The sequence below is a fragment of the Vicia villosa genome, unplaced genomic scaffold, assembly GCF_029867415.1.
Source record: "Vicia villosa cultivar HV-30 ecotype Madison, WI unplaced genomic scaffold, Vvil1.0 ctg.002546F_1_1, whole genome shotgun sequence".
In the NCBI taxonomy this organism is placed as follows: domain Eukaryota; kingdom Viridiplantae; phylum Streptophyta; class Magnoliopsida; order Fabales; family Fabaceae; genus Vicia; species Vicia villosa.
In genome coordinates this window covers 1-72,089 of record NW_026705964.1, presented here as the reverse complement: position 1 = coordinate 72,089, position 72,089 = coordinate 1, and the positions used below count along the sequence as shown (strand labels likewise).

The 72,089-nt window shown below is 35.1% G+C and overlaps 3 protein-coding genes across 3 annotated transcripts; 1 reads left to right on the top strand and 2 right to left on the bottom strand.

Annotated features, from left to right (window-relative positions):
• Positions 1-22,589: 22,589 nt before the first annotated feature.
• LOC131639166 (laccase-2-like) lies at positions 22,590-25,665 on the top strand. The gene is made up of 6 exons (XM_058909671.1): positions 22,590-22,734; positions 22,927-23,078; positions 23,324-23,568; positions 23,717-23,842; positions 24,054-25,025; positions 25,283-25,665. The coding sequence occupies exons 1-6, from the start codon at positions 22,603-22,605 to the stop codon at positions 25,411-25,413; spliced, it is 1,758 nt and encodes a 585-aa protein (XP_058765654.1). The 5' UTR covers positions 22,590-22,602; the 3' UTR covers positions 25,414-25,665.
• Positions 25,666-43,964: 18,299 nt separating this feature from the next.
• Positions 43,965-44,572, bottom strand: LOC131639164 (small polypeptide DEVIL 13-like). The gene has a single exon (XM_058909669.1). The coding sequence runs from the start codon at positions 44,418-44,420 to the stop codon at positions 44,106-44,108; it is 315 nt and encodes a 104-aa protein (XP_058765652.1). The 5' UTR covers positions 44,421-44,572; the 3' UTR covers positions 43,965-44,105.
• A 10,057-nt stretch (positions 44,573-54,629) lies between these two features.
• LOC131639152 (uncharacterized) lies at positions 54,630-55,094 on the bottom strand. The gene is made up of 2 exons (XM_058909657.1): positions 54,902-55,094; positions 54,630-54,838 (listed from the first exon to the last, which is right to left on the bottom strand). Exons 1-2 carry the CDS (start codon positions 55,092-55,094, stop codon positions 54,630-54,632), a joined length of 402 nt encoding a protein of 133 aa, XP_058765640.1.
• Between the last annotated feature and the right edge of the window lie 16,995 nt (positions 55,095-72,089).

The window sequence follows — 72,089 nt, the reverse complement described above, 5'->3', positions numbered from 1 at the left end:
CTTTCTTTTGATCATCAGTCATTTCGCTTCTCGTGAGCCTTACACCAGTAGCTTTAACAGGATGTTTGTAACCATCCAACAGAAGATCCCATAGATCAGCATCCAGACCAAGAAAGTAACTTTCCAGTTTATCTTTCCAATATTCAAAGTTTTCACCATCGAATATTGGTGGTCTAGTATAACCATTGTTACCATTGTATTGCTCAGCAGAGCCAGATGTAGATGCAGTTGGATTTGATTGAGATTCACCAGCCATCTTTTACTGAAGCGTTTTTCTCTTCCTGAATCTTTTCTAAAAATGGTTAAGTGCTTGCACCTTAGAACCGGCGCTCTGATGCCAATTGAAGGATAGAAAAACACTTAGAAAGGGGGGGTTTGAATAAGTGTAGTCTAAAAACTTGAACGATAAAAACAATATGCACAGTTATTTTTATCCTGGTTCGTTGTTAACTAAACTACTCCAGTCCACCCCCACGGAGTGATTTACCTCACCTGAGGATTTAATCCACTAATCGCAACAGATTACAATGGTTTTCCACTTAGTCCGCGACTAAGTCTTCTAGAGTATCCTGATCACAACCTGATCACTCCAGGAACAAATGCTTAGACACAAGCTAAGACTTTCTTAGAGTATCCTGACCACCACGTTATCACTCTAATTACAACTGCTTAGACACAAGCTAAGACTTCCTAGAGTATCCTGATCAACACTTGATCACTCTAGTTACTTACAAATTAATGTAATCAAATAAGAGTTTTACAATGCTTCTTAAAAGCTATAATCACAACAGTGATATTTCTCTTAACGTTTAAGCTTAATCTCACTAATATATTACAACAGCAATGTAGTGAGCTTTGATGAAGATGAAGTTTCTGAGCTTTTGATTGAACAGCGTTTCAGCAAGTTAATATTCACAGAATTTGGTTCAGCGTTGTTTTTTTTTGCTTCTCATCAGAACTTCATATTTATAGGCGTTTGAGAAGATAACCGTTGGGTGTATTTAATGCTTTGCGTGTTCCGTACAGCATTGCATTTAATGTTTCACGCTTTTGTAAACTACCTCGAGCCTTGTTCACGCTGTGTCTACTGACGTTGCCTTTAATAGCTTCCAACGTTCCTTTTGTCAGTCAGCGTAGCCTGCCACCTGTACTTTCTTCTGATCTGATGTTTGTGAATATAATATTTGAATATCATCAGAGTCAAACAGCTTGGTGCAAAGCATCTTCTTGTCTTCTGACCTTGAAGTGCTTCTGAGCGTGATACCATGAGAACTTCAGTGCTTCTGCTTCTGATCTCAAGTTCTTCTGATGCTTCCATAGACCCATGTTCTGATTCTGCCTTGACCATCTTCTGATGTCTTGCCAGACCATGTTCTGATGTTGCATGCTGAACCTTCTGAGACAAAGCTTCTGAGCGCTGATTTGTGCATACTCTTTATATATTTCCTGAAAGGGAAATTGCAATGTATTAGAGTACCACATTATCTCACACAAAATTCATATCCTTGTTATCATCAAAACTAAGAATATTGATCAGAACAAATCTTGTTCTAACAATCTCCCCCTTTTTGATGATGACAAAAACATATATAAATGATATGAATTTGCGATCAGAAAGAGCAGACGGCTAAAGACAAATTACACAGCTATAGCATAAGCATGTGAATATGTCTCCCCCTGAGATTAACAATCTCCCCCTAAGATGAATAATCTCCCCCTGAGATGAATAATCTCCCCCTGAAATAAATACTCGAAGAACTTTAATAATAAAAGACTTCCCTGATTATTTCGGTAGAGACGATCACATAAGCTTCTGTCTTCTGATAATTCATAGCTTCTGACTTCTGCTTCCATTGGACAACTTCAGAACTTGAATTTCTTTAAATTCTTAGAACACTCACAACTTCTGATTCCTGCTTCCATTTAGGACAGCTTCAGAACTTGAATTTCTTTGATCTTCAGAACATTCACAACTTCTGATTCATGCTTCCATTTAGGACAGCTTCAGAACTTGAATTTCTTTGATCTTCAGAACATTCACAGCTTCTGATTCATGCTTCCATTTAGGACAGCTTCAGAACTTGAGTTTTCTAGATCTTTAGAACATTCACAGCTTCTGATTTCTGCTTCCCTCGGATAGCTTCAGAGCTTTGAATTTCTTCTTACATCACTTCATGCTAGATTGTATCAGAACATTGTTGAATGTACCAGAGCATCATCAGAGCATCTCTACATCCTGAAATGTTACAGAACAAAACTAAACGACAAAAGTCAGCATGAATGAGTTAGAACATAAAATGTGTATCAGAACACAAGATATGTATCAGAGCCATATAAGCCATATAGAATATATCAGATCCAATAGACAATGTATCAGAGCAAATAGACAATGATTTGGATCATATTCTATTATCAGAATTTCTGATCATTCTTCCTTCTTGCTTCTGATTCTGAAGCTTCCTAGCACTCAGCTTGCTTCAAGAATCCAAGAGCTTGATTCATTTTGTTGCTTCTTATGTTGATCTTGAATCTTCGATTCCTGCAACAACACAACTTAAAAACATAGAACTTTGCAAGTTCTGTTAGTAAACGTGGAGCCTTTTTACTCGGTAACTGATAATATTAATCAGATCATTTATCATATATTTTCTCCCCCTTTTTTTCATATCATCAAAAAACAGAAAAGATTCAGATACAAACAAAGAGACACACGGAGAAAAAAAAAGATGATTTCATTGAAGTTCAAACAACAGGTACAAAAGTACACGAAGAGAAGGAAGACAAGATGCACAAAAACAGATGCAGCAAAAGCAAAAAAAAACAAAAAACAACATAGACTCAATCTAAGACGGCCCTAGCCTTGACAGGATCTTGGCCAGCATCTCTTGAACCACATTGTTGTATCCTTCTTGCCTCTTCATGAAAGCTCTATACTCAGCATTGGCTGAGCTTTGCTCATCCTGTTTCTTCTGAATATCTTCCAGAGTCCTTGCAAGACGAGAAGATTCATCAGAAGAAGCTTCACCGCTTCTAACCACAGGAATAGCATTGTGATCTGTAGCTTCCATAGATAGATCATTTACAGGGATTTCCTCAACAGGAACTGGTTCAGCAACATGATCTTCTACATCTGCTTCTTGCATAGAAGCGTCTTCATATTCTGCAGCTGGAATCTCAGAATCTCCATTCTCAAGTGCCTGAAGAATGGCAGCTAGATTCCTGGGAGCAGAAGGACCTTCAACTTCTGGTGGGTCAACAACTTCTGGAATGACTAGGCTTGGGTCTTTCTCAGAAGGGTTTTCCCTCAGAAAGTCAAAGAGGGTCTTGAAATCCCCAAGTAGAACAGGATATTGAGGTATCCAGACCACAATCTCCCTGCAAGGATTGGCTTCCAATGCAGCAGCGAGTCTTGCTACTTCCAATTCATCCACAAAGGGCTTCTCCTCAGCAGCAACACAATTTCTGAGAGGATGGTAGTATATACCATTATCATCCTCCAGAAGGTAATCAGGATAACCAGGGGCAGCAGCCACTAGTCTTTTCTGTACTCCCATTGCTTCTACTTGAAAATCCTTGCGAAATCTTCTCCAGAGATTTCTTGTAGAAACATCATCCAGACCATTTAGAAATGCATCCTTCAGAAGGTCTAGACTGCTAATCACCTCATGTCTGAAAAGTTCCAGGTAGGTATAGGGTTCAGGTTCAGGCGGATTGAAGGTGAATTTGTAGTCAGGGTAGAGAAGACAGTAAGGTTTGGATTTTCTGGTAGGTAAGGGATGGGATATAGAAGGCGGAGGTGCGGTGGATGAGGAAGAAGGGATATCTGAGAGAATGATTGATGAGGATGGAATATCAGAAAGGATAGGTTGAGAAGAGGATGGAGTATTTGTAAAGGGAATTGGTGAGAAAGATTTATCAGAAGGAGTTGGGGGAAGAATACTTAGAGGTGTGGGGTTTAGAATGGGTGAGGAGAAGGATGATGGAGAAGGATTTGGTAAAGTGAAGTTTACTTTTGGTTCAGATGGAGGTGATTGGAGAGATGGTTTAGGGACAGAAGGAGGTGGAGTAAAAACCTGCCTGGAGATTTGTACAGAAGAAGAAGATCTGGTTCTGCGAAAGGAAACTCTGATCCTTTTATCCCTTCGTTCGTCAGAGTCCACCTTGTCAGGATCATAGGTGACCCTCAACTTCTTGGCTTTCTCAGCCTCATCTTCTCGGGCTTTTCTTTTTAGCCTAGCCTTTAGTTCCTTCTGATCCTTCTTCAGAAGATCAGCCTTGAACGGAAGTACTCTGCCACGGATCCAAGCAGGATCAATATCTGATTGCTTCCTAACACAATCTTCCAGGTAAAGCTTGACAACCTGATGCAGTTCTTTTTGAAACAAAGAGGCAAAACCTTCAACAGCAACTCTTCTTGACAGAATGTCAGGAAAGCTTGTGCACACAGAAGGTACATTTTGAATGAGTTCCAGTCTGAACAAATCCACACCATTGAAAATGGGACCTTGAACTACTCCAAGAAAATGGGACGCATTGAGTTTTCTGATGGAGTCCAGCACTTTGCTTTCAATCAGAATGTCTGAAATCATTCTTCCAAAAGGAATAGTCGTTCTTGGAATATGAGGGTACTTCGCCCTTTCGTCTTCTCTTGACTCAAAGATAGAAGTCTTCAGATTCTCAAACAGAATATGAGAGATGTTGATCTCAGTCTTTTTGCCAATGCAGAAAAGAGTATACTTGTGATCCGGACTGATGTAGGAGGAGGAGAGCATCCTCTTTCTATGGTGAAGGGAACCCAGAATAATCTCAGCCCATACTTTATAAAACGGCTTTAAGGTGCCTGTGTTATTAGAGTCAATTCCAAAAGTCTGAGAGATTTGTTGTTCAACTTTAGACCAATCAACTGATGCATGTCGAAAACCAGACCAACCTTCTTCATCATTCAGATTGTACAGCTTCCTGATGAGCTTTTCAGTGATAACCACTTCATGCCCTAGCACGAATGAAATGATGGCAGTTGGGGTAACCGTTGCATGTACCCAGAAATCCTTCACAAGTTCAGGATAAATTGGACCAACCAATCTATCAAGATACTTAGACCATCCTTGCTCAAAGATTCTTGCATCACACTTAAAGCCATTTGCTTTTAGGTTGTTGATGTCCACAGCAGATTCACATAGAACTTCCAGTTCTTTCGTGGGTATTAAGCATGTTTTCAATGGAGCATACTCATATTTGCGTAGAAGGATCTGTGTAGAAGTGAGCCTTTCTTTTGAGTTCGATGAGCAAGAAGATGAGTTCATGATGATTATGCTTTGAGATCAAATCAAAAACTAGGGTTTGAAAAAAAATGCAACGAAGGGGATGCACAAGAGAGAGAGAAAGAGAGAAAAAGAGGGAATGAAGATGAAGCGGGTTATTTAAATGATTTGAAAATAAAGAAATCATTATGCATTTAATGAGAAATGACATTAGGAGAGAGAACATGGTAAATGAAATGATTTAACACAGTTACCTAGGTCGGCGTCTTTTCAACTGCACGCTTTGTACTAACCGCACAGACACGTGTTTACCATCAGATAATGGATGACAGCTGTAGAATTTTCAATAGACTTTACGCCTTCTGATTCTGATCACTGCTTCTGATTGTCATTCTTAAGAAATGATCTGGTTCTGATAGGATCATCTTTCTTCCCAAGGATCACATCTTCTGAATGAGCTGATACAAGTCTAGGTGATCTTCTGATAGTTGGTTCTTCAGAAATCCTAAGATTCTCTAAAGATGCAGCAACTTGATCTTCTGATCCATTGCTTCTGAGACTGCCAGCTTCTGCAGCTTTGCTTCTTGATTCTTCAACTTTTGATATATCAATATCAAAATCTGCAAAATTCTCAAACTGCTTTGGTTTTTCAAGACCAAGCTTATCATCAAACCTGATATTGATTGATTCTTCTACAATCAATGTTTCAGTATTGTATACTCTGTAGCCTTTAGAGCGTTCAGAATATCCAAGAAGGAAACACTTTTGTGCTTTAGAATCAAACTTACCAAGATGATCTTTAGTATTCAGAATAAAACATACACATCCAAAAGGATGGAAATATGAAATGTTGGGCTTTCTGTTCTTCCACAATTCATAAGGAGTCTTATTTAGAATAGGTCTGATAGAGATTCTATTCTGAATATAACACGCAGTATTTATTGCTTCTGCCCAGAAATGCTTAGCCATATTGGTTTCATTGATCATGGTTCTGACCATTTCTTGTAGAGTCCTATTCTTTCGCTCTACAACTCCATTTTGCTGTGGAGTTCTAGGACAAGAGAAATCATGGGCAATACCATTTTCTTTGAAGAACTCCTCAAAGAATTTGTTCTCAAATTCACCACCATGATCACTTTTGACCTTTATGATTTTACACTCTTTCTCAGATTGAATCTGAGTGCAGAATTCAAAGAACACTGAATGAGACTCATCCTTGTGTTTCAAGAACTTTACCCATGTCCAGCGGCTATAATCATCAACGATGACTAATCCATATTTCTTCCCTCTGACAGATGCTGTTTTGACTGGGCCAAACAGATCAATGTGCAAGAGTTCTAACGGCCTTGAGGTAGAAACAACATTCTTAGACTTGAATGCAGGTCTGGAGAACTTGCCCTTCTGACATGCTTCACAAAGAGCATCTGATTTGTATTTCAGATTTGGGAGTCCCCTGACCAGATTTAGTTTGTTAATCTGAGAAATCTTTCTCAAACTAGCATGACCTAATCTTCTGTGCCAGACCCATTGCTCCTCAGAAACAGACATAAGACAAGTCACCTTCTGCTTCTCAAGATCAGAAAGATCAATCTTATAAATGTTGTTCTTCCTCTTGCCTGTAAATAGGATTGAGCCATCCTTCTGGCTTACAGCCTTGCAAGACTTTTGATTGAAGATTATATCATAACCATTGTCACTTAATTGACTTATGGACAATAAGTTATGCGTTAATCCTTCTACAAGAAGTACATTAGTTATGGAAGGAGAGTTACCAAGACTTATGGTTCCAGAGCCAATGATTTTGCCCTTCTGATCTCCTCCAAACTTGACTTCTCCACCTGGTTTAAGCACCAGGTCTTGGAATGTAGACCTTCTTCCCGTCATGTGTCGCGAGCACCCAGAGTTCAGGTACCATGACATGTTGTGCTTTTCTTTCTTTGCAGCCAAGGATATCTGCAATAGGAATAATCTTTTCCTTAGGTACCCACATCTTCTTGGGTCCTTTCTTGTTAGTTCTCCTCAAGTTCTGATTGAACTTGGGTTTAGCAAAATATTTAACAGGAGGAACAGTATGATACTTCTTATTCTGAGTTCCATGATATTTCTTAGGTTGTGTCACATGCTTCTTGGTGTGTGTTATGTGAAAACTTTGTGCATGTGATGTGTGCTTAATATCATGGGAGTGGCCAAATTTAAATTGGTTATACAGAGGCTTGTATGATATTTTCATATCATCCACAGATTCAAGCTTGTATGGGATTTCACCCTCATAACCAATACCAACTCTTTTGTTCCCAGACACAGCATATATCATAGAAGCTAGCTGACTTCTGCCAATACTTCTAGATAAGAACTTCCTGAAACTTAAATCATATTCTTTCAGAATATGATTCAGACTGGGAGTGGATTTTTCTGAATCAGAAGGAGATCGAACATTATTGGATAATTTTAAAACTTTTTCTTTTAATTCAGAATTTTCCAACTCAAGCTTCTTAGTTTCAAATTCAAATTGCTTTTTCAGCTTTTTGTATTTGATACTAAGATGAGCTTTTAATTCAAGAAGCTCTGTTAGACTGGAAACTAACTCTTCTCTAGATAGTTCAGAAAATACCTCTTCAGAATCTGATTCTGATGTAGATTCTGATCCATCATCTTCTGTCGCCATCAGCGCAAAGTTTGCCTGCTCTCCTTCAGAGTCTGATCCTGATTCTGATTCAGAATCATCCCATGTTGCCATAAGACCTTTCTTCTTATGAAACTTCTTCTTGGTATGCTCCTTCTGAAGTTTTGGACACTCATTCTTGTAATGTCCAGGCTCATTGCACTCATAGTAGACAACCTTCTTCTTGTCAGATCTTCTGTCACCAGAAGATTCTCCACGTTCAAATCTCTTTGAACTTCTGAAGCCTCTGAACTTCCTTTGCTTGCTCTTCCAGAGTTGGTTTACCCTTCTGGAGATCATGGACAGTTCATCTTCTTCTTCAGATTCTGATTCTTCAGGATCTTCTTCTCTAGCCTGAAAAGCGTTAGTGCATTTTTTAATATTAGATTTTAATGCAATAGACTTACCTTTCTTCTGAGGCTCGTTTGCATCCAGCTCTATTTCATGGCTTCTCAAGGCACTGATAAGCTCTTCCAAAGAAACTTCATTCAGATTCTTGGCAATCTTGAATGCAGTCACCATTGGACCCCATCTTCTGGGTAAGCTTCTGATGATCTTCTTTACATGATCAGCCTTGGTGTAGCCTTTGTCCAGAACTCTTAATCCAGCAGTCAGAGTTTGAAATCTTGAAAACATATTCTCAATGTCTTCATCATCCTCCATCCTGAAGGCTTCATATTTCTGGATTAGAGCAAGAGCTTTAGTCTCCTTGACTTGAGCATTTCCCTCATGGGTCATTTTCAATGACTCATATATATCATGGGCAGTTTCCCTGTTAGATATCTTCTCATACTCAGCATGAGAGATAGCATTCAGCAAAACAGTCCTACATTTATGATGATTCTTGAAATCTTTCTTTTGATCATCAGTCATTTCGCTTCTCGTGAGCCTTACACCAGTAGCTTTAACAGGATGTTTGTAACCATCCAACAGAAGATCCCATAGATCAGCATCCAGACCAAGAAAGTAACTTTCCAGTTTATCTTTCCAATATTCAAAGTTTTCACCATCGAATATTGGTGGTCTAGTATAACCATTGTTACCATTGTATTGCTCAGCAGAGCCAGATGTAGATGCAGTTGGATTTGATTGAGATTCACCAGCCATCTTTTACTGAAGCGTTTTTCTCTTCCTGAATCTTTTCTAAAAACGGTTAAGTGCTTGCACCTTAGAACCGGCGCTCTGATGCCAATTGAAGGATAGAAAAACACTTAGAAAGGGGGGGTTTGAATAAGTGTAGTCTAAAAACTTGAACGATAAAAACAATATGCACAGTTATTTTTATCCTGGTTCGTTGTTAACTAAACTACTCCAGTCCACCCCCACAGAGTGATTTACCTCACCTGAGGATTTAATCCACTAATCGCAACAGATTACAATGGTTTTCCACTTAGTCCGCGACTAAGTCTTCTAGAGTATCCTGATCACAACCTGATCACTCCAGGAAAAAATGCTTAGACACAAGCTAAGACTTTCTTAGAGTATCCTGACCACCACGTGATCACTCTAATTACAACTGCTTATACACAAGCTAAGACTTCCTAGAGTATCCTGATCAACACTTGATCACTCTAGTTACTTACAAATTAATGTAATCAAATAAGAGTTTTACAATGCTTCTTAAAAGCTATAATCACAACAGTGATATTTCTCTTAACGTTTAAGCTTAATCTCACTAATATATTACAACAACAATGTAGTGAGCTTTGATGAAGATGAAGTTTTTGAGCTTTTGATTAAACAGCGTTTCAGCAAGTTAATATTCACAGAATTTGGTTCAGCGTTGTTTTTTTTTGCTTCTCATCAGAACTTCATATTTATAGGCGTTTGAGAAGATGACCGTTGGGTGCATTTAATGCTTTGCGTGTTCCGTACAGCATTGCATTTAATGTTTCACGCTTTTGTCAATTACCTCGAGCCTTGTTCACGCTGTGTCTACTGACGTTGCCTTTAATAGCTTCCAACGTTCCTTTTGTCAGTTAGCGTAGCCTGCCACCTGTACTTTCTTCTGATCTGATGTTTGTGAATATAATATTTGAATATCATCAGAGTCAAACAGCTTGGTGCAAAGCATCTTCTTGTCTTCTGACCTTGAAGTGCTTCTGAGCATGATACCATGAGAACTTCAGTGCTTCTGCTTCTGATCTCAAGTTCTTCTGATGCTTCCATAGACCCATGTTCTGATTCTGCCTTGACCATCTTCTGATGTCTAGCCAGACCATGTTCTGATGTTGCATGCTGAACCTTCTGAGACAAAGCTTCTGAGTGCTGATTTGTGCATACTCTTTATATATTTCCTGAAAGGGAAATTGCAATGTATTAGAGTACCACATTATCTCACACAAAATTCATATCCTTGTTATCATCAAAACTAAGAATATTGATCAGAACAAATCTTGTTCTAACATACGATGCTCCGACAACATGTTCGACAAGTTATATTAGAACTAACACAACTATAATAGTACGAGTTGTGCAAGTTGGAGTAGAAAACATGGTAAATAATGAAGAATTGGTAACCTAGTTCGGTGAAATCACACCTACGTCTGGAGGGTTGAGTCCACGACCCAAAGAAAGGAACTTCACTATTAGTAGTTTAGTACGTTTAGACTTGCAAGCAACAACAAATCCATGTTGTTCAATGCCTCTTCCTAACAATACCTAATGACTTTCTCTTTAGAGCCTTCTCCTAAATCTGAGAATCCACTCACTTTCTTTCGCTATCACATAACCCGTGATAGGAGATTGCAACCACTAAACTCTAGTGATCAACTTCAATCAACAAGATGAATGATGTTGAATACTACAACTTTACTAGACAAACCTTATATGCCAAGTTACTGAAACATAGAGATGTACATATAGGTTCTACACCAATCCTATTAGGGCATTAGTGTGGAATACAAGACACATAACCTAGCACTTTAAAGATCTTCAATGTGTATACTTGAATGTTTGACTTTCAAAGTTGGTTGAGTCCTTCTTATAGAGGAATTATTCTAGGCTTTTCTTCATGGATTTGAGATTTGATTTCGTCCACAAATATTGCAGGTTATGTTGGATATTTTATTTATTCCTCGAATATCTTCAACAAACAGATATGATTTGAATTATTACAAGCTCAACTTTAAATCTCTTTAAATTTTATTTGATCTTCACAGCTATGCAACAGCAAATCCTGATGCGCAGCGCCCAAATGTTGAGCATCATGTTGGGACATCGTGTCTAACATGTGTACCTTATGCACCTCCATACAACTTTAGCAAGTTAGATCAATTCGATCACTTTGAACAATTTTCTATGTTGTTGTTTTGCATTACAACCAATCCAAAATACCATTTCACACAAAACTTCAATCTTCTCCTCTAGAAAATTGTGGCAAAACAACTCTTCAAGATGTAGTACTTTGTTCAAATATTTAGGACATAGCACTTTATTCAGAACAAAAAAAGTGACAACCAGTAGATTCATTGGCCTTTATCCACCAATAGCAACATTGGTCTTCATCAGAGCATTCAGTTTACAACAACAACATTCTTCAATATATCATATTTTAAGCACAAGAGCATCAACAAAAGTCAGTAGCATCAAGATTAGATGCTTACACATAATCCATTTAGTTGCTCCAAGACAAAAAGAAAATCCAACATGCAATATTTAGAGACTTAGTCATGCATGTACCTAGTTAACACATAGTTAGTAACATATAATCCTACTAACTAACAATCATTAGTATGCAATCATTCACAACTTAGTCATGCATAACACAAACATTTAGTAGTTAATGATTAGGATATGCAAAATTTACTAACACAAGTAAGTTAACTTTGATATCTGTTTGCACATATACAAGGGCCAGATGTCCTGCCTGATGCTCCAACATGGAGCAATACATTAGTACTTCCTGAACAGTTAGTAATAAACAACACCAGGTTTACTTGCACATAGCAGATACACCACTTTTCCTCACTACTCTCCTCTTTTGCCATAATTTGGAAAATAGTTAGCTCTTCAAAGAAGTTAGTATGCATAGAATATAGCATGCACAAGGTCAGTCATGTAAGATTAATATGTTAGTCATACATAACCAGATTATGAGAGAAACCACTATAATCAGCATCAGAAGATGTACAACATTATTACACAATCCAGTCTCAACAGGCTATAGAGCCCTTACAAAAAAAAGAGAAACATGCTCAGAATACAAGGCCCAACAAACACAATTTCCCTTTCAACCACCAAGAGGTTTTCAATCTTCATCCTTGAGTGAATCCATGATGTTTTCAAGGTCTTTATCTGATTCAAAATCACTTACATCCAAACTCATTAGGTCCTTCACAATATCCTCTACTTTATTTATCTTTTCAAGGTTCAGATTCTTGATAAGAATCTCTTATAGGATGTTCCATCAGCCGGTTCCACAACTGAGATATGATTCCAAACCTCTTGAGCTTCCTTGGATTTGTTCAACCATAACTCTAGCATATCAATAACCTCCTTTGATGGCAAAATTTCTTGGACAAGTTTGCTCCCACCGGCTTGATTTTGAGTCATGTTGAGGGAAAGATCTATAATCAGAGAGTTTAAGGAAAGATGTTTATTTTTCTTGCTAGTAACGCCAGCCCAATTATACCACTCCTGATATAACCAAAGAAACTTCCTTATTTTGTGTGCCAAAGTAGTATTAAGGGAGATAAATGTTTTTTCTCTTTTGACATAACTCCCCAACATTGATTGCTATGAACTTTGAAAGATGTAAATATCAAGGGCATACCTTATTTTTTTAGATTGATTTTCATCCAAAGCTTTAACGAGAAGTCCTTGTTAGTGCGTTTATTGGCTGATTGGCATCTATGTTTGGCTAAAACATAATAGCAGTAAAACATAATATGATTGTGAATCTTGCAAATATAAAAAGAACTAAACAGGTACAAGCAAGATGTTATATGGAATGTCATGACATCAACTCATGACATCGTGCCTGCAGAACTGGAAGGAAGATTCATTTTGTTACTCAACAAATACAGGATATTCGTAGAATATTTTGTAATCCCATGTGGCGCAAATTTAAAGGTCAAAAGAATATTTGAAGAATCAGATCAGAAGATTGAAGATTCAGGAAGAATCAGATCACAAGATTGAAGATTCAACAGTTTCTAATTTAGGAGATAAATTAGGAAACTTATGATTAAAAGACCTTAATTGTAGCAGAAGATTTCTGCAGAATTGTAACAGCAAGGAGTGTTGTGATTTTAAGACCTTATAGAGTCTTTTCATTTTGTTTGACTCTTGTTTGAGTCCCTCATGTTCTTCTTTCGGATATGAGAAATGTCTAGAGTTTAGGTTATGGTTGTCTAATTGAGACAATCATAGGGTTTAAGAATAGTGTTCAGACGTTGTTAAGTATAAGGTCATTCTTTACATTTCTTTGGTAAAGAATAAGAGTCTTGTTTCGTGTCGTGAACACAAATTGTTTCTTGTGTTCCAAGTTCTCTATAGAGAAGTGTTATCTCTATGGATAGTCAGAGTTTGTTTGAGTTCAGACGAACTTATGTCTTGAAGTGATGTCAACATCACAAATTGCATTAATCCTGGAAGAAGGACTAGGAATATGCATTATAAGTTTGAAAAAGCAACATTATTGTCTAAAGTGACAGTTCAGGCATAATGTGGATTAGAATGGGCAGGTTCTGATCTGGATGTAAGTAATTGGTTCTGGCAATACATAATTACTTTCATGATGAAGACTTCACTTAGTGAAGATGACTATGAAGACAAAAGTTCTATGATCGGATCAACACAGCTAAGGATAAAGGAGAATCCCTTCTGTTCAAGGAGCATGTTAATCAATGTGTGAGATTGAAAAACACCATATCAAGAAGGATTTCGATATTTCTTAAGCAGACCATGATCTGATTCAAACATGGTAAGGTTAAGCTCAACAAAGTTCAAGAAGTGGCAGTTCTGTATGTTGAGATTGTGGCAACCTCTCTGTGTGTGCTTCTAGTGTCAAGAGGTCATCAGTTGATCATTTCTGGAGGAGATAAGTTATTAGACAAAGGTCTGTCGAAGAATCTTGTGGAGAATACTGGTAGTATAAATGTCAGACACAATGTTATGGCATCTTACTTCTGGTGTAAGTATTTAAATGTAAAGGAGCAAATTTGCTATAGTGAGTGTGTTCAGCAGGATAGTTGGACAGAGGGTGCGACTCTTGAAGATATGAAGATGAGTCTTATATTTTCCATTCATCATTTCAAGCTTATTCCTTGAAGAAGCTCAGACTATCTCAGATAGGGGGGGTAACTTCTTTTGTCAAGAAAAGTTTCTTGGTTAAAAATACTTTAACATCATAAAGAAAATGTTTAATTTTTGTCAGTTATTTGTCAATGGTTAAATCTAACCATGTGCAACTGGTAACCACGATTCCTTCTGTACACTAATGAGGTAGCTGTATGTCTAACAGTCTCAAGGTGTTCAGAACAACAGAAGTCTATGTCTATGACTAGTGAGTAAGTAGGGAGTCTGTTACTTGGTCTAAAAGATGCTCTGTCTTAATCTTTTGCAGAATCTTGGGCTATGTGCTTAAAGGGAAGAAAAGTGACAATATCTGAGAGGATGTCATGACATGTTTAAAGACATTGAATCTTCTAAGTCAAACAAGGCAATATGATTTGAAGTTTATCTACACATCAGTGGTCGGTGTAAAGTACAATCAATGACTATGCATGCACTGGTATTTCAAGATAACTCCTTTCAGAAAAATAGTCAAAAACTGCTTTGGAAAGAGTAATTGCTTTTGGAACTGTTTCCTAATTAACCGTTTGACTGTTGAACAAGACCAAAGACCATCGTTATTTCCTATAATCTCCAATGGCTATATAATAACATCTCCATGGATTCCAGAAATCAAACTCTCTCAAAATGTTGTTCGTGTGTGTTCTTATGAGTCGTGTCTGGATTTGGTATTGTGATGGGTTGTTGTACCAAAACCTCTTCAGAAAAGAAAAACACGGGCCGGGGATGTTGATGGTCTCTACTATGGGTTTTTCTAGAATAACAACAAAGATGTTCCATCATATACAACCTTCAGTATAGGAATCATTTTCGTTGTGATTTGTGATCTAAGTTATGAACATAATTGTGATTTGTGTTCTGAGTTACTAAGACTGGTGGACAGTTTTCACTCAAGTCCTCTCTCTAGGTCTATGCTAGGATTTGGTTTCTGGTTCAAGACTGAGGAAGGGGTCCCTTATGCCACCATTGGTCCTTCAAGACGCAGGCCCTCTCCCATCATCTTCCTCGTGAACATCAGTGTTGCATCTTATTATCATCAGTGTTCCACTGCATATTATGACATCGGTCCATTATTTGTCATATTGTGTCTAAAAAGGGGGAAAGAATATCATCTTCTGATTTTGCTACTGTAAAAAGAAACAAAGGATTGTGTAGCAGACTGACGATGTTATGATGTGGTTCAAGTCCTGAAGAACAAACGGTATTGATTAAAGCCCAATTTTGAGAATGCAAAATTCTGTTCTTCCTTGTTGACTTGAAAGTTGAAGCAGTTATGTTTTGCTGCACTTTTAATGAATGTTTAGTTTTAGCCAAAATATGCCAAAGGGGCAGATTGTTAGTGCGTTTATTGGCTGATTGGTATCTATGTTTGGCTAAAACATAATAGCAGTAAAACATAATATGATTGTGAATCTTGCAAATATAAAAAGAACAAAACATGTACAAGCAAGATGTTATATGGAATGTCATGACATCAACTCATGACATCGTGCCTGCAGAGCTGGAAGGAAGATTCAGTTTGTTACTCAACAGATACAGGATATTCATAGAATATTTTGTAATCCTATGTGGCGCAAATTTAAAGGTCAAAAGAATATTTGAAGAATCAGATCAGAAGATTGAAGATTCAGGAAGAATCAGATCACACGATTGAAGATTCAACAGTTTCTAATTTAGGAGATAAATTAGGAAACTTATGATTAAAAGACCTTAATTGTAGCAGAAGATTTCTACAGAATTGTAACAGCAAGGAGTGTTGTGATTTTAAGCACAAGTCCAACTGGGATCAGGTTATAAATAGAAACCTTTGTAACCTAGTTTGAGAGAGCTAACCGATTATTGGCAAGATGTAGTTTTTAGGGTTAGCCATGTAGGTGAACCACCCGGTTTGTGGGATGGTCACTAATATGTGATTCTCGAAGTTGTTAAGCAAGAGAAGTTTAGTGTGAATCTCGAAGCCTGTAGGTAAGAGATGTTGTGTTCTTGGAGGAAGCTGTTAAGCAACTTCAGGTTATATTTGTTTATGTATTTAGAATGTTGGTAATTAGGCCGTCGATGCAGTGGCTGAGTTGTTGACTGCTAGACATCATTCCTATGATTGGGAGTGGAATGAAGATATTCCATATTTAGGGAGAACCTAGGTAGAAGGGTCACTGGGTAGTGATTAAGTGAGGAGTTGTAAATTGGAAGTTTAGCTCTGAATTGATACTGCTAATAGTGAACTTCATCCCTGGCTTGGTAGCCCCCAGAGTAGGTAGTTAGACCGAACTGGGTTAACAATTCTGCGTGTTGTTTATTTTCTGCACTGTTATTTGTATTCCTATCTTGTCTGTTTTATAATGTCAGATCAGACGTCTTGACATCGTGAATGACATCCGAGTCTGTCATACCAGAATTTCAGTCCCAGATCAATGTCATGACATCTTGTCCCATATTGTGCTTCTTTAACATCTAACTCATCCAGATAAAGTCCCTTCTATTGCTTCCCGAAAAAGTGTATTCAGTTTCAGTAGATGACAATATTACACAAACTTGCTCCTTGCCTATCCTAGATATGACGCTGTTGATACGAGGAAGGTCTTAATCCAAAGAGCTATTACTATTATTAACATTGTCATTAGTTTTAATCATCACGAGGTTCTTCCTATTAGTTACCCATTCTTCTTGCAACAATTGTACCACTTCTTCAATTGTCAAGACTTCCATTGACATATTCATTTTAAAACCTATTCTTCTATGATGCAAATATCTCCTCCAACATTTCGTTTGAAAACAATGACTAAGACATTTGCTTCAGTATTTACTCATCCTCCCTTTGAGATGGGACCTTAGTTATCACTATGTTATTTATGATGTCTGGCACATCTTGGGCAACATCTTCTTCATCACCTTTTGACATTTTTGAGCATTGGTTTACTCCACCATAGTTGAGTGAAACTTCTTCCAGCAAGTCCACATAATAAGTTATTTATTTGCTTTACTTGATAATAAGAAAGGTAGATATCATCTCCTACCATGCTCACTTCATATTCAAACTGCAATTGGTGGACAACATGCTCTAGCATCTTGACTGACAATCTACATAACTCAAAGTGTTCTTCATGGATGAGAGTTATCACTTTCTCTTTGTCTTCCATATTAACTCGATACGTTATTGTCAAAGTTTCTCTTGAATTCTCTCTTTTCTTCAGCATAGGTATGCATGGATCAACATCTTCAGTGGTATCTTTAAGAGCTTGTTCAAACCCAGCATAAATACCATTGTTCATAAAGATAGATTCTTCATAAGTACAAACATTGTTGTCATTCACCTTTACTACATGACCCTTATCACGAGTTCTCTTCATTCTATTTACACAAGGAAGGTCTTCAGTTTCTTCGTTCAAGTCGTCATTGAGAAAGGCATTTTTCTCATCCACCAGCCCAATGAACTCAGCACTTTCATCATTAGAAATAAATCTATACTCCTTTCTATTTGTAGTACAATGGATCTCATTCACACCTTTACCTCAAGTCTTCACGTCTGTATGATCATGGTTGTTAGCAACACCACCATTAGCTAAAGCAATATAAACCTCATCATCTTCGTGTACATGATCTTCATTATCCTTATTCACTTGAGGTTCTTTCATCATGGTGTATCAGATGTCTGCCACATCCTTCTCATCATCAGGATTTCTCAAGTTTGTTCCTCGGGAATTGAAATTTTTGGTACAGGAAAAACATGTTAATACTTATGTTCCAACATCAGAACATGATATCAAGACAGATGTTGTGACATCTGCTCCTGATACAGAATACTAACATCAACCTGTAACTTATGCAGAAAGATAAATCACAGAATGAAAACCAACACAAATCACAAGTTAAGACTAGTGTCTCAACACAAACCATAATATCAGGACAGATGTCTTGACATCATTTGTTGACAGAACACATATTTACCAGACAGAAAAGCATGCAGAATTCAATTGTAGAATGGTAAATACCACATAAAATTGTTAACCCAGTTCGGTGCAACATCACCTACTCTAGGGGCTACCAAGTCAGGAAATAAATCTACTATTAGCAGTAGTAATTTAAAGCCTAAACTTCTCTCCTAATCACTACCTAATGCAACTTCTACCTAGAAAATTGACATCTAGATATGAGAAATCGACATCTCACTCCCAATCATATCAGTGATAAGCAAACACTCCCAATCCCAATTACTGTTTCAAAATAAGTCATAATCCCAATAACAAAACTAATCACAGACTAGTGACAAAAGAAGATCACACCACCAGTACAATATACTTAGTTTTACTTCACAGCTTCAACTAAGAACAACACTTGATATTGCATAAAACCTCCAATTAAGAACAATACTCAACGCTATGTTTAAAAGATTAAAGAGTGAGAATAACAACTTGACAAATAGTCATGTAACAATCAGTCTACCGCACTGTATCAAAAGATACGCGGGTGACTTGCACACACAAGAGACTCTCAAAACTTCAGAGCCAAGACTTCCCCTAATTTTACAATTGTAAAAGTTGTTGATACATTAGGTCTATGGTTCTCTTTAAATAGTATTCAGCAGACCATGGGCTTTGAAACCGTTACCCAAATATTACTTGATCCACAAGCTGAGGGCTGCGATAAATCTGCAGAGAAATCTCTTTGAATCTTGGAACAAATATTCAAGTTTCCTAAATTGTCCAATCATCCAATTTTAGAAACTTTAATTCTATTAGAGATTTGATTATATAGTTCTAGATTAAATCTTCTTGATCTGCGAATATTATTGAGATATATCTTAAAGAAATATCCCAAAATCAAATCAAATATGTCAAGATTTAAAACAACCTGTACTGATGTTCTGGTTCAGAAAGTTACAACATCTGTTAGATCATCTGTCTTCAGTGTAAGCTTAAACTCTACTGTATCAGTATGATCAAGATGTTACGACATCTTGCTCAGCATCTGTCATGAACGATGTTTTAACAAAATTGTTGCCAATCCTAAAACCATGACACTAACAATCTCCCTGTTTGACAAGTTTTGGCTAAAACAACCAAAACACAGTAAAGTCCTGGAGATAAACCAAATCTACATGATAGCATGTAAATCTACATCAAACTGCAAATATATATCAGAGATGCACAACAGTTACATAAACTTCTTCTTCAAAGCTCTGGAAGTCAGATGTTTAGACATTAGATCTGATATCCCATCAAAACAGCTTTTGGAGATCTAGAAAGAGATAATGGAGAAAATTAAGATCATAACTTTCCTAAAGATATGGAGAACCTTGATCAGATCGCCTTACTAGGATGGCATCCCAAGCTCAAAGATAATATTCTCACTAATGATTCACAATGTCTATTACTCCTGGTTAGAAAGAAATGACAAAAGGTTCAATGATTTTAAACCATTGGTGACCGCTGTAGTTGGTAGAATATTCGCCTCAACTAAGATCATCTCTTCACTTTTAAAGGGTTGGGTTGCTAACCATCAATTAGAGCATGACATTCTTAATAATTTTCAAATTGATAAGAGATAGTGAAACTCCCCCATAATTATTACAGTTTTCTAGAGAAAACCACATACCTTGTGGGTTAAGATCAAAATGAATGGTTCAGTTAGAGGAACCTTCGCAGCAGCGGGGGAAATTGCGAGGGACCATCAAAAGATTTTTTGGGGAGCTTTCTCTACTAACCTAGGTGAGAGTAATATTTTGAGAGTGCAACTTCTTGCTATTATGGTTGCCTTAGAGGAAGCGAACCGTAAAGGGTGGTCTAATGTTTGGATTGAAGACGACTCTACATTGTGTCAAGAAGTAACCCTTTATTCCTTGGAATCTATAAAACAGGTGGTCAAATTGTAAACATCTTTCTTTAAATATGATTTACATACACATTTTTAGAGAAGTAAACTGGTGCATAGATAAATTAGCTTCTCATGGTCGTGACATTTTTATCTTTTCGTGGTAGGATGCATTACATATTTTATTAAGGAGAAGTTCTTCACAGATATGTTGAATTTTCCGAATTGCAGATTTATCGAACCTTCGACTTTGAGTATTGACAACTCGCAGTTTGTGGGTAGGTCTAATTTCAGTTGTAGTTTTTGTTCTCTTTTGTTTTTTCTAAGTTAGTCAGGTCTAGACCTTGATTTACTAAAAAATGAGGGACGAGATATGACAACTTCTTTGTACCATGTTTGATGCAGAAACTAATCATGAGAGAGGACAAATATATGGTAAGAGACTGGACAAAAATATGAATTCTTGTATCTTAGTAAACCATTAGACAACTTTTTGTCCCAAGCATAAATTATCAAAAAATATTAAAATTTAATTTTTAATATCTCTCTATTTAATATCTTGATTCATAAATATGATTCTCATTAATTAATATTTTGATTCATTAATATGTAATATTAATATTTTATATATTAATAAATAACAGGGCCGGTGATTAACCTGAGCAACTAGGGCTTCTGAACAGGGTCTCCAATTAACGATTACTAGATTATTAAGTTATATGTATAGGTTACTAGATTATTAAGGCTATTCATCCACCGTCTTTCACAAATCATAATACAATACTAATTTTCAAAATCAATTTTCTCAAAGGTACAATTTAGTTCGTCCACGTTATCGCATTGAGTAGAAATTTATGTTAGTTTCAAGTGTTACTTTTTATAATTCTCCGGCATATATATTCTATATATTGAAAGTTATTTTGTTTTATATATATATATATATATATATATATATATATATATATATATATATATATATATATATATATATATATATATATATATATATATATATATATACTGTAGCTTTATTATACATTTAATACAAACTATTTTAATATAACAAATATAAAATTAATGTTAACTAGTGTCAAAATTAATATTTTATTTTAAAAATAACGAATATAAAAAATTATAATATTTTGAAAAACAGTTTTGCAAAATCTATTTTAAAAAATACATAAAAAACTCTATGTTTTTAAAGTTGAAACAAACATACTCCATCTTTATTTGTAATGCTTAAAGAATATCTCTAAAACACTAGTTAACATGACTCTTATTTAATTTAAAAAAACATATAAATCCTTCGTTAACAACTAATAAAGGTTAATAAATTCTATGGGTCCCCAAAAGAAATGATTTCGTAAGTCCAATCTTGAGAATAGTTGATAGATTGTTATCAATGTTGCTTTGTTCAGTGATTATTTAAGCTTTCTAAGTCTTACTATCTTAGTGATAAAGGCTTTGATAGGACCATCAAACTTTGATAATTGACTTATTAGCATGATAAGATCCAATCTCTCTAACTTGACAATATTTTCTTTGTCTTCCTCGGTAAAAGAAAAGTTGGATCAAACGTCCTTCTCCTTCTTGCTTACTTTCTTTACCAGAGAAAGTTACAATATACATCACCAACCAGTCACACCGATTTAAGCCTTTCATGAAAAGGATATGAATAATTAATGTAACTTGAAACTGAAAAGTGTTTTTCTGTTTATGATGAAACAGGCAAATATGAGTGTAGCAATATGAAATAGAATATGACTTGGTTAGTAAGTCTTATAACAGTTAATTTGAAAATGACATTTTATACGTGTTCCGGAAGAACGCGGTTACTATTCTAAGATCGAAAATACGCCATATTTTCATTCAAAATTTTATCGAATGAGTTAAAATGAATCACCGTGAGTAATAGATGCATTTGAAAGATAACTTCTAAACATTGTCTAAAAGATAACTTTCAAACTCACTTCTTTAATATATTTATTGAGTGAGATCAAATGAACAACAAAATATAGTAATTGCATTCGAAAAATAATTTTCGGATACAAATGTTTTCGGAGTTTCATAAGTAATGGAAATCTCAAAAAAATATAAAATAGATTAATAATGTAATATCTTAACCTACATTTTGTAATAAACACGTCAAAAATAAAATCTCAATTCACTTTAAACTAATTTGGATGAGATGACGGTGGTCTCTTCCAGTTTAATCAGATGTTTTGATTCGAATTCAGCACTGAGCACGCAAATGACTCGTGAGATTAATCTCTGCAGTTACGCGCACAATGATACTCGGTTTATAAAAAGTTACTGTAAAATTGTAATTGGTGTAAGATTTAGGGCACGTAATTGAAACACAACTAGTAAAAAAAACTAACGTTAGTGGCACTCCAAGTTCAAAGAAAATGGGACCTTACAAAGTTGGAAAAAATCAATACTCTTGTATCCTACTTCCCATGAAATAGACCTACGACCAACCATTTTCATTTGTACTATGTTCTTGTCTTGTATATAAATAACCAAGTTTCCTCATGCAGCTCATTGTGACTAATCCAATAAGTAAAAACCTACATGCATATCAAAATGACAAGTAAAAATCTTTTGGGTGCTTTTCTTTTTGCCATCAGTTTCTTCTACACTTCCCCTCAACTTGTTCTTGCTACTTCACATAGTGGAAGCATTACAAGACACTACAAGTTCGATGTATATATAATTAATTCCTTTCAATTTTTTATCACTGCACACTGCCACTTAATCTCAGAAACTAAATTAGCTTTAAAAAAAAGTCTACCAAAGTATAACACATATAGATCATGATTTTTTTTGTGTTCAGAATCGAATTCACGCATTCAGCACATTGGTATATGTATATCATTGTTTTTATTATTTGTGCAGATTAAGTTGGTTAACGTTAGGAGGCTGTGTCACACGAAAAGCATAGTTACTGTGAATGGGAAGTTTCCGGGTCCTCGAATTGTTGTACGAGAAGGGGACAGATTATTGGTTAAGGTTGTTAATCATGTTCCAAATAATATCACCCTGCATTGGTAAGACCATAACTTTTTCAAATGTGATTTTACAATTAATTAGTGGTCTGCATGGTAAACAAACAGTAGATGATTCAGATTCTCTTTAATCAAATTGAATCATCTATCGTCTAGATTACCATGCAGGCTAAGAGAGAGACCAAACGATGAAATCGTGACGAAAAGTATAACTTTCGGAGCATGACATGAAATGAATTATTACATGTAATGTTGACAATAATGGTGTGTGACAAAAACAAAAACAGGCATGGAGTGAGACAGCTTGGTAGTGGTTGGTCGGATGGTCCATCATACATAACCCAATGCCCCATTAAAACAGGTCAGAGTTATGTGTACAATTTCACCATTGTTGGACAAAGAGGAACTCTTTTCTGGCATGCTCATTTCTCTTGGTTAAGAGCTACTCTCTATGGACCTCTCATTCTTCTTCCAACTCGCAACCAATCTTATCCTTTTCAAAAACCCTACAAGGAAGTCCCCATCCTCTTTGGTACATTCACAATTATTTATCAATAATACTATGCCATACTCTTTTAAATTTTCGAATTTCTAACTCGAATATTACTATTATTATTACAAATGAAACATGTTATTGCATATTAATGATTACTATAAATCTTTGTCAAATACATGTATAGGTGAGTGGTGGAATGCTGATCCTGAAGCTGTAATTGCACAAGCTCTTCAGACAGGGGCTGGCCCAAATGTTTCTGATGCTTACACCATTAATGGCCTTCCCGGACCTCTCTATAATTGCTCCAAAGGTACGCATGCAACTTGTGTGTCTATACGTTTCTATGCCTATACATGATCAGTACTCTCTTTGGTCCTGAGAAAATTTACCTTTTAGATTCATCGAATAATTAATGTATCTGGTCTAACTTTATTAACTCTGAGTACAGTTGATGAATTGATTAGTTTGTTTTTTGTGTGCAAGTTTTGACCCATAACAATTATACATGATATAATGAACAGATACATACAAATTGAAGGTGAAACCAGGAAAAACGTATCTACTACGATTAATCAACGCTGCGCTCAATGATGAACTCTTTTTCACCATAGCAAACCACACCTTAATCGTCGTTGAAGCAGACGCATCTTACGTTAAACCATTTGAATCCGACACAATCCTACTTGGACCAGGACAAACCACAAATGTTCTATTAAAAACAAAACCAGATTACCCAAATTCCAATTTTTTCATGCTAGCTAGACCATATTTCACTGGCATGGGCACTTTCGACAATTCCACAGTAGCTGGAATTTTAGAATACACTAAACCATATAATAATCATAGAAATATCACTAATCTTCCAATTATAAAACCTTCCCTTCCATCCATCAATGACACTAATTTTGTTGCTAATTTCAGTAGCAAATTTCTTAGCTTAAATAGTCCTAAATACCCTGCAAATGTGCCGAAAACTATCGACAAAAACTTTTTCTTTACCGTCGGACTTGGAACTAGTCCATGCCCGAAAAACCAAACATGTCAAGGACCAAATAATAGTTCAAAATTTGCTGCATCAATGAACAATGAGTCATTTGCTTTACCTTCTATAGCACTTCTTCAACAACATTATTTTTCTGGACAAGCGAAAAATGCTAGCTATACGACCGATTTTCCGGTCATTCCTCTTCGGCCGTTTAACTATACCGGAACTCCTCCGAATAACACATTGGTTAGTAATGGAACAAAGACAGTGGTGATACCTTATAACACTAGAGTTCAGGTGGTGTTGCAGGATACAAGCATTTTGGGAGCTGAGAGTCATCCTTTGCATCTTCATGGGTTTAACTTTTTTGTTGTTGGCCAAGGTTTTGGAAATTTTAATGATAGTAGTGATCCTGCCAAGTTCAATCTTATTGATCCTGTTGAGAGGAATACTGTTGCTGTGCCTTCTGGTGGTTGGGTTGCTATACGGTTCCTTGCTGATAATCCAGGTGATTGACTAGGGTTTTGTTTTGATATATCAGATTAAAAATATAAGCTGTTTTCATTTTTGACAACAATTGAAAAGTTTTGTCAGAACTGAAAAAAATGTTGCCTAAAAAAATATGGAACGTTTTTTAATCGTTCTTTGGCCACATTTTTCTAAAACGTCACCGAAACTATAAAACGAGTATAAACTTAAATTATATGTTAAAAATAAATTATAACATGTCATAAGTTATTTTTATAAGAACTTGCGGTGAAACAGGTGTTTGGCTGATGCATTGCCACTTTGATGTCCACCTTAGTTGGGGATTAAGGATGGCTTGGATTGTTGAAGATGGAAAGCTCCCTAATCAGAAATTGCCCCCTCCTCCTAAGGATCTTCCCAAATGTTGATTACTATATATGTTGGGTTTCTTGTACCATTTGCCTTTGCCTTTGCCATTGCCAATTTTCCCTCCAAAAGAAGCAATTTTCTATGCCTTTCAATTTTCCAATTCCATGTAAAATTAAGAATTTATGATTTGCCACATTTTTCATTGTATCAATTTTTGTTTCCACCTAATTTTCAAGTGACAAAAAAATAAAGGTGGTGGTTTTCTATATATCATTGTACTTCCTTAAGGATTAATGATCACTTGATTGAAATAATATGTATTTTTCTCATCATCTTTTGAATATTGTGTTTACTTTCTCTATGATACTCATCTTCTATATACATTATAATGAGAAAAAAAGAGCTTTTACTTAAAATAGTCAGCAAACCAGTGAAATTAACAACAACAAAAAAAAATTATTTAGTTGAAGAATCGATTAGAATTATAAATATTCAATTGAAACATATATTAAGATCTAAATATTCTTCACATGACTAGTGTATTGGACAACAAACATTCCCATACATTCATTCTAAAAATATGAGAGGTTCACTTCAACAAAAGTCATTATTTAAATATAAACGTCTTGATATATAAATTTTTTTTTTTTACAAATTTATTATAAAAAGGATGAAATGGATTCAAACATATACTTATTGACCTAAGAAGTACAAATGACATTGGTTTATTTTGCTTAAACTTGCCCAAGAATGAATTAGTTGAATATGCATATGCATATATTATTACATGAATTTACGGGATGGATTGTTTGACTAAACAATGTGAGATTTGTGATATTAATTGTAGTGTTGTATTCTCCTCTCATTCTAATTGTAATGTTGTAATCTCCGCTCATTCTTCTAGTACCTTATTTTTCTATGGGTGTTCAAAATCGATCTGGCGCCAGGATCCTAAACTAGGGAGTGCAAGATTGTTTTACAGTTTTTAGTGGATTTAAATGAACATTTTTGTAATTTGAGATATATGCATGATAAATTTGATTCGAAGATATCTAATTTATAAAAAATACCATAATAATATTTAATATTGTGAGATATTGGATCTAACTCTAGTATGATCGAAGGGTAGCTTCTTGGTTCGACAGAATTAAGCATGAAGTCGATGGGTGTTCACATGCTTGTGTCGAAGATGCTAGGGTTGTTAGCATGTTAAATTAGGTTTAGTGTTTAAACCCTAATTTGTTAAGTTAGCTTGTTTATTAAGTTGGCTTGTGTAATGGGCCTTGTGGAAAAAGCTCATTAGTTAGTATGTTAGGTTTTATTATAAATAGCATACTAGTCTCTCATCATTGCAACACAGCAAATCCTAATTTAGGGTGAGAGAGGTTATTTGTTATTCGTGTAAATTTGTAATCTTGTTTTCTAAGAGAAAGTAAAAGAATAGCAGTTATAACCAATTCTTGTGTTCTTCTTATTCCTTGTCCTTTATTATTCCCTTGTATTATACTTTGTTTTTGGCATTGAATTCACAACAAATTGGTGCAGTGAGCATGGAGAAGATGCCGTCAATAAAGTATGAGATTGAAAAATTCACCGGAGTGAATGATTTCGGTCTGTGGCGCTTGAAGATGAAAGCCGTACTGGTTCAGTAGGGTTGTTTGGAAGCGTTGAAGGGAGAGGCAGCCACGAATGCTGCATTAACGGCGGCAGAGAAGACGACTATGATCGAGAAGGAACACAACGCAATTTTGTTGAGCCTTGGTGATAAGGTTCTCAGACAGGTATCAAAGGAGACAACGGCATCGAGGTTATAGACGAAACTTGAAAGCTTGTATATGACCAAATCACTGGTAAATCGACTCTACTTGAAGCAAGCTTTGTATTCATTTAAGATGGTTGAAGACAAAGTGTTAGCTGAGCAGTTGGATATGTTCAACAAGCTGATTCTTGATCTTGAAAATATTGATGTAAAGATCGATGATGAAGATCAAGCGTTGTTACTATTGTGCGTTTTGCCTCGATCACATGCTCACTTCAAAGAAACTCTCCTCTATGGAAGGGAGTCCCTGTCCTTTGAAGAAGTTCAATCAACCCTGTATTCAAAGGACTTGAACGAATAAAAGGAGCATAAACCTTCGAATGTTGGTGAAGATTTGGCCGTTAAAGGAAAATTCTTGCGAAAGGATGGTAAGTTCAACAAGAAGAAAGGCAAAAGCCAGCAGAAGTCTTGTAGTGGCGAAGCATCTGGTATTCGATGCTATCATTGTAAGAAGTAGGGTCACACACGAAAGGTGTGCCCTGAACGCCTGAAAGATCATGGAGGTAAGGATAATGGCAGTGCAGCCATTGTTCAAGATGATTTCGAATCATCTGATGTCCTTGTGGTTTCGAGCAGTGACTTTATGAAGGAGTGGATTATGGATTCAGGTTGCACTTGGCACATGACTCCAAACAAAGACTTGTTCGAGGAATTATGTGATCAAGATGGTGGATCAGTTCTGCTGGGAAATAACAAAGCGTGCAAGATTGCAGGTGTTGGATCTGTGAGATTCAAGCTCCATGATGAGTCAATAAGGTTGTTGACTGAAGTCAGGTATGTTCCTAATTTGAAGAGAAATCTGCTTTCTCTTGGTGAATTCGACAAGAAAGGATATGTTTTTCAAGGAGAGAAAAGTATTCTAAGAGTCGTGAAGGGGTCAAATGAAGTCTTGAGAGGCGTAAAGAAACAAGGCTTGTATACCAGGCTGAAGTTGCAAGATGTTCGACAAATGTTGCATCCACGAAACCATTGTCGAAAACAAAAATCTGGCACATGAGATTGGGCCATGTCAGTGAAAGGGGTCTGGTCGAATTAGGGAAACAAAATCTGCTTGGTGAAGACAAAGTCGAAAAGCTGAAATTTTGTGAACCCTGTGTATTTGGAAAATCTTGCAGATTGAAGTTCAACAAAGGCAAACAAAGAACACATGGATCCCTTGATTACATCCATGCTGATCTTTGGGGGCCTGCAAGGTGTCCATCACATTCAGGAGCAAGATATTTTCTATCCATAGTTGATGATTATTCTAGGAAGTTATGGGTATTCATCCAGGATACTAAGGATGAAACTTTTGAGAATTTCAAAAGTTGGAAGACTCTGGTCGAAAATCAGACTGGCAGGAAGGTCAAGAGATTGAGAACCAATAATGGCCTTGAATTTTGCAATGAGGCGTTCGACAGTTTTTGTGCTGTCTGTGGTATTGCAAGGCATAGAACTACTGCAGGTACTCCACAGCAAAATGGTTTGGCTGAAAGGTTTAATCGAACTATTTTGGAGAGAGTCAGATGCATGTTGACTAGTGTCGGATTAAAGAAGGTGTTTTGGGCTGAAGCTGTTTCGACAGCAACATATCTGATAAACAGGTGTCCTTCGACAGCATTAGATATGTAGACACCTGAAGAAGTTTGGTCGGGACATCCACCAGATCTCGACAAACTGAGAGTATTTGGCTGTGTAGCCTATGCTCACATTAGGCAAGACAAGGTCGAACCTAGAGCTCTGAAATGCATGTTCATGGGATACCCCGAAGGAGTCAAAACTTATAGGCTATGGTGCCTAGAGCCAGGTCACAAGAGGTATATCACTAGTCGAGATGTAGTTTTCAATGAAGCTGAGATGACTTTCAAGAAAACTGATGATAATGGTCAAAGTGCAGAAGGGCTGGAACAGATAGAGATTCCTGTTGAGGTGGAGCAAGTTGATGCTGAATTGCATATTCCAGATGAAGTCGAAGAAGAAGCAGAAGATGCTGAGGAAGTTGAGGAAACTGTCGATGACTACCTATTATCGAGAGATAGGTCGAGAAGAGTCATCAAGCCACCCCAGAGACTTGAGTATGCAGATCTTATAGCATATGCCTTAATCTCTGCAAGTGAGGTTCTAGACGAAGAACCTAGAGACTATAAGGAAGTTATGAGGAGCCGAAATAAAACTGAATGGTTGAAGGGAATGAATGATGAGATGAAATCTCTTCATGATAATCACACCTGGGAACTGGTCAAGAAACCTGCTGGTGCAAGGTTAGTCAACTGTAAATGGATTTTCAAAGTTAAGGAACGAATTGAAGGAGTGACGTCGAAAAGATATAAGGCAAGGTTAGTTGCAAGGGGTTTCACTCAGAAAGAAGGTGTCGACTTCAATGATGTGTTTTCTCCTATTGTGAAGCATAGGTCCATTCGAATGTTGCTTTCCATGGTGGCACAATTCGACTTTGAACTGGAACAAATGGATGTGAAGACTGCGTTCTTGTATGGTGATCTAGATGAAACGATCCTGATGAGGCAACCTGAAGGGTATGTCGAAAAGGGGAAGGAAGATTATATGTGCAAGCTAAAGAGATCCTTATATGGGCTGAAACAATCTCCTCGACAGTGGAATAGGAGATTCGACAAGTTCATGGCACACATAAGTTTCATTAGAAGTCAGTTCGACCACTGTGTTTACTTCAGATTTCGACCTGGTAATTCATTTGTTATTCTGTTTCTTTATGTGGATGATATTCTCATAGCAAGCAACAATGTCAAAGATGTAAAGAGGGTGAAGGCTGAACTCAATAAAGAGTTCGATATGAAGGATTTGGGAGCTGCTTCCAGGATTCTTGGAATTGACATTCGAAGAGATAGAAAGAAGTCGAAGTTATGCTTATTTCAAGAGGCATGTCTACGAAAGATTCTCGAAAGCTTTGATATGTCGAATTCGAAGCCAGTTGTGACTCCTACAAACCCTCAATTCAAGCTGAGTATTGATCAGTGTCCCAGTACTGATGTCGAAAGAGCCTATATGAACAACATCCTATATGCTAATATAGTTGGTTCTTTGATGTATGTTATGGTCTGTACTAGACCCGACATAGCATATGCAGTAAGTCTTGTAAGCAGGTACATGGCGAATCCTGGAAAGGCTCACTGACAAGCATTGAAGTGGATCTTAAGGTACATGGGTCTCTGAACAGGGTCCTAATTTATGGTGGAGTCTTGGGTGAAGATGGTAAAGCAGTAATCGAAGGATATGTCGACTCTGATTATGCAGGTTGTATGGATTCTAAAAAGTCCATTTCTGGATATGTTTTCACCATGTTTGGCACAACAATTAGTTGGAAAGCAACACTTCAGAAGGTTGTTGCCCTATCAACCACTGAAGCGGAGTATATTGCCCTAACTGGAGCCGTGAAAGAAGCATTGTGGCTTGAAGGTTTTGCTAAGGAGCTGAAATTTCAAGGTAAAGGTATCACTGTTAAATGTGATAGTCAAAGTGCAATACACTTGTCGAAGAACTCAGCCTATCATGAGCGAATTAAACACATAGATGTGAGGCTGCATTTTATCAGAGGAGTAATTAAGCGTGGAGAAGTCCAAGTGTTGAAGGTTTCGACTGAGGACAATGCTGCTGATATGATCACCAAATCATTGCCAAGTTGCAAGTTTTTCCACTGTATGCAGTTGATAAAGTTGCATGAAGAAAGCTAGTTGTTCCCTTGATGTTGTAGAGTTAGATCCGAGGTGGAGATTTGTGAGATATTGGATCGAACTCTAGTATGGTCGAAGGGTAGCTTCTTGGTTCGACTGGATTAAGCATGAAGTCGAAGGTTGTTCACATGCTTGTGTCGAAGATGCTAGGGTTGTTAGCATGTTAAATTAGATTTAGTGTTTAAACCCTAATTTGTTAAGTTAGCTTGTGTAATGGGCGGAAAAAACCCATTAGTTAGTATGTTAGGTTTTATTATAAATAGCATACTAGTCTCTCATCATTGCAACACAGCAAATCCTAATTTAGGGTGAGAGAGGTATTTAGGGTGAGAGGGGTTATTTGTTATTCTTGTAAATTTGTAATCTTGTTTTCTAAGAGAAAGTAAAAGAATAACAGTTATAACCAATTCTTGTGTTCTTCTTCTTCCTTGTCTTTTATTATTCCCTTGTATTATACTTTGTCCTTGGCATTGAATTCACAACAAATAAATATTTTTGTTATTACTTAAATCAATTACAAAATAAAAATTAGATTTTACAAATTTTATATACTATAAGTTATATGTATATACTGATATTTTCAAATTAATTAAATCAAATTATTAAGTAATTTATATATATTTAATTTATATTTTAAATCAAACATACATAACTTAGGAATGCAGTTTTAATTTTTATGTTTTTGACAATTTCTTTGATTTTGAGGTAATTTATTTGAGATGCACAAAAATAAAAAATTTGATTTGCCATGTTATTAAAATTTAGCTCTCTGTTTGACTCAACTAATATATTAATTAATAGTGAAATTTATTATAAATAATAGAATAATAATATATGTTAATAGTGAAAATTATTTTGAATAATAACATATGTTATAGAAATCTAGTCTTTTTCATTTCATTTAGCTATTAGATGCTATCATATTGTTACTAGTTGTATTGGAAAATGTATGTGCTTAAATTTGTAATGTATTGAATATTATATTGATTATTATTTAAAATGTATCCGTTTTTATAATTGTAAGAGGAGAGAGGTGGTGCAAAGCATTTATTTCAGGGGGTGCAATATACATAAAGTCAAGAATATTTAGTGTAAATCCAAAAATTTGAGGGGTGCATATGAAACCCCTCAAATCATAAAGTCGATCCGAATTAAATTAAAATTATAAAAAGTCGTATTTGATTCGGATGTGCTTATTCAATTTTTTAATATAATCGCGCAGTTCGGTTTAATTTGCAGTTTGATTTAGTTTGCGGTTTGTATTTTACAAACTAAACCAAACAATCCAAACCTTAGAAAATCTTCTAATATATATATATATATATATATATATATATATATATATATATATATATATATATATATATATATATATATATATATATATATATATATATATATATTAAGGTTTAAGTATGTTTTTGGTCCTTGTAAAAATCTCAAATTTCATTTTTACTTCCTATAAAAAAATAACATATTTTAGTCAATACAAATTTTTTATGCATTCAATTTTAGTCTCTGCTACTTTCTAAAATTTTTAAAACTGTTTAATTATCCTTAAATTTTTAAAATTTTTCCTACGTGTTTAGAATACTATAAATGTTTCTATATGGAATTATAGAATTTTTTAAAATAAGAAGAATTAAATATGAATTTTTAAAATTTTAAAATATAATAATAAAATTAATGCAAATATTGACTTAGAAATTAAATTTTGAGTTTTTTTTTTTCGAGAAACTTTTTATAACTTTCTAAACATGTCTGTAAAGTAATCATTCAAAAATACACATCGTTTTAATAGCAGAGATTAAAACTATGTGCATAATAATTTTGTGGGGACCAAAACATGTCATTTTTTTAATAGGGACCAAAAATAAAATTTGATAATTTTATAGGGATCCATATAAACCTTATTTTTAATTCTTTAGAGAAATCAATAAATATTATGTGTATATTTTATTATATTCTTTATATGATATTTATTTTAAAGGGTTAATTTTATATTCCTTTAATATTAGCCACTTGTAAACTTTATTTTGTAATACCCTTAAAATTAGCCACTTGTATTACCCTTAGATTCCTTTAATGCTAGCCCTTTAATATTAGCCAATTGTAAAGTTTATTTTGTAATACCCTTAAAATTTCAAAATTCCTTTAAGACTCCCTAACTACCATATTGCAACAAAGGTTCTCGTTTGTTGCTTACGTGGTATTATATATATTTTTTAAAAATTCATGTAGAATTCTTTTATTTTTAATTTTTAAAAACTGTAATGTGGCAGTCAGTGGGGTCCTTGAAGAAATCTGGAAATTGCAAAGGGAGATTGTAAAAAACATTTTACCAAGGGCTAAAATCAAAACTCGCTAATATTACAGGGGTTGTTGTATATTAAACCGTATTTTAATTTTTATATTATCAAAAAAAAGATATTATTTATTTATAAATACTATTTTGACAAAATATATTTTATTATATTCTTTATATGATATTTATTTATAAATACTATTTTGACAATATATATATATATATATATATATATATATATATATATATAATATATATATATATATATATATATAGAGGAGCATATCAAGTGAGAGCATTTTTAAATGAGAGATGAGAGGAATAAATATCAACCATCGGATTCATCAAGAGAGAGAAGGTAAAAGTCACATTAATGCATTAATCTTCTCTCTCTTGATGAATCCAATGGTTGATATTTCTTTCTCTCATCTCTCATTTTAAAATGCTCTCACTTGATATGCTCCCTATATATATATATATATATATATATATATATATATATATATATATATATATATATATATATATATAGGGCATATCATATGAGAATGACATATTTATATGAGAATACTAGTAAGATACCCGTGCTTCCGCACGGGTAAATTTATTTAATATTGTATGAAATTAATTAGATACATATAAATTTGTAATAAATGATTTAATTACAAATGAAAAATATTATATAAATTTAATTATATTAAATAATTATATAAAAAAGAATTTGGAAGATGAAGATAAAAAAAATGAAATTTTAACATTTAAAAATAAAAATTATCTCTCAATTTATAGTAATTGTTCATTAAAATAAAATAGATACTTTGTTGATAATGACCCGTGAAATAAAAAATTTATTTGATCTGATATAAAATATATTTAAATACAAATGTAAAATGAAAAATAATCATATGAATTTAATCGTATTAAATAATCTTTAAAAAAATCGTGAAATGAAGAAAAGAAAAAAAATTTAAAAATAAAGATATTATCTCTCTAATAAAAACAATGATTGATTAAAATAAAAAAAGTATTATGTTGATAGTGACCCGTGATATTACAATATTTTTAATTTTATTAAAATTAAAAAATAAATTATTTTTTAGAGTTGATACCTAAATAGAGAAAAAAATTAAAATGAAAGTAAGAAAGTGTGGGAAGAAAATTTGAGAGAAATTTGAAATTTTAATTAAGAAAGAGAAAGTGTGTAATGATCGATTAAAATAAATTAAATATTGTATTGATAGTGACCCGTGAGATAAATAAATATTTAATTTTATTAAAGTTAAAAAAATAGATTATTAATAATTTTTGTGATTAAATGAAAAAAATTAAAATGAAAGTAAGAAAGTGTGGGAAAATGAAATGTGGAAGAAATTTGAAAATTTAAGTAAGAGAGAGAAGAAGTGTGTTGGGGAGAAAAAGTTGGTTATTGAAAAGTTAAAAAGTTTGACCAATGAGAGGCCGACAATTGGCGCTTGGTTAATGAAAGATTGAAAAAGTGATATGTGATTTTGTTAGTTACCGAATTGCCCTTTTTTATTTGTAAAGAAATTTGTAACTAAGGGCATAATAGTCAGATTGGTCAATCTTTTATTAATTGTTTGTATAGTAGATGAGAATGAATCCAAACCATTGGATTTTAAAATAAATGGTGGAGATTATGAGTGAATCTTTTTTTTCTCTCTCCTACATCATTTATTTCAAGATACTGGAGAGAGAAAAAAAGATTCACTCATAATCTCCACAATTTATTTTAAAATCCAATGGTTCAGATTCATTCTCACATTCTCATATAAATATGTCATTCTCATATGATATGCCCTATATATATATATATATATATATATATATATATATATATATATATATATATATATATTCTTACTCCAGGAGTACATTATTAAGACTTACTCCTCATCATGACCATTGATTCTTTTGAATCTAATGGTTAAAATTAATAAGTAATTAAATGTGGAGAGAGAAAAATAATACTCCTTAATTTTGATTATTGAGAAGAATCAATGGTCATGATGAGGAGTAAGTCTTAATAACTTACTCATGGAGTAAGAATATCGCTCCTCTCTCTCTCTCTCTCTCTCTCTCTCTCTCTCTCTCTCTCTCTCACTCTCTCTCTCTCTCTCCTCTCTCTCTCTCTCTCTCTCTCTCTCTCTCTCTCTCTCTCTCTCTCTCTCTCTCTCTCTCTCTCTCTCTATATATATATATATATATATATATATATATATATATATAAAGTTGAGAAGTAATCTATTTTATTTTTAATTTTATGTTTCTACATAAATATGTTACTGAAATGGCTTTAAAAAGTGTTTTGCTTTAAACATATTACTATACTATTTAAAGCAAAATATTGTGTAGTCATTATTTGTTGAATTTATATTGTATCAAATTATAAATTTATTTTGATAATTATAAATTTTTTATGGTAATATATAAACGATTAAAACACAAAATTCTATTTTCTTCCATTGTATATGCATGACTCAATAATTTTTTTTTAAAAAACTGAGCCAATCGAAATCATATTAATTTGATTTGATTTAGTTCAGTTTTATTTTTAAAAGCCAACCGAATCAAACCGAAATTCACGTTTTTATCTCTTGTGGTTCAGATGATTTTTAACGTTAAAACCGCCCAAACCGCAATGCAAACACCCCTTGTGGAAGGTGTATCTACAAAATATACGTTAATGCTTATGTTTGACAACGTGCCAACAAATAGCAAGTGAATAAATTGATTGTATGATTCAGGGCCGTCTTTGAGGGCGTGCAAAGCGTGCTATCGCACAGGGCCTCAAAATTTTCAGAGTTAAACTATAGCTAAATAGGGCCTCACCAAATATCTGGTAGGTTAAATCGTGAGTACATAGGGCCTCTATTAATTTTTTATGGTTAAAGTGTGACTAATCTACACAGGGCCTAAAAAAAGTTGAGTCGGCCTTGGTATGATTGTACATGAAAGGGTATGATTCTTATTAATAGATCGCATGGATTCTTATATATTTCATGTAATTTCTATTTCCACTGCAATGATCAATCTTTATGATCATCAGTGAATAAGTATGAATTTGATGACATAACTGACTCAGAGATAGATGGTGGAACCTATTTGGTTTGAATATGCTTTATGATGTTTGGAATTGTGTGAACAATCAATGTTTCTAGATACTTGATTAATATGTGTTAGTTTACATGAATGATCTTAGGAATAAGTTACCACTTACCATATATACCACGGCTCCGAGCCGATTTTGCGTCTATTGTTTACTTCAAATTATTGTTTTTTTTAGTGGATGATCCATGATGTATTTTGGGTTGAGCTCTTAGGTTCATATAATTACACAATTCCCTTAAATAATTACTTTAATATGTAGTGAATTTAAAAACAAAAAATTATATACTTGCATCTCAAAATGAGGTGAAACTCTATGAGTGTGTTTGGATAAAGCAAAATAAAGCAGTTGGTCTAGTGGTAAGGGTGCTGGTCCTCTGAAAAAAAGGGAGTGGGTTCGATTCCCACCTCCATGCCAATGTGGCATTAAAAATAATAATCAATTAAAATAAAAAAGTCACCTGGTCATAGTCAAAAAAAAAAAATAGATGCCACGTCAGTATTTTTGATGATGTGTCTTGCTTAAGGTTAAAATTAAAATATTTTGGAAAAGTTGGACAATCCATGCAACTTTTAATTACGGGTTTTTTTTTCAAATATCGCCTATATGGCAGGGGGCGAAAAAGCTATTTTCCCTACAATTAAACATATTAAATGTTGTAACCTAGTAGTATTAAAGTATAATTCAATTTATTGAATCAAGTGAATAGTTGGTGATATTTGATTAATTACTTTTAAACCAAAAATAGGAGTGGAAAAACGGGTCCGTCTCGTTGGGCATACCCGTTTTGCCCTCACATATTTCTTCGGGCAAAAAGCTCCTCTAATATGCTTGTCCCACCCTGTTTTTTTCAGGCGCAGACATTAACATGAAAATTTGTAATTTTTAGACTTAAAAGGTGCAATGCCAGCGAGTCCTCCCCACCTCTCCTCGCACTCATGGTTTTGCAGGGCGGGGCAAGGTTTTAGGCCCGCGCACCCTTAACAAAATTTGCACATTCATAGGTTTTTTTAATAGTATAATTCTGACCGATTTAATTAAATAGGCTTTTAAAAAATCCTAAGTCTGACTTTCTTATTAAATAGGCTAGGCTACTAGGCTATAGGCCTGCCCTATTCCCATCCCTATGAAAGGTCGAGGAAGAACACATAAGGGTATGCTAAGAATTTTGGGTTTTAAAATCACTTATCTCCGTATGATTATTAAAGAGTTTGAAGTTGTTATTGTGGAACTTTAAAAAGAGATAAAATTATGTTGACCAAGTGACTCCAAGCACAACGGAGAAAAGGAATGAATTGTATGGATTAGAAATCGAAACCAATTTACAAACATTTTTTATTTAAAACAATTTTATTTAATTCAATTAACACCCAGAGATACTGCAACGAAAAATAAACAAAGAAGATAGAAATGACGAGAGATACGCAATAGAAATAACATAATCATTAGAAATTAAAGAGAAAAGAGATAGATAAAATGCACTAGACATTTATACATGTTCGGCCTAACCACTCTACCTACTTTTGTCCCCAAGAGTTTCCTATTAAGAGTTCCATTAAAAGCTCTTGAGCTTTTTACAAAATTTATCTACGAACCTTTAACAACATACAAATAAAGCTTTTAAATGGTTAAGATCAATAACCAACAAACAGAGCTTTTATATAGGCTTTTCCCATAAACCTTCAAATAAAGCTTTTACGCTATTCAAGATCACAAATCCATTAATAAACCTTTTATATAAGTAAAGCTCAAGAACCAACAGCCAAGCTTATATACAGGAAGTAATTCATGGTTCATTTTAATGGCTTTATATGTTAACCTTAAATGCTAGTCGATTAAGGGCTTTCGAAATACGACAACCCTAATTCAAAAAAGGAAACCCTCAAAGGCTATATGGTTTAATGGATTAAAATATTTTCTAAATGATTAAGAGGTCATTTATCTTACTCTAATCAATTAGATCAAAACCTTAATCGATTAGGCAGTGTAAGAACTTTCCCAATTGATTAGAAATACTTCTTAATCAATTTCATACAAGCCATGATAGGTTTTCAAGAATTCTTATAAAATCAAAGAGGTTTTTGAAGAAAAAAAGTGTGTATGTGATTTTCTCAATACTTTAAGATTTACTCTGGACTTTTTGTGTTTTAATTTATCACTCTAATTAGATGCTAAGCGTGTGATCAAACGATGTAGAGGGGGAAGAATTATTTTTGGAAGGTTGTGGCAGACAAGAGCTCCTTAAGTAGTGGAAGTTGATGTTAAGAGCTCATGATCAGTTTTGTTATTCCTTTTCATATATACCTAAATTTCTATTTTTTTTACTTTGAATCATTCATGCCCTGTGTTATTCCTTTTCCTATATACCCAAATCCCTTACAATAATTTCAAATATGTGGTTTTACGGGTACTACTCATATTTTTCTACTAAGGTGGTAAGTTAGGGAAGATTTGAGGTTGCTCCTCCTAGATGTCACATCCTGATTTATATGATTTCCAGGACTGATCCAATGAAATTGTAAGAAATATTATGGACATGTACTTCTTGGAACTCAATGTGTTTAATTTTTAAACAAATTAAAAATTTAAATTATATATTAGTTTAGAAGTTAGAATTATAGTGATAATTCATATAATTTATTTTAAAATAAATAAGGGTTAATACCTATTTTCACCCCTGCCATATGGGGCTGATTTGAAAAACCCCCCTGCAAAAAAAAAAATTGCAAGAATTCCCCTAACATTTGAAGATGCTCTCGTTTTAAACCTTGTAAAATTTTTGTTTTTAAAACCAACCTTGCCATTTGAAGATTCACTCATTTTAAACCTTATAATCTTGTAGATTATGTCATTTTAAACCCTCTGGAATATGACAGGAAAGGTTGGTTTTACTAAAAATAATAATTTACACGGTTCAAAATGATAGAGTCTTTCAAGTGGCAAGGTTTGTTTTCAAAATAAAAATTTTACAGGGTTTAAAACGAGAGAATCTTCAAATGTTAGGGGAATTCTTGCAACTTTTTTTTTTGCAGGGGGGTTTTTCAAATCAGCCCCATATGGCAGGGGTGAAAATAGGTATTAACCCAATAAATAATGGAGGGAATGATTATTGGTTGTTTACCCATGTGATTGTTAGTGCTGGTTTTAAGTTTGAACTTTTAGTGTATGACCATAGTCATTATGAATTGGTCTACTGATGTCATGTTGTATCAAGGTGCCAATGTTAGATACACTACTATGGAAAACACATTTAATCTCGGTTAGATATGAGGTATTACCTCAGTTTCATACGTGAGGTAATGAAGGGTGTCATAAAAAGTGTGCCACATTACCTCTCGATTGAAACTTTACACCAACGGGAAAGGTGTAATGGTCAGGGGTTCGATCCCCATCAATAACCTTTTTGGAATTTTTAAATGGGGAAAATACGTTTCCCCCGATTTTGACATTTAAATGATGGATAAAAAATTAAGTTTATTAGATCTAATGTGGACTGTTTATTTCACCAAACCCTAACTAAACATATAACTTTTCAAATTGGTTAATAAAATAATTATATGAACAATTATGTTATATTTGAAGAACAACTTACAATAATAAATGATTTTCTATCATTTTGTAACTCATTATTCTTCTCTCGTTCTTTAATGGTTCAAATCTCGTTCAATGTTTCAAGTTCTTCATTGAACGATAACTAGAAGCATTGAGAGAGATTTTAGCATTAAAGAACGTGAGATGAATGATGAGTTGCAAAGTGCTCAAAAGAAATTAATTAAATTAAAATGTTTTTCAAATACAACATTATTTTTTCATATTATTATTTTCAAAATCAGTTTAATAGGTTATATGTTAAAAGAGGGGTTAGTGAAACAAACAATCGACATTGGATATAATAAACTCGACTGTAATTTCCACCACTCTAATATTTTCTTAACATGTTTAGCAAAATAAGATGAGCTGCACAAAGAATCACAAAAACATAATCTCAATCTCATACTAAAAAATAACAACCAAACAAGAACATATAACTTTCAAAACATTGCTAAGTAGAACAACTAACCAACAACAACAACAATAACAACATCCACAACTCAAATACAACAATAAATAACAACAAAAATAACAATAACATTCAATCTCAATCTAAACAACAACATCAACTTAAAAATAATATCTGGACAAAACTACATCAACATCAACAATAAACTTATAACGTACTTATATCAGCAAAAACAATAACATATTACGTTCAACCTGAGTTTCAACAACCTCAACAACAACAACAAAAATCACAACAACAAAAATAACAACAACAACAACAAAAATCACAACAACAACAACAACAACAATAACAAAAATAACAACAACAACAACAACAACAAAAATAACAACGATAAAGACAACAACAACAACAACAACAACAACAACAAGAAAAACAACAATGATAACAACAACAAAAACAACATTGTAACATGATTAGTGATATTTGACATACCAGATATGTGAAGAAGAACTGAAAGAAATTTTTTTGGTGTTTCATTCTAGAAAATATCGAGCATTATTCTAGAGAATGATATGTGTTTGGGCTCTTTGTTAGGGTTCTGTGTACGTTATTATAGGCAAGTGAAACTAAAAGCTACAAGCTAAGCTATATAAAATAAGAGTTAACTATTTCACCTCGGTTGAAAAACATAACCAAGGTGAAAAATGACTTATTTTTGGATTAAATATAAAATATAAAAGAAGGCGTCACTTTTAATGAAATAAAAACATAAATTGAAGATGTTGGAATTTCAAGCATGTGCAGAAAAAACATTTCTAAAGTTTGGAACTGATAACTCCTTACTTGGAGCAATTAGCTCCTTAGATGTTGATTGAATGCAATCTATAGAATTTTAAAATAATGAACACAAAATATATCCAACGGGATCTGGATTACAACAAAGATGTGTTGTTCTCCAAGAATAACAGCTACTATGATAACATTGTATTTGTTGTAGTAATGTAATTTAATATTATGTGTAAACAGTGTAATGTTAAAAAAAATGCTTATACACCTCTTACCTCGGTTTTTGTCAGAAACTGAGGGTAAAATTTTGGCATGATAATTAAGGATATTGATCATCGTCTTTAAAAAACTATGTGTCGTCCATTTCATGAGTATCAACGTTCAAGACACATCCATTAGTGATCCACATGAAACTTAACAAATATCCATTATAAAAGCATTATGAATATCAATAATTATTAATGAAACATATAACATGAAAACTTTAAAGCGTAAAAAACTCGGTAAAGTTATCTACGATAGATTGCAAGAGCAGAAAATAAATTATGTTTAAGGTTTGTGTTCTTCAATAATCATTTTTTATGGTGTTCTTCAATAATCATATATTCATTCATTTAACTAACTCTTTTCTTGTTTTACATCAGAAACAAAAAAAATGCAAAAGGGATCTGGAATATATTTCACCCAAAATCTTAAGGTGATAGGTGTACGGATCCTCTCATTTATAAAGTGATCAACTTCCACTTTTCTAAGCAACGTGAGACTTAGAACTCACACTTGTTTCTCCACACAACCCACACTTGTTATTGATAAAACCGAAAGGTATGATGCGTTAGTTTTGAAAATATTAAAAATGCATAAACGGAGTATCGAACCCATGTGCATAAACTTTTTTTTTCTGGTGTTTTAAAAATCAAAGAATAAAGTTGATACTTATTATGACGCCCTTCGTTACTTCGCTTATGTAGCCGAAGTTAAATATGTTTCGTGTCCGAGGTGAAACATGTTATTTATAATAGTGATTCCCTTTAAATGATCGTAAATCCTAAGAATTTGTCTGCCTTAAATTCCGAAAATATTTTTTCATTGCTTCACCCTTTACCTATACTTTCTAACATGTTAGAATAGAATTTGTATATAGGTCCTCATAGTGAGTCTATATACCTTGCATCTTGATGACCGTATCATCCATATAAATCTCGTTTTTTTCCTATATGCTTCATGAAAATCATACACGAATCTTTAGTAAATGACTCATGCATTCTTTAACTAAAAAGGACATGACCTACAATTCAAAATTTGACTAATTCTACACCACACAAACAAAAGAGTGTTGTACCATGCAAGAAAAAATTATCTACAATTGAATTAATGTGTCCCACCATGTCTCACTTATAATCCAATAGAAAAAACAAACTTGTACATAATACAACTCACATCTCACTTGACCACTATACAAAAGTATTCAACAAAAATTATCGTATTAAATAAAAAACTTTTCTACAAAATTTTAGTTAAACAAAAAAAAATGACACTTTCTCCACCATGACCCATAATAGTATGGGTGGCAACGGGCCGTGACCCGGCAGATCGGCTCACGCACCCGCTAAAAAATGGCGGGTTAGGTTAAAATTTTAGGTCCGCCAAAGTCCGTCCCGCCAAAATCTGCCTCCTGCCATAGCCCGCTCCGTTAATGCCCGCCACCCGTCAAAGCCCGCCCCTCCTCTAAAATTCTCTCTTTTTTAGTTAATTCTATAATTCCAATTCTTGATAGTTTATTTTATATATTTATTTGTAAATATATGTAATATTTTTTTAAGTAAAATTTGTTAAAATGTTGGTTTTATAAAAAATTGTTTTAAAAATTAAGCGAAAAATTTAATTAAAAAGTAAAAAAAAAAAACCTATTAATCTATTAAAAAAATGAAAAAAAACTATAAATAAAAATAGGCGGACAAGTCCGCCAATCCGCCATCTTGGCGGGGCGGGCATGATTTTTATGCCCATTTCATTTGGTGGACATGCCCGCCCAACTCATTTTTTGGTGGGCTTAAAGCGGGACGGACGGAGGGCGGGGCAGGCAGCCCGTTTTTCCAACCCTACATAATAATAGCATGATTTGAACAAGTGAGCAGAAGATCTAACTTCATGTTTTCTAAACTGTAATAGTAAAACTCAGGTCTAGTAAATTCTAACATTCAGTTCTTACTTTCGTTTTTCACCTTTTATGGGAAAAACCAAGAACGAACGTGGCTTGTATTTCCAATGTAGATCCAACTTGTACTATCATGCTATAAACTATTATAATATTATTATTTTCACCAAAATATTCTTCTACTTACCCAAAAATAAAATAATAATAACAAATCTTTCCTTCTATCTAAAAACGCAAATATACATGGATAATTACTATATAATTTTAATCGGTGGTGTTAAATTCTCTTAAATGACTTTTTTTTTTCACTATAATATATGTTTTATTTGACTGTTTAATCTGGTTCGGATGTTAGTTTTGACATCAAATGGTTTCAGCCTCATCTAATCGCAGTTTACCATCAAATGGTTTCAGTTTCTTCTTAAATGTAATTGTGGAAGATTGAATTGTAGTCCTTCCTACCAAGTTTTACGTCAATCATCATTAAACTAACAATTCATTTTTAAATGACAGTTTTAATTTTGATGTACATTGTATGAGAAATAACTTTTATAGTTGTATGCAGAAGATATCGAATTTTTATTTTAAAATCTATAAAACATCTTAATTAAAACCAAAATCACCATAATATTCTCTAAATGTGATTATGCTAAACTCCTAATTCAAATATGCATTAAAATTTACTAATGCTAGAACAAGAATGAAGATACTGTTTGCAAATGTGCAAATCTTATAGATAATTCATAATTACAATTTCAAAAGGCAAATAAAAAAACAAAAATAAGATTCCTCCAAAAATTGTTCACTAAAAAGGGGATCTGAGTAAGTAACAAACTTGTTCTTCTATCTGCACCCCCTTAAAAATCCCAACTATTTATCTCCATGTTTGTGCCAACAAACTAACATAGCTACACATCTCCTCATGATGTAAAATCTCGCTTTCTGTTCTTTAGCTATATTGGTACATTTCTTACCTATGGATGGACTCTTCTGTGAATAGCTTCTAGTAAGATTATCATTGTTGTTGCTATTGGATGTAGAAGAACACTTTTGTGATAAGCTCTTTGAAAGTAGTGGTGACTTTGAACTTGAGCCTCTTGTTGAACAACTTCTTGAGAATATTGATGATTTTGTTGATGAGGTTGAACTTTTTTCCTTCTTTGATAGCTTCCACTTTTCATCCATTACAAAACAAGTAAAGAACCTCTAATATATAATATATCTATTACTATTGCAATATATATATAACTATAGCTATAGCTATAAATGTTTTGTGTGTGAGACTTGAGAGTGTGTTTGTGTGAGTGAGAGTGGAGAAAGAGCAATGTGTTGATAGGAAATAAGAAAGAAAACAAACTGATTGAAGTGGGACAGTGTAGTAAAAAAGTGGTTTCTTAAAAATATTCTTAATGAGATTTGATATTATAATAAGATGATTAATATTAAATATACAAATCTCATGCATATCTATAGATACTCAATGATTATTAATTTGTATATGAATGAAACTTATTTAATTAATTAAAAATATTTAAATAGAGGTTAAAGATAGTGCAACAGTGTAATATAATTTTACTTTTTTATTCAATTGAGATTAATCAATCAGCCATGTCACATAATTTTTTTAAAAATAACAGTCTGACTTGACACTTAATATGGTAGTGATTGATTGACAGGATAAAATTATTTTATATTATCAGTGTATATCCTTTTTTTTTTTTCATTTAAATATACTTAATACTACATTATCATTATCCTAAAGTAGATTGATTCAGTTGGTAAAATTTCAGCTTAAATTTGATGTCAGAATAATTCTTTGAATTGAATTAGACGATTCAGTAGTCGTGAAAATAAATAGAAATTCAATTCAAATTTCATAAAGATCAGAATTTGAATTTCACCGCGAGTGAAAATTTTATTAATAGTTAATACATAAGTATTTTTAACAAAATAAAAATTTGAGATATTTTTATACTATTTACATTGTTTGTCAGCAGTTGAATTATAGACCTTTAACTCTTTAATTTTTAACTCAACTAATTCAAATTAGTTGAACCAAAATATTATTAAGATTTTAAGTTTTTTATTTTTTTATTTTTTTCTCAATTTTTTTTTCTTTTCTACATTTTTTATTCCTACTTTACTTAGGTTAAAATTTGGAGGAGGAAAATTTGTTGTTTTGATTTGATGGGAATGAATGAATTTGGGAAGGATTCATGAAACCCCTTTGGAGACAAAGCTGTTGTATGGTTTAAAAATGAGCAATCAATTATTAAAATAATACACTGTAGTGTACCTATGATAGCTGGTTCTCATGTGATGGTTTATGTGGTGATTCAAAAATATGTATAATTGAAGTCACAAAGACTATGTGAAATTTGATTAATTAAGATGCTCTTCATTATTCATCAGAAAGCACATGGATGAATGAATGAAATTTGACACTAATCAATAATATGGTTGATATAGTCAAAAGGTGTGTTTGAATTAGAAAGTCATGTGTTCATGATCCATATCTTATTGTATGAATGTGACTCTTGTTTGTCAATTGTCATTGAAGAAAAGGGTTTTGAAATTTGTTCCTATTATTAAAGAATGTATACATGATACGATGCAAAAGAAGACAATATATTCCTTAAACAATGATTAATTTCTATTTCACCTTTTTCTTAGTTATGAAATATTAATTATGAAAAAGGGGGAGATAGTTAATTGTCAAGTGGATGGTATGGTATATTCGATTAAGCTTATGATCATGGCAATAACATACTACTCTACATTGAAAGAAAAAACCAATCATAAAGATCAAAGTAATTATACAACAAGGATGTTACAACTGATAAAATAAATAAAAACTCCAAGTCGGGTGTCATGCTTTATTAGGAATAATCCAAAAATATCAAAATACATGTTCAACACAGCGGAAACTCATTCAACAATGTTATAAAACATTTCCGATAAAATCAACGGTACATTATACAATAATGGCAAAATAGTGTATCACAAGTAAACTCTAAGACTATCGTCCCCCAGTGTTACAAGATCAGAGCATGACCGACACGATCCAACATAACCGGATAAACTCTACGAGTCATCCTCACCGATTGCTTAGGCCGCTACTTCAATCTGAAATCATTAAAGTAAGGGTGAGACTACATCATAATTAAATAGCATTATAAATTGTCCGATATAGAATTCATAAGCAATTATCCACCCTACTTAGCATATTCAGATTTATCAATTCATACCAATTACAAACACAAGTCGAAAGTATGCACCAATAACACAATACAATCATAACACCGGAATTCATCCTGACATGTCACAATTTATACAAAGACCATGCAGACTCTTATGCATGTGGTACCATACATGGGATACACCCATCCAACTGATCTTTTTCATCACCGAGATACAGTTTAACCAGGACAAATTCCACACAATGGGAATTATGCCCACCATTTTGATCCATTTCATCACCGGGATCCATCACCAAAAATGCGTATGAATGAATGCACACATATGACATACTTACAACATCACCAATCCGATGAGCAACATCGTCTCACATAACTCAACATAGTTATCACCAATAAGTATGTACATGTATCATGCATCATTCAAAACAAATCAATCATCATTATGCGATCACAACAATCACCACATGATCAAAATGAACAATGTCATTACCAATAACTCACCAAAAGCAACACCGAATAATATATTCGATCTCAGCACCATCTACAATTATATCATATATAATTCACACCACATATAACGTCAAATCACAGTTATATCATTATAACGTCACCACATTGTCACATTAACCAAATCATGCACACAATGTACAAAACACGCCACAAACGAAATAAATCAAGATTTCCAAAATAAAATCAAGTTATTGTTGTTTTCTTTACTTTATATTATAGATTTTTTAATTTAAGAAACAACGTCCAAAACGGCGTCTAAAACGGACTTACGGTTTGAAAATTAGAGCTGTTTGAAGTTAGAATAGTTTTCAAAACGTGCTGCTGGAAATTTGTACTGGAACCCGGTTCGTCCCACATGGGAACCGGTTCCTGGACCCAAAAATGCTGTTTTTAACGCTCTAACACAATGGAACCCGGTTCCTCCCACATGGGAACCGGTTCCCACGAACCCAGAAGCTGAAAAACATGATTTTTAAGGCTTTTATGCATCCCAAACACATACCAACTCATACCATTACGAAATTGATCACCAATAACATCAAAATACTCCAAATACATGATTCTAATGCACAAACAACATACCGTAACACCATGTAACAATACTACATCATCAATTGCAGTCAAATCATCAAATCATACATGTCGGTGTTGGTATTTCACAAAACCTAACATCCCAAATAGAGATTCTAATTCCTTAATTCAATCCTATCATCATCAAAATCATAATACCATATAATTAGAGCAATCACCCCTTACCTTAGCCAAATTCTTCATTTTGGTCCTCTTCCTCTTTGGTTCCTCTTTACGTTCTTCAGCTCTTCTCTTCAACTTCTCATTTTTCACGTTCCGACTCTTTTTCCTTATATCCCCTTATTTTATGAAAACATAAAATAGTTAGTAATGGGCTTACTCACTTAGCACCCCCATACTACTAACCTCACCATCCGGCCCAATGGCTCTTAATCCATAATTCTACAATAATTCAACCAAATACCAAAATAATTCTAATTAATAATTTAATTTCCAATTAAATTAAAATTAGAAAATATGGGGTGTTACAACTCTCCCCCACTAAAAGAGTTTTCGTCCTCGAAAACATACTTCTAGTGAAAAGTTTCGGATAAGAGTCCTTCCTCTGACTCTCCCGTTCTCAGTCAACACTTTCGTAGTCGAACCTCAAAAATTCATTTGACATAATCAACATAAGCATGCCTCATGCATTCAATCTCATCTCTTACGCCGCATTTGACCATCCCAAGGTATGCCACTCGCTATATCTCCAAAGGTTAACGACAATGGAGCGTCAAGGTGCGACTCATACAATACGCCCAATAACTGAGTAATATAATTACACAACCATGGTATGACCACACCCGATCAACACTGCAGTAAAGTATTCCATCTACCGAACGTACCAACCTTAGACACACTTTTCCATCTGAGTGATGAAATAACACTTACACTTTTCACCAACTGCTTCCTTCAAGGGCTCGATAATAACATTCCTATACCATTGAATTTCAACCATCTGACTCCTCTCAAGTCATACCGGCAATTATCCAACACGTTACATTCTTCTTTTGCTGCACTATTCTGATTACTCATTGCAACCATCATTACCAATTAGACTCCTGAGTTATACCCAACTCTGGACCTCTTTACTCATTCGTTCAAGAATCATTCTTTACCATCCATGGTACTAATCCACCACTCGTCAATACTTACTCGCACTCAAAAACAATTTCCTGATTTACTTCATTTATTAAACATTCCAACCATGGAAATGAGTGCACACGAGTTGTCATAATCACACTCATCGGCCTCGATATACCATTGCTTACATAATAGCTCAAACTGAATCCCACTCTCCTTTAAGAATTAAATCAACTTCGTCCTTCATAGAGTATAATTCCTCATTATATCTGGAATCCACGATACCACCTTAACAACGAAACAAAATTATTATAACATCATATAGTATAAACTCGTCATCTTAGCTTTGCCAAATGCATACTCGTTAACTACGTACAACCACAATAACATGTTCGTCATCTCGGAGATTATTCAAAAGAGTTCTAATTCTTCGATACGACATCATTACCTCCACTAGATTCTAAATCCAACATATAAATCAATTCATGTTCTCTACGTAGGCTCCCGGCATATTAATTCCTCACTGCCCACGAGTAGTACTCGCACACTACTCCACATCACTCTTTCGCTGCGCGACTCTGATTACCTGTCTTAAATCATCATCCAATATATTGCACTCTTTCGTATTCATTTCTTCATAAGTTCACACAACATGGTGAGTGATTATTCTCACGGCTTAGTATCCATCATATCCTAAACCATTAAGGTAACAAACAAGCTCATCCTATCTATATGATTCCGTCTACTATCAACAAGAGATTAAGGGTGATCAAGTCCTCAATTTGTCAATAGATAGCCGACAACCATATTTAAGCATAAACCGTCGTTACTACATAATAGTGTCCTTTCTGAGTTTGCACCCAAACTCATTAACATCGTCATAGTCCAATAGTTCACTCTGAGTCTTTACAACTTGCACACTTCTCTCTCATTGGATCTTGTCAGTGAGATACCAACATCCAAACATTTTACACAATCCACTTCATAGTCACTTATATACTCGTACATTACTATTTATCGCGTTCCAAATCAAAATCCTCATCTTAGCAAAAGACCGCGACAACATTCATACTCCTGGTTTCACTCTAAATCCCATGACATTTTTCGCGTCCAAGTATCATTCCACTCGGAATCTTAACCAAGTCTTCCTCACATCAATAGGTGTCAGAAATTCTCTACAATTCTTCTTTTATACCTGTCGTTACTTTGACATCACAATTACGACTTCAACTGTTCCCAAAGTTTGTTCCACCTCTCCTACTAATTCACTCCTCACTAAAATCCATTGGCACTCAAATCATCTTTATTACCGAACATCTCATTCACTTATTCCTTAACAACATATTCTACTCAATTTTGTTTCAAACAATCGTGGTAGTAGGCATTCCTATTCAATAAGTTTTACGCTTCCTTAACCGACTTCAGAATATCTCCTCATAGGATCAAAAGTTATGGGTTTTTAAAGTAGAAATAATTTTTCCAAAAACACACAGTAGAACCCGGTTCCTCCCACACAGGAACCGGTTCCTGGCTGCTTCCCATAACTCGTCTCTGATTTTTACTATGGGGAACCGGGTTGTCTCTATCTGGGAACCGGTTCCCAACAGCCCAAAATTCCCACGCCTCTGTTTTTTATAATGGGAACACATTTCAAACAAGTTTTAAATATCAAATAACAATATATCTCATGGTTATTATGTCAGCTTCACAATGCCCCAAACGGCACTTAAATCAGACACTCGGATCTCAAGATATGAATTTTCCAATCGTTGTCCGAAATTGCAACACTGACGCCATGCAGCGACACCTTAAATGATATTACAAAACTCCTCAAATGGTATATTCAATCCCTAAAATTAATTCTCAACAAACCTTCTAATTATTCCTTCAATTCGTTCAACGCTGACACTGACATCCCGTGCCGTACCAACAAACAAGTCTAGTTCTAAGAGCACGCGTAACCGCAACTTCACCTCTTTCCAACATCATCCTGTCACAATTAAATATGTTACAGCTGCTGCAACTATTTTTATAACAAAGTTCATCTCTTTAGCTTTCTGACGCTTCAAACGGAACTCAAATCGGATGTCCAGAACTCCAGTTATGAATTTTCGAAGTTCTGTAGCTATTCAGCAATTTCCTGCGTTTTGCTTACGAAAATTTCACTCCAAAACTCATTCTCTTCAACTCGGTCACATTCCAAACAGCCCCTTATCATATCTCTTCACTTCCAAACATTCTTATAACTTAAGCAACACGCCCCATTGCCGAAGTGCGATCTCTGAAACATACGACAGCAATCCTCTCTGCAAACTTGCAGCTAAACCTCTTCCGAGACGAACGGCTACTCAACTGACAACTTCGCAGCCCATCAGCAAAGCTGATACATTTCAACTTCTTAATTTCCCTCTCTTACAAATAATCATCAATTACCTCTAATCATTTTCCTTCCAGATGTTCCAACTTAACTACCAATCAAGTCCTAATTTCAAGTCACCTTCGATTCGGAAAACAACAACTCCAACAACGCTTGCACTGTTGCTAACAACAGCCTACTGAGTCAATCATCTTACAACTGAAACATAACCGAGAAGCGAAGCTTCTCCCCCACCTGTTTCAATCCAACACCTACAACAAAACAAACAAGTACCGACAGTGATTCACTCACATGCCGTGTACCAAGGGATAAAACGCCGAGAGTATACAACTGTCGCGCAACTCAACTGACTAGACAATTGGCCGGACGGACCGACCTGCTCTGATACCACTATTGTAACACCCTTCTAAAAACCCCCGCGAAAAATATAATAAAGATCAGAGTAATTATACAACAAAGATGTTACAATTGATAAAATAAATAAAACTCCAAGTCGGGTGTCATGCTTTATTAGGAATAATCCAAAAATATCAAAATACATGTTCAACACAGCGAAAACTCATTCAACAATGTTATAAAACATTTCCGATAAAATCAACGGTACATTATACAATAATGGCAAAATAGTGTATCACAAGTAAACTCTAAGACTATCGTCCCCCAGTGTTACAAGATCAGAGCATGACCGACACGACCCAACATAACCGGATAAACTCTACGAGTCATCCTCACCGATTGCTTAGGCCGCTACTTCAATCTGAAATCATTAAAGTAAGGGTGAGACTACATCATAATTAAATAGCATTATAAATCGTCCGATATAGAATTCATAAGCAATTATCCACCCTACTTAGCATATTCAGATTTATCAATTCATACCAATCACAAACACAAGTCGAAAGTATGCACCAATAACACAACAGAATCATAACACCGGAATTCATCCTGACATGTCACAATTTATACAAAGACCATGCAGACTCTTATGCATGTGGTACCATACATGGGATACACCCATCCAACTGATCTTTTTCATCACCGAGATACAGTTTAACCAGGACAAATTCCACACAATGGGAATTATGCCCACCATTTTGATCCATTTCATCACCGGGATCCATCACCAAAAATGCGTATGAATGAATGCACACATATGACATACTTACAACATCACCAATCCGATGAGCAACATCGTCTCACATAACTCAACATAGTTATCACCAATAAGTATGTACATGTATCATGCATCATTCAAAACAAATCAATCATCATTATGCGATCACAACAATCACCACATGATCAAAATGAACAATGTCATTACCAATAACTCACCAAAAGCAACACCGAATAATATATTCGATCTCAGCACCATCTACAATTATATCATATATAATTCACACCACATATAACGTCAAATCACAGTTATATCATTATAACGTCACCACATTGTCACATTAACCAAATCATGCACACAATGTACAAAACACGCCACAAACGAAATAAATCAAGATTTCCAAAATAAAATCAAGTTATTGTTGTTTTCTTTACTTTATATTATAGATTTTTTAATTTAAGAAACAACGACCAAAACGGCGTCTAAAACGGACTTACGGTTTGAAAATTAGAGCTGTTTGAAGTTAGAATAGTTTTCAAAACGTGCTGCTGGAAATTTGTACTGGAACCCGGTTCGTCCCACATGGGAACCGGTTCCTGGACCCAAAAATGCTGTTTTTAACGCTCTAACACAGTGGAACCCGGTTCCTCCCACATGGGAACCGGTTCCCACGAACCCAGAAGCTGAAAAACATGATTTTTAAGGCTTTTATGCATCCCAAACACATACCAACTCATACCATTACGAAATTGATCACCAACAACATCAAAATACTTCAAATATATGATTCTAATGCACAAACAACATATCGTAACACCATGTAACAATACTACATCATCAATTGCAATCAATTCATCAAATCATACATGTCGGTGTTGGTATTTCACAAAACCTAACATCCCAAATAGAGATTCTAATTCCTTAATTCAATCCTATCATCATCAAAATCATAATACCATATAATTAGAGCAATCACCCCTTACCTTAGCCAAATTCTTCATTTTGGTCCTCTTCCTCTTTGGTTCCTCTTTACGTTCTTCAGCTCTTCTCTTCAACTTCTCATTTTTCACGTTCTGACTCTTTTTCCTTATATCCCCTTATTTTATGAAAACATAAAATAGTTAGTAATGGGCTTACTCACTTAGCACCCCCATACTACTAACCTCACCATCCGGCCCAATGGCTCTTAATCCATAATTCTACAATAATTCAACCAAATACCAAAATAATTCTAATTAATAATTTAATTTCCAATTAAATTAAAATTAGAAAATATGGGGTGTTACAAATCACACAATCAACATACAAAAATATTTAACAATTTCTTCATACCCCACCCAACCTCTTTCTTCAAGCTTGGTGACTAATTCTTCATACCCTTCTAAGTTGTCAACATTGAAAGCTCTTTCTTTTAATACTTTTAACTATTTCACTTTTAGGTATTTATCGGCATGATGTTCTATGGAGAATCAGTAGTTTGGACAAACATGGGCTTCTTTAGTAGGAAGGTTTGCAGATGAAGTTGAGATTTGGGAAAGTCAACTTCTTTTGGGGACCATAGCTTTGCACACATTTAAGACAAAAAAAGCACAAAAATAAATGAAAAATGAGTATCAGGTAAGTATAAAGGAGTAGAAAAGGTAGGTGTACATACAAAATTCCAAAGATGGCCCTTTTATAGGTGGTGATCGCGCCTCGGCGTGCTGCATTGTGAGGTATTGCAACGAGATACCTAATGATTCTCCCAAAATGTTCAATCCAACATATTTTTGCCAACGACTCTCTTAATAGACAAAACGTGCATGTGTTGTATGCATCGCACCGTGATGTGAAGCCAACGCATACACGTTGATTCAAGAACCATTTCTCTTCTTTTCTCTTCTACCATGCTGACTATTTCTCACTTAATTCTTCTTCCATTATGTATCAAAACTTCTTCTTCTCTAATCGCATGCTACAAAATTAACAAATGATCAACTGCAAAATGAAATTAATGATAATTTAAAATGCACGAAATTATAAATTGCTATAAAATAAAATTGGAAGGGTTACTTCCCATTAATTGCTTCTTTAAGGTCATTAGCTTGACTCTTTCGTCTAAGGATCTGTGAGCATTAGAGATGTCTTCTTTGATGCAGTTTCACTTCCTAAAAAGGTTTTCAACCTTTCTCTTTTTCACAGTAAAGGTGCAGGAATCACTTGGATCTTTTATCTTGACCACACCATCTACACAAACCTTAGTAACAAGAAAAGGACCTAATCATTTAGTCTTGAACTTACCTAGAAAACGTTTCAAGCAAGATTATTAGAGCATAACTTTTTGTCATACCTACAACTTTTTCTTGCCCTGGTTCTTACCATGATACATGTTGGATCTTCCTTTTGTCTTCTCTATCTTACAACACTGGGAGTCTTTTTATGGTGCTTCAGTGCTTCAAACACATTGAAGACAAATTTTTCATTGTTCAACCTCAATATTAACTCCCTCACTGCTTTATCAATAAGAGCTTTACATGTTTCCAAGAACGGCCTTATAAGAATTAATGGCGTCTCAGATCCTTAGGCATGTCTAGAATCACAAAATATGTTGGGAATACTAAGTTATCAACTCTCACAAGAACATCTTCAATAATCCCATAAGGGTGTGTGATCGATCTATCTACTAATGTTAGCGTTATATGCGTCAGTTTTGGCTCACTACATTTTAACTTCCTCATCATGGACCGCGACATCAGATTGATGTTAGCTCCTAAATCACACAGATAATTGCTAATAGTTAGCGATTCAATATAAAAAATAATAGTAAATATACCTGGATTAGTTAGTTTAAGTGGAAGCTTCCTCTTGATGATTGCTCTACACTCTTGTGCTAAAGCGATGTTTTCATCATCTTTCAACTTACGCTTTCCCAATAAGAGCTCTTTCATGAAATTTGCATAAATAGGCATATGTTCAAGAGCTTCACAAAATGGAATGTTGACATGTATTTTCTTTAGCATCTCCATGTATTTTTTAAATTGATTACCTTTCGTCTCCTTCTGAGGTTTCTTCTTTAGAATAGGCTAAGGTGGATTAATATAATCATGTAGCTCTATAATTGGTTCACTCAGGATTTCTTCTTTGGTTATTTAGAAGGATGAGTCCTTATCAATGAATTGGTATAGTGCATATCCTCTAACTTCCTCATCACCATTATTCTCACTTTTTTCTCCCTCGGAATCTTTCTCGACCTCCTTCTCAACTACTACCTCTTTTTCACTTTTCTTCACAACCTCACTTGATTCTTTATTTTTCTTATTCACCTTTGGGTTTGAAAGCACCACTCTATTTCTCAACTTAATAGCCTTGTGCATTTCATTTTTCAAGTCATCTTTGGTGTTTCCAATAAATCCCCCGCTTGAGCTAACTTGTGCTGCCATTTATTGAGACAATTAATCGACTTATGTCTCTAAATTTTTTATAGATGCTTTGGTGTTCATGTTCATAATGATATAATTTTGTGCCATTTTGTGTTGAGTTTCAACTTCTATCGTACTAATACCATTTGAATGTTCTCCTCCATAAAAATCACAATGAAGCATCTGAATTTGGATAACATTTGCTTGGGCTAGTTATGTTGTGCCTAACTGTTTATAAAGTGATTTTATCTAAGATGATAAGGTGGTGGTTAAATCAACTGCATGAATGCAATTTTTTTTCTTTCTTGCTCACTTGAGTGATACTCATTTTGACACATATTGGCAATCTACGTCTTCAACTCTTCATCAATCTTTAATCTCAATGTACCTCCAATTGAGGCATCGAGAAGCTTTCTCGTTTGTGTTTTGAACTCATCGATGAAGTGTATCATCTTACAGAGTAACATCTTGAGTCTTTCTCATGCATCAGATAATGACTCATACTTTTCCTGGGCAAAGTTGGAAATTGCATCTTTTCTCTCCACAATATGAGCATTTGAATAATACCTCTTTAGAAACTTGTATTCTAGCTCTTTCCAAGTATGAATAGTGTCATTTGGGATGCATTGCAACCAATCCTTCGTGTGACCTATCAAGGAAAACCAAACAAATGTAATTTTACCTAATCTTCAGTGATGTCACTAGTTGGCTTGCACATTGAGCATGTCTCGTAAAATTTTGTAAGACGCTCCTAAGGTCTTTGATTGCTTTCCCTTTGAACGGGTTTTCTTTCAAACTTGGAAAGTACCAACTTCTTAATATCGAAGGTTACCATATTAGTCGGTTCAAATCCTAAATATATCTGCCCCAAATCATTCCTTTTTCAATAGTCCCCCAACGTTTGTCATGGTGGAACAACCATATCTACCTTTTCCTCTTTTACTTCTTCAATAAATTTTAGTGCTTCTCATTTCGCCATACAAATTTTGCATGTTGTACTTTAAATTTCTGGATCAACTGGTATCAGCATTGAATATGTACCTCGCATAAGCAAACAAACAGTACCTTAGTAGCACTGCACTATACAAAACAGAATAAAAATAGAAATAAAATTAAAATTAAAATCTAAAACTATTAAAATAAAAAACAAAAATTAAAACTAAATTACTAACTAAAATAAAATAAAAATTAAAAATTAAAAATGTTGCACTAAATTTCCTTGTTAAAATTATCAACAATCCCCGATAACGGGGCCATAAACTTGATGACAATTATAGCAAGTGTACTAGTCTCGTCGAAGTAATAAAAAAAATTCTTCTCCACCGGGATTGCGAATTTGAACATGGTTCGACTTAAAATAATTAATAAGGGGGTTTTCAGAGTTGTTTGGTTTGACAATAAAAATGAAAAATTAATGGTGTTGATTTCAATTACTAAAAGTGATTAGATCTTATTTCGAGTCTCTTTCTTATATTTGTTGATGAACTGTGCATTAATCAAATCAATAACATGCTGAAGTAATACGGAGAATTAACGCGACCACTTGATCCAATTCCTTAGTGTACAACTCACTAACCTAAATAATAATTCTCTAATTCCTTAGGCCAATTCAAAGTTAAATTAGGCGTCCTAAGTTCGTTAATTCAAAATCCACAACTTATAATTACATATTCCTAGTAAATTACTATGTTGAATAAATATCATAAATCGGATCGGTATACTAACAGTAAAAAATCTCTACTCATCTGATGTAAATTCATGTGTTTATCAATACATGAAAGACATAAGATCAAGAACAATTTGGTAATAACAATAACATCAAATAATTCAATTAATATCTAACTGTCATATGATCTAAAAAGTACAATAAGGTTTCTCTAAGAAGATCTAATCTAATGAATCTAACTACTCATAGTGATTATAACAATTACTATGAGTTTAGATGGAGAGAACATGAATATCAAGGAAGAATAAGGTCTTCAATGACTTCCAAAACCCTCAACTTCGTCTCTTTGATAATATTTAGACGTCAATTTCTCTCTCAAAATCGAAACCCCCTAAAAGTAGTAAAAACAATCTATTTATAGAAAATTTTGTGTGTCAGCAACTGTTGGAATACTTGGAATGATGATAACTTGGAGGAAGATTTGGAAAGATTTATCGACATTAAATGAGCAATAAATGAACACAAGTAAGAGCTAATATAGAGATGAATTTGAAAAGATTCATTTATAAGTCCCACATTGGAGGGAACACAAATATTAGTAGTGTATATATATTCCAACTTGGACAATTATTGTTGGGCCCAAGGACACCTACAATTTTGTATAGGAGTGAGGACACACCAATGTGCCAAGAAGACACACACATGCGCAAGCCGCCGCCGCCGTCCGTCCGGCCGGCCGGCTCGGCTCGGTTCGGATTGGTCTACATGAATTAATTTTTTGGAACCCGAATTAATGGAAATTAATTATCATTGAATAATTAATTAATTCGGTAAAAAATTAAATACTATTAAATAGGAAATTAATTAATATTTAATATTAAATAATACGAATTGGTGACGTGTCCTAAGACCAGGTCTTAACCTAGATTTTGACTAGGTTTACTTGTCCTCCAAGCTTGCTGACCAAGTAAATAACGACTACCTTGACTGGGCCGGTTCAACTCTCCCACTATATTTTCGCTCACAATTTGGTCCACTCGGTTGGATCCTTTTTACCTACAAATACATTTCCTTCATTCATTTGTTCGGTACTCCAGAATTCATATTCGAATTCTCTCCTCTCTCCCTTACTCTGCTTCATCTTACAAAATATTCTTTTCTTTTTCGACTGGATTTATTTCAGAGACTAGACTGGTTTTTAACCATCAGAAGGTGTATCATTTAGAACGATTCATCACACGTGCAAGTGTGAATCGTATTGAAACGAGCTGTTTTATCCTGGAGGCGTCGTGGGTTTTTTAAGAGCTGCTTTGCATAAATCTGGCAGTATCGCGAAACGTCTTAAAGAAAGCGTACTGATCGGTCACCATTTCTATTAAGTTATGTCTTTCATCCAGCACAAATTCATCATCTCGGTAACACATTCGGTTGTTTTATTGCTTTTTAAGTTAAGTTTATCATATTTATTAATTTATAGTATTGCATTGCATTTGGTTTAAAGTTTATGTCAAAAGATCTTCTTTATGCTTCGATTTGGTAGTGTTAGTGTTGCAGGTTGATGCATAGGTTCAAAAGGACTAAAAGCTGAATGTTGGACGCTCTGGAAAGCCAAAAGTTAAAAAATCAGGATCAACACTGCCCGTGTTGATGGGCCTGCATCAAAGAAAAAGCTACGTCAAACAGTAAATCAACACGGGCGCCCGTGTTAATCAACACTGCCCGTGTTGATGGGCCTGCAGCAAAGAAAAAAGTCACGTGAAACAGTAAATCAACACGGGCACCCGTGTTAATCAACACGGCCCGTGTAGATGGATGCGGACAGAAACTTCACTTTTTGATCTGTTTTACTCTATCTTGTATTAAGGGTACTTTGGACTTTTTGTGGACACTAAGACTGATGCTAATACTATTTAAACAAGGTTTGTGTAAGGAGAGAGGGACTTTTGACAGATTAGAGAAAAGAATACAATAGAAGATTGGAGAAAGCAAGGGTTTGGAAGAGAAGAAGATCTCTATGAACGGAAGCAATTGAAGATTCAATCTCCTCCAATTTCTTGTAATGTCTTTATTCATTATTATGTTTTCTTTGATTATTATGAGTAGCTAAACCCCCCAATGCTAGGGGGTGGCTCTGATTTCACTTTGTAATGACTCTGAGTTTGCAATTGCAATAACAATCATGTTTTTCATTGTTGATTTATTCTCTTGATGTTTCTAATGCTTTTCCTTTCGGACAAATCGGAATTGATTTATGATTATCGTTTAGGTTGGACCACCATTGATAATGCTTTCATGAGAATATGCTATAATTGATATTACCTAGGACTAGGATTACCTTATAGTAACCGGATATTCTTGATAACTTAATTGCTTGATTTAATTGTAAATCTCTAAGGACTTAGGGTTTAGAATGAAGGATCAAAGGTTTTTTCACTAAGGACTTAGGATCAAACAACCTTAAGAACCGGTAATTGATTATTGAAAATAAGTTGTTGCAATAGAAATTTCAGAGTTGTTACATTGTCAATCATCCACGATCCCTAGCATGTTACTCATATTTGCTAAAAAGTCAATTTCATTTACTGCTTATTTTACTTTTCGCTAAGTGATAATCACCAAACAAAACCCAATTGAAGTTTTTGTTTAATTGAACTTTGAATTGAACTCATTATTCCTGCGCAGTCCCTGAGATCGATATTCGGTGAATTTTCCCTATTATTACAAGAGGCAAAATAGTACACTTGCTATTTTACCGATCAAGTTTTTGGCGCCGTTGCCGGGGACTGCCATAATATTGAGTTTAAGTTGAGTTCAATTAGAATTTTGTTGCTCTGCGACTAAAATTTTATTTTTTGCACTTTTTTATTTTTTTTTTCTAATTCTAATATTTGTCTAATCTGTGCATGCGAGGTAAGGCCTCAGCTGAATTTCTTTTTGACGCAGAAATTGAAAGAACCTTGCACGCAAGGCGTAGACAAGCACGTCAAGAAAAACTGGAATCTGAAGAAGAAGTTGTGACAGTTCATTCAGATTCTGAAAGTGAAGAGGAAGTTATGGGCGAGAATCCACCTCCACCTGAGAGACTTCTCGGAGACTATGGTGCTACGAACACACCGGGTGGTAGACTAACAATCGTCAACCAACCGGTAAATGTGGCAAATTTTCAATTGCATCCGAGCACAATAAATCAGCTGGAGAGAAAACCTTTCACCTGGAAGGTTAATGAAGATGCAAACAAGCACCTGCAGAGGTTTCTGACCATGAGTACGACTCTAAAAATTGAAGGGCATACAGAAGAGGCGAAGAAGCTGAGAATGTTCCCGTTCACATTGGCCGAAGAAGCAGAAGAGTGGTTTTATTCTCTTCCAGCAGGCAGCATCACGTCATGGGAAGAGATGGAGAAGGCTTTCCTGAATGAGTATTTCCCCTCCTCGGTCTTTATAAGAAATAGGTATGACATTTTGAACTTCAAGCAGAAGGAGGGTTGGCCCTTAGGAGATGCCTACAAAAGATTCAAAAGAATTCTAGTAGCATGTCCCACTCATAATATGGACAAAACTGAACAGATGCAAGTATTTGTCAATTGGCTCAGAATGAAAACAAAGCAGTTGATTGATACAGCAGCTGGAGGATCAACAAATTTCACAACAGCCTCCGGCATCATAAAAATCATCGAAGCAATAGCTGCAAATGAGCATTTGGAGTTGTATGACAGGTGTGCTAGCAAACCAAAAGGAACCATTGATCTTAAGCTGGAAACTTCAAAAATTCGGGTTGAAGATGCAATAGCGGCTGAAGTTGAAAAGAGATTGAAGGCTATGAATATAGGCACACAACAGGTGGCTCAAGTGCAACAAGCTCAACCTGTAATCTGTGAAATTTGTAATGGCCCTCACCAAACTATGTGCTGTGTTGCTACCCCCAAGCAAATTGAAGAAATCAAATTCTTGAGGCAAAACAATCCATATTCTAACACCTATAATCCAGGGTGGAAGAATCATCCCAACTTCGCTTGGAAAGATCAACAACAAAATCCTCAGAAAGTAGAGTGGGAAGTGGCTATTGAGAGATTGGCTGGACAATGTTCTCAATTTCAAGAAGAGACTAGAAACAACCACAGGAACACCACAGCTTCGATCAAAAATCTGGAAGTTCAAGTGGGTCAAATAGCACAACATCTCACTCTACAGGCACAAGGTACCTTTTCGAGTTCAACTGTGAAAAATCCGAAAGACCAAGAGAAGATTAATGTTGTTACTACAAGAAGTAAGAAAGTGGCAGAATCTGAAAAAGAAAAAGAGGAAATAGATGACCCCATGGTAATAGAGGTGGATTTGGAAATAAGAGAAAATCCCAAAGAGCCAGAGGTTGTGGTACCACCGGGTAAACCACTTGAAGAAAAAAATAAGAAAGTTGTTGAACCGGTGATCAAACTACCTTTCCCTTCCAGAGTGACAAAGAAGAATTCAAAAGAGAAAGACTTTGAGAAGTTCACTGCCTTGTTCAAAAAGTTAGAGGTAAATCTACCCTTCTTCGAAGCACTTGAGCAAATGCCCTTGTATAGGAAATTTATGAAGGAGGTGATGGAGAAAAAGAGATCACTGGGAAGGGAATCAAAAATTGCAACTGAGAAGTGTGGTATAGTCTCGACAGCAAGAAAAATCCCAATAAAGAGGAAAGACCCTGGGGCGGTGACGATACCATGCACTATCAAGAATATAACATTTAAAAAGGTACTCCTCGATTCCGGTTCTAGTGTGAGTTTAATGCCTTTGTCCATTTTCAAAAAACTTGAATTAGAAAAGATTAGTGAAAGTAAGACACAGTTAAGGTTCGCCGATCACACCATTAAGAAATCCTATGGGGTAGCTGAAGATGTACTAGTGGAAGTTGATAAGTTTGTATTCCCTGTTGACTTCCACATCATGGACATTCCGGAAGACGAAGAAACTCCTATCCTTCTTGGGAGACCATTTTTGTCGACAGGCCGCTGCAACTTCGACATTGAAAAAGGGACACTAACGCTAAAATCATTTGATGAAGAAGTAACCTTGAAGATGTTAGGAGTTAAGAAACATAGGGCGGTTGTAAATGATCAAACTTCTGGTGGTATGACAAAAAGTGAGGAAAAAGACAAAAAGCCTAAACAACTCCAAGAAAAAGTGTCAAGCATAGCCTCTCGGGTGGAACCAACTCCTATAGCCACCAAATGTTCTAAGAAAAAGAAAGGTGAAAAGATGAATGAGGAAAGTGAATTAAAGAGAAAAGTTGTCCATACTTTTCATCATCATGAGTTTTGATTGCGGAGGTGAAAAGCAATCAGGTGTGGAAGAGAAAATACCCTCCATAATAAAGGGTAATGGACCGTCAAGCCATGCGATGTTAAACGAAGTGCTTTGAGGGAGGCAAACCACACTTTTAATAATTAATTTGTCTTTTTGTTTTGTTTTATGTCAGGTAATAAAGAGGGGATTTCTCTGGTGAAACCTTGAAAGCGGCAACTGGAGTTGATGTACCCTATGTGAGTCCTTTCCGCAGTGGGCTAAAACATTGAGGTCAATGTTTAGTTCAAGTGTGGGGGGGGGGGGGGGTTTCTTGCATTTCTTTTGTTTTTGTTTTTATTTTGTTTTTAGCATTTCTATTCGTCTTTGGTATACCATTGTGTTACAGAGTGAGAGATAGTTGTTGGATGAACCCGAGATTGATAGCTAGTGGATGAAAGATACTCCCCATACTTGATCTCCCGAGGCACCCCGGAAGTTGATGCAGCCATGAAATGATAAAATTAAAGGTTGGACGTGATTTGGAAACACCGGACCGAAATGGTTATATGGTATACCCGAGTCGGAAAAGAAACCACATGACATGAGGAGGCTGTGGTGTCGTTTTCTTTTACCTCCCCGTTTCACTTGGGAGGACGGCACGCTAAACCCTTCACGCGAAATTTGGAAGGAGAATGCGCCCGTGGTGGGATGAATTTTATTTCAGTTCTTCCTACGATATCACACGAACTTTCTTATTTGTCCTACGAGTAGGAAAGGGGAAAAAAGATCTCAACTAAACCCTAGGAGTTTGCTAAGTGTGGGGATTTCACCTAGACTAGAAATTCTGGAGTCCGGGAGGTCGGTTATACATAGGGAAGTGTTTAAACACCCTACATATCTGTAGTACTCTACAGGAACCTTCTCTGTGTCATTTGTGTTTGTGTTTATTGCTAATGATTGGGAAAGTTTCTCCTTTGTGTTAGGAGAAGGAATTGAATTGATTTGAAAAGACAGACAGACAGACAGACTGACTATTTTTGGTATTTTATTAGCTCGCTGAGATTCCTTGTGAACCTCATGCCTACATATCCCTAGTGGAAGTCAGAGCTTAATGTAGTTCGGGGAACTAACTAGGGAAATTAATGTTTTTTGGTGCCTTGCTTGAAGCTCAAGGTTGAAGCTTGGAATTAAATCTCTGTTTACAGTAAAGAGACATGAAATTATCTTTACAGAGAGGTATTTGTACTATTCTACCACAAACATTTAAAGGAGTGACAGAATAACTGAATTCATTTCATTCAAGAGGGGGACCTTACTTGTGTGTGTGCAAGTATGCCAGTCAGATGCCTCTTAAATGAAAGAAAGATGCTCGTCCAAATTAGGGAAAGTGTACAAGTCTGGGGATGTGCCAGAGCATGTCTTTCAGAGTCCTAAATGGGAGACTTTGATTGAAATTGAAATTGAAATGTTTGTTTGTTTGAGTGTGGTAGAGTAGTAAAAATATCTCTCTGTAGAGATAAGCTATGTCTATCTACTGTATGAAAGATTTGACTTTAGCTGGCTTGTATGAGGCCCAAGCTTGAGGCTTTTTGATTGATTAAGTAATATTATTGACTCTGGGAGATGACTCCACTGGGGATTAATTACAGGGTATTTTTGTGTTCTGTACAAAGCCCAGAATTGAGGCTGACTCTACTTAGGGAGACTCTATTTATGTGCCTTGTACAAAGCCCAAGGTTGTGGCGGACTCTTAAATGAATTAAGTATGGATGACTATATGGGGAAAGATCCTAAGTGTTAGGAATCTTTGACACATGAAAGATATGGTTTATCTGCCTTGTACAAAGCCCAAGGTTGTGGCTACTGAGTGATGAAGGACTCACTGGGGAGACTCTATTATCTGCCTTGTACAAAGCCCAAGGTTGAGGCTGACTCTTGACAGGGGAGTTTTATTGTTTGGGTGCCTTGTATGAAGCCCAAGGTTGAGGCTAACTGTTTTTGTTGGTTTTGACTCTACTGAGGAGGTTTTATTTATCAAAAGACTATTTTTTGATGGAAGCTAACCCTTTCCAGGGATTTTGACTCAGCTGGTGAATTTGTCTGTTAAAAGACTGACTTTATCATTTTTTTTGGAGGCTGACCCTTTCCAGGGGTTTTGACTCTTTTGGGGAAATTTATCTCCTAAGAGAATGAAATCTATTTATTTTTTGACATTTATTAATTGACTTTGGAGGCTAACCCTTTCCAGGGGTTTTTATTGAAATGATGGATTGATTTTAATTGACTTTGGAGGCTAACCCTTTCCAGGGATTTTTATTGAAATGATGGATTGATTTTAATTGACTTTGGAGGCTAACCCTTTCCAGGGATTTTTATTGAAATGATGAGTGGATGGCAGAAAGATTATCTAGTGGAGACTCTTTGTTTAAAGCCCAAGATGAAGGCTGACTCAATGCTGAGGATGACCAAAACATAGATCCTAGACTCTACTAAGGAGGATTGATGAAGATAAGGGTGACAGAGACTGTCCATGTCTCTCATTCCAAAAATGTACTCAATGTGAAATTGAGACAAACTTAGCTTGTTTTAAGTCTGGTTTAAATTGGAAGAAACTCACCAGGGTAGGCTAAAAGGTGACTAAAGACCTGTTCCTATGTTTATAAGAAACCTGATGGGTCCTTGTATACAAGCTCAAGAGGAAGCTGGAAATGCTTTTAAGAAGCCTGTGGGTCCTTGTACAAAGCCCAAGAGGAGGCTAATCGAGGGTCCTTGTTATAGCACAAGAGAAAGCTTATGTAGTTTTGAACTTATTTTGGCTCTAAGCAAAGGGGTAAGAGGTTTCACCGGGAATAATTCCTCTTTGGGTGGATGTGTCCTATTACTTTTGGATTCTAAGGTTTTTGCCAAGATGTTTCACCGGGAATAATTCATCTTGGGGGTTTGAACTACAGATCTCTAATTAGGAAAGAGCCTTCACCGGGAAGACATTCTCAATCCTAGGTCATATTCCTATAATATATATATAGTTTAACTGTCCTAAGGTTTATACTCAAACGTAGTTCTAAACTAATATATGCACAGTTTATATTTGACAGTAATTTAAATAAAGACTGTAAATTGAAAGCTTGTAAAGCCTAACCTGGATGGAGTGGAGGCCATTGAAGAAGTATGTACAGAGCCTCAACAGTAATTTTTGTTGTTTTTGTTGATAACAGTTGAATGTATATGATAAACAGTTAATGGTTTTTGAAAAACAGAAGAAGTGAAGATGGACAAAGGTCACATAGGTATCTGAAGAGTTTCACCGGGAATAATGCCCTTCAAATACCAGAAGAATGTTTTTGAAAACAGAAAGAAGATTTTGAAAATACAGTTTTGAAAACAAACTAAGAAGAGAAGGTTTTTGGGACTTACACTCTATTAGAGGCCCAGTTAAAAATGATTTACTGTTTATGAAAACAGTTGAAGAAAAGATTGGAATGATATAAGGTTTTGTTGTTTGAAAACCTTAATCATCTGTTTAATCGGAGATTGAAAACAATTTTGTAGATTGACAAAAGTCAACTTAATTAAGGCAAAGATGAAATCTATACCTAATTAAGACCTAAATAAATAGGGTTTTTATCATAACATTATTCACAAAGTAATTAGGTTAAAACAAAATGAATATATATATTTTAAAGTATTTAAGAAAACATTTAAAACATACTATTTTAAACCTAATTAAAATACATGAAATAAATAATATTTTTATGATTTTTTTGATTATTTATAAAATATATATATTAATCAACAAGTGTTTAAAAAATGAAGTCAAAATGAATTAATTTGATAAGTTAAATAATTGGTTAAAGTTGTGAAGGAATTAAGTTAGAAAAGTGATAAAAAAATAGGTTTTGGTCCTAGCAAGGCTTGAACTCACGCCCTTATAGTCACACACTCAAAACAACACCACTGAGCCAAACGCCAGTTGGTGACTATAACACGCGCGCATTTGGTTTTGTTTTAAAACAAGTTAGAAAAATCTGAAAAAATAAAAGGATGAAAAAGTCTGGGGCGAGGGGGATTCGAACCCCAGACTTGTGGCATGATGATACTAAGGGCGCATGTGTGGCCACTAGGGCAAGTTGTTTAGTCGTTAATAAAACGCATACCATTCAAAATAAAATAAAACCTACCCTGAGATTTCAAATTTGCGCGCCACCACCATCTTCGTCTTCAACCTCAAGCTCTCCATTTTTGGATTTCTGAACTCACTCGTTTCTCAACCATTTGTCATGATGTAAACACGAAACTTGCTCTAATTTCACTCACGATTCTAAATATGTAACTAACATGAACTATCATTAACTACATCTAACTAATTTATCAGAAATCGTGAAGAACCCTAAAATTTCAAAATCAAATTAAATGACTATACTGAAAGATAAATGGATGATGATAGAGGGTTTTCAATCCTCTGATGATGCTGAACAAGATAGAATCGAGCTATTTCACAAAAGGTACTTAAATTAGAGAGGTGAAGTTCAGAAACTTACCTCTGAAAATGGAGATCGTGAGGATGATTGAGAGCACCTGGGTTTGAATGAATGATCTCAATAGCTTCCCTGAGACTCAATGATGCTAACTGGATGCTTATTGTAGCCTGAATCCTTCTGAATTGTTCTATGGACCTCCCTCGATTTGAGCTTCAAGTGGACATGGAGGTTGTTGAATCCTGAGTTACAGATGAGCTGCAGCCATCTGGTTAGCTTCACTATGACCTGAGGAGTGTGTCTGGATGATTGGCTTGCCTTGAAACCTTCTGAATCACTCCATGGACCTCCAACTGCAAGTGCTCCAAAGTGAGAGCAACAATGGTGTTCCTCCACCTACAGAAGTGATCCAGGTGCTTGGATCACCTTGAGATGTTAGAATGCTCACTTCCCAAAGATATGCTTTGGTTTGAAGAAATCGATTCTTCTTGCCAAAGAACTTTGAAAAACAATGAACAAGAGGAGAGAAGGAGAAAGCAAGTAATATGGTTGCTTTGGTGTGTTTTTGAATGAGGAATGCATCTGTATTTATAGGCAAATGGATCAGTATAGCTGCAGAGGAGTGAGCTTCCTTAGTGAAGTTGATTTGCTTTCTTAGCCATGAAGGAATTTTGCAAATATCTCTTATGCAATGATGAGAATTTTGATTCCATTTGATCAATCCCCTAGCCCTCGATTTTGCTTGATCTTAGGGGACAATTCTGAGCCAGAAATGAGCTCTAATTGGTTGGTGAGAAGATTCCTTGGGTGATTCATCAATTTGCCATAAATTCACAAATGTAATCATTACATAATCACATGTTCTTGTTTTTTAGAATCTTCTTCAATCCTTATGGCATGGTGAAAATGAATGCATGGCATGGTTTCAGATGTGTTATGGGTCGTGTAGCATCCATAAGAGAGGTTATTTGCACAAAATTTGCAAAGTCCAAAAGTGTCCATGACCTATAATTTTACTTCATGAGGCCAACTTTGAACAAGCATAACTCCTAGCTCAAATTGAATTTGGAGAAGGTTGAACATAATTTGGAAAGCCCTAAACATCTACTTCAAATCATTAGTTTATGTCTTCTTCAGAATCATTTAGGAAATTTGTGAAAAATGAGCCTAAAGTTGGATGAAAACTAGGTTAAAACACTTAGAAAAATTTCTAAGTGTTTATGACCTAAACTTCAAAATTTCCAAAACTTCATAAATGGTTGATCTTTTGAAAAAAGTTCCTTTGTAAGATGTTGTTTTATTTTGCAAGATCTACAACTTTCATGTTGGAAGTTTTTTGAGTTGTGTAGGTGAAATTTTGAGATCTCACCATGCCTTCAAAAACCCTAATTCCCGACTTTTCGCTCCTTGATGAATTTCTTTGAATTTCTTTGGCCAAATGACTTTGACATCCATATATTGATGATATTGATCTTTGAAAGTCATTTTTTGACCAAAAACCTTAAAAGTCAATGATGATCCTTCACAGTTGACTTTTTCCTGACAAAGTGAATTTTTGGGTTTTTGTGTAGAAATAAGATCTTCTCCACAAATGGATGATATAAATGGATTATATGGAGGTAGTAGAGATCCTTGAATCATGTCTTGAGTTTTGGATTCATGCCCTGATTCAGAAGTCAACTATCTTGGTGAATTAGGTCAAAACCCTAATTTGTCGACCATGTGAAAGTAATGACTGTAGACTTTGAATTGAAGTGTGATGTCCAGTAGACCTTGTAATATGAGTTATTTGAAGATGATTGATGTCTTTGAATGACCCTCTGAGGTTTTTTAGGGTTTCCCAAATGTGATCCCTGATTTTAGTCCTTGATAGGCTCAGAACCCTAGTCTGGCGACCTGAGTAAACCTGTACTCATATGACTGGATGTCTAATCAATCATAGATGAGAAAAGTGAAGTCTTTGAGCCTCATGATTGTATTAGGGACTAATCCTTGTATTGATTGATCCTTTGCCTGAGCTTTCTTGTCTTTGAGCATCCTCGATTAGGTACCAGATGGAGAAATGACTGCTCTGGGTACTTGTCTTGACCTGATGAAAAATCCTGAAGATATGTCATCTCAGGGGGGTCAAAAATTAGGGTATGACAGATGCCCCTATTTGAGTTTCTTTTATCTGGAGGGAGAGAGATTGAGATCTCGATCTCTCCTGCGTAAAAGAGACTTAAATATCAAAGAATGCCCGAATTTTGGGCGCTCCTGAGATGTTGTAATTGATAAAATCTTTGCATGATTTGATCCTGTTGTCGCGCTTGGCGGGGGATGAGGAGACAAACTCCTGCAGAAATACTTGATGTGGATTCTGGAGAATGGCTGGCAATGTAGGATGCGCAATCCATCTTCTTCAACTAAGTGTTGATACTTAGAAAAAGGTAAACAACCTCCTCTCGTTCCGGATGTCCAAATCTCGAAACTGGTCTTAGTTGCGTTTGGACAATATCTCAGATAAAGAGAAAATCTCCAAAGGTCTGTTTCCTCATCAAACTTCTTACCAATGCTTGGAGGTAAGATGCCATTTGACGGCTGTAGAGAAACTTCAAATGTTTGTTTCCTCGTCAAACTTCTTATCAGCGCTTGGAGATAAGATGCCATTCGACGGTAGTAAAGAAACTTCAAAGGTTTGTTTCCTCGTCAAACTTCCTATCAGCGCTTGGAGATAAGATGCCATTCGACGGTAGTAAAGGAACTTCACCATCTTCCCTTTTGACTTGACGTCTTTGAAAGATTGTCATATGGGCCCATGATCTTTTGAGGGGCTAATGACTTCGTTTGAAGGCGGACGAACTATTTTCGGGGTGAAAACTGCCATTCGTCAACTGATGCCTGGGGAATCAATGAACTGTTTTCCTAAGAGGAAAACTGCCATTCATCGACTCTGTGGGGAGTTAAGCATCCCAGAAACAGACAAACTGTTTGAAGAAACTGCCATTTGTCGATCTCTTGAGTATTTAGCAGACAAACTGTCTTTTCTTGGGAAAAGACTGCCATTTGCCAATTGCTAGGGGAGCAAACTGTCTTCTACTGGGAGAGACTGCCATTCGTCGACCCTGTCATGAAAGAAAGTGAGCAAACTGTCTTCTGCTGAAAGAGACTGCCATTTGCTGACTTTGTTATGATAGAAAGTGAGCAAACTGTCTTCTGCTGAAGAGACTGCCATTTACTGACTTTGTTGTGATAGAAAGTGAGCAAACTGTCTTCTGCTGAAAGAGACTGCCATTTACTGACTTTGTTGTGATAGAAAGTGAGCAAACTGTCTTCTGCTGAAGGAGACTGCCATTTACTGACTTTGTTGGGGAATCTGAACTATCTTCTGGATGAAGACTATCATTTGCTGACTCCGCTGGGGAATCATTTGTAGATCTGCTGGGAGATTCTGAATTATTTTCTTTGACGAAAAAGAAGGTGGCATCTCTCGACCTTGCTGGGGAAATACCAGACCTGTAGGGAGTTCCGGAATGTGAAGCAGACTATCTTATCTGAAGAAGACTGTCGAATGTCGCTCTGCAGGAGATTCTCGGCTGAGGAATTCCAAAAGTGAACAAACTATCTCTTTGAGGGAGACTACCATCTGTTGACTTGCTTGGTGAGATCCTTGTGTATGAACTGTTGTTTCGAAGGAAAAAGTTTCTCCGGAACTTGCAGGGGAAACTCGAGTTCATGCCTCAATGACTCAGGCATTCACAGGATCAAAGCCTGATTCGGCTATGCAATTATGATGTAATGTATGCATGCATATTATGACAATGATAAAATGTAAAGTGAATGTGAATAGAATTGTCGCGGATGTAAAATCCTAAGATACGACTTGAATTCTTGTTGATCAGAAGATGTCCTCTTCTTGGAGTTCGAACTCTGTTGGGAATATCTGGTTATCAGTTGTCCGCTGTCCGAAGTAAGTAATATGAATTGAAGTAAAGATCCGTCATCGGGAGATGTTCGCAAAGCGACCTCATGGGAAATATTGGTTCCCGGAGTCTCAACCGTTCTCGGAGCAACTATTTGCATTCTTCCTATTGTTTGTAAACCTTAGAAAGAAATTTCACCTTTATTTTCGCAAGTAAATTCATTTTTATTTTATGAAAACATTTGTTTCAAGAAAATGACTGTTTAAACTTAAAATGCATTTCAAGAAACTGAATAAGACTAGATTGCAAAGGAAAAACACAAGGCTCAAATTATTATATATGGAATGGTAATCAGCCAAATGCTTGATTCCATGGAGTATTTACAAAGTTGGAAATTGGTAATTTTCGGGAAAAGGGCTACGATGAAACGTGACGACCGTTATCTTTCCCTTCCACTCCAAGTTGCGCTGTATTCGTGCTTCGTAGAAGATGACCTACTGCTGATGAATACTCCGCTATGGATTTTGAATGATCAAGTTTGTCCTGAACACAGTTACTTGCCATATATCCCTAACTTTTGCGTAAACTACCCCTTTCGGGTTTTAAGTTTACCGGGATTGATTATTTATTTTTTTATGTCTCTAACTTTTGCCTGAATCGCCCTTTCGGGTTTTCGATTCACCGAGACGCTCTTTTTTGCCTAAGTCGCTCTTTGCGAGTTTTCAACTTAGCGAGCTGTTCTTTTTGTTTATTTAGGCGAAGTATTTCTTGACTGCGTCGACGTTCACAGGACGGGTGAATTCTTCTCCATCCATAGTCGTGAGTATTAAGGCTCCTCCTGAGAAAGCTCTCTTGACCACGTAGGGGCCGTCATAATTGGGAGTCCATTTCCCTCTCGAGTCTGTGAGAAAAGATTGAATCTTTTTGAGTACAAGGTCGTCTTCTTTGATTGTGCGAGGTCGAACCTTTTTGTCGAAAGCTTTCTTCATTCTTTGTTGATATAGCTGTCCGTGGCATAAAGCTGTCATGCGCTTTTCTTCGATTAAGTTCAATTCATCGAATCTGCTTTGACACCACTCGGCTTCTGTTAATTTTGCCTCCATCAAGACTCTCATTGATGGAATCTCAACCTCTATAGGTAGGACTGCCTCCATGCCATATACAAGGGAGAAAGGAGTTGCTCCAGTCGAAGTACGTACTGATGTACGGTAACCATGAAGAGCATACGGGAGCATTTCATGCCAATCTTTGTAAGTGATGACCATCTTCTGAATGATTTTCTTGATGTTTTTGTT

Excerpts from the sequence above, each read along its gene's own strand:
- LOC131639166 (XM_058909671.1), top strand. The coding sequence starts at position 22,603 with ATGCATATCAAAATGACAAGTAAAAATCTTTTGGGTGCTTTTCTTTTT. Across the intron at positions 23,569-23,716 it reads GGAAGTCCCCATCCTCTTTG|GTGAGTGGTGGAATGCTGAT; the intron begins GTACATTCACAA and ends ATACATGTATAG. Across the intron at positions 25,026-25,282 it reads GTTCCTTGCTGATAATCCAG|GTGTTTGGCTGATGCATTGC; the intron begins GTGATTGACTAG and ends GCGGTGAAACAG.
- LOC131639164 (XM_058909669.1), bottom strand. The coding sequence starts at position 44,420 with ATGGATGAAAAGTGGAAGCTATCAAAGAAGGAAAAAAGTTCAACCTCA.
- LOC131639152 (XM_058909657.1), bottom strand. The coding sequence starts at position 55,094 with ATGGAGATGCTAAAGAAAATACATGTCAACATTCCATTTTGTGAAGCT. Across the intron at positions 54,839-54,901 it reads ACTTAAACTAACTAATCCAG|GAGCTAACATCAATCTGATG; the intron begins GTATATTTACTA and ends TGTGTGATTTAG.